Source organism: Acipenser ruthenus, chromosome 5, assembly GCF_902713425.1.
Source record: "Acipenser ruthenus chromosome 5, fAciRut3.2 maternal haplotype, whole genome shotgun sequence".
Lineage (NCBI taxonomy): Eukaryota > Metazoa > Chordata > Actinopteri > Acipenseriformes > Acipenseridae > Acipenser > Acipenser ruthenus.
In genome coordinates, this window is record NC_081193.1 from 47230269 (window position 1) to 47302357 (window position 72089).

The window sequence follows — 72089 nt, forward strand, 5'->3', positions numbered from 1 at the left end:
ATGCAGATTCGTTCTTCTGCTTGTTCATTTTCTACCGTTTTGCATACTTGTTTACTTTCACTTTATACTTTGAGGGTGTACAATACAGGGGCATTGTTATAAAATAAAACTGTTACTGGAGCTGGCAAATATTGTAAAGAAATGCCCCAAGCACTATACAAAATAAAATTATTATTAATAATACAAATAATAATAATAGATTGTGTTGACCCTTACTATTTTCAATGATAAAGCAGCCACAAACACACATTTCTTAGTGTGCAGGGCCTCTGCCCTTCCCACTTCCTTCCCCTACTCTGCCACAACACACACACAGACACACATATATATATATATATATATACTGTATCTACTGTACATTAATTGCAAAAAACTATGTTAATGCAGCAGTTAGGGTTGAACTCATCACCACAAAAGCAAGGAAATGTGCCTTAGGGTTTTTAACCCAAACTCACCATTCCCTCCCCCACACAAGCAGCCAAAAAAAACAGACAACACAAGCAACCAAGGCTGCAAGACAAGCTTCATATGGTAATGGGAGTTACAAGTGTGTGCTGACTTCCAGGTAGAAGCCCTGCAGATTTCTGGATAGGAATGTCCCTGGAAGCACCTGTTGAGGCAACAATATATCTGGTGGAATAAGCCTTAAGCCCCATAGCAGGCTCCCTACCAGCCAACCTATATGGTTATTTGAATGCTTTGAAATGCTAGAAAACAGTGATAGTGCATTGAGACATGTCAATTGCTTTCATATTTGTATTGAGATCAAAAGTGCATGTAAATATAGTTCGATTTTTGTAAAGTTGATACAGTTCTGCAGCCTGAAGTGTATGTGTTGAAGAGTACATGTATATCCATTGCTACAGCACCACTGGACCATGATGCTGGATGTAACTAGTGTCATCTACATGTTCTATGTCTTACCTGATTCTTAAATTATCATCTATTAATGAAACATTTATAATGCAATCTTCATTAACAAAATTACATGAAACAAATGTAAATAATTGTTTTTACAATTGAGAGCAAGGATTTAACACATTTCTTATTCTTCACTAAAGTTAGAACTTTTTCATATTATTATTATTGATTTATTAGCAGACACCCTTATCCAGGGTGACTTACAAATGTTACAAAATATCACGTAACAAGTTATCACATTATAAAATATCACATTACAGAATATCATAATACAGGTAATAGCAGTTATGAAAGTACAATAAGATTACATTTAAGAGCAAAATAAAGAATACAGTAAGGTATAAGTAAGAGCAAGTTTGACTAAGAGCAGTTATAACTTATAGTAACTATTTGCATGAGTAAAGTCCAGTAAGGACATGTAGTGATAGATAGAGAAGGAGCGGGTTCGGGGGAGGGGGTACAGCTAGTCTGCTGGAAGTGGAGGGGGGTGAGAGGGAGTGTAGGGAGAAATGATAGGAGGGAGCAGAAAGATCAAGACAGGTGAGTACAAGAGTTTTCAAGAGTTTTGAATTGGATGCGAGCAGTGATAGGGAGCCAGTGCAGAGCAGAGCAGCAGTGCAGCATGGGAGAAACGAGGAAGGGAAAAGACAAGGCGAGCAGCAGAGTTTTGTATGAGCTGGAGTGGACGGGTAGCAGAGGCAGGAAGGCCAGCCAGGAGGTAGTTGCGATGGTCAAAGTGGGACAATACCAGGGCCTGAACTAGGAGCTGCGTGGAGTAATCAGTGAGGAAGGGGCGAATTCTGGGTATGTTGCAGAGGAAGAAGCGACAGCAGCGTACCAAAGTTGAGATGTGCTGAGAGTAGGAGAGGGAGGGGTCAAGGGTGACACCAAGGTTCTTGATGGATGAGGATGGAGAAAGGGTGGTGGTTTCAAGAGGAATAGAAATAGAGAGATCAGCGGTGGGGGAGGAAGAGGTCTGATTTGGAGAGGTTGAGTTTGAGATGATGCGAGTACATCCAGGAGGAGATGGCCGAGACAGGTAGAAATACAGGAGTAAATATCAGAGTCAGAGGTGGGCATATGAGAAGCCGTGGGAGGAGATGAGGGGACCCATTGCGGAAAGAGGAAATAAAAGGGAGTAGAGCAGGGGCAGCAGCCTGGAAATGGGGAGGGGGTCCAGAGCACACGTGGTGGGTTTATGGCTCTGGAGCAGGGATCGGAGTCTGAGAGGGGTGGGAAGGAGGGTAGGATAGTAGGGGTTGCAGAGGGTGATGGGGAGGAAGTGAGCAGAGGACAGGGTATGGGTTGGGAAGGAGGCGAAGTAGTGAAGAGTTTGCAGATGTCTGTGATTTTGGAGAAGGAGGCAAAGTCATCAGCTGAGATGACGGAGGATGGAAGATGGGGGGAGGCCTAAGGAGGGAGGAGAAGGTAGAGAAAAGTTTACAGGGATTGTTGATAGAAGACTGAATGATGGAGTGGAAGTAGCGTTTGGCAGAGGTGAGTGTAGAAGAGAAGGGAGGAGCGAGCAATAGAGATCCAAGGCAGCAGGGAGATTGGTTTTCTTCCATTTCTTTTCAGCAGAGCGCAGTTCGGTACGAGCCGAGTGGAGCACGGAGGAGAGCCACGGATGGGGAGGGGCCGAGGGGTCAGAGGGAGGGGTCAGAGGACAAAGGGAATCGAGGCAGGAGAAGAGAGTGGAGGTAGCCGAGTCTACAGAGAGTTGGGAGAAGGAGTCGATCGAGAGAGCAGCAGTGGAGAAGACAGAGGGGGGGAGGGAATGGAGGTTTCGATTTAAGTGACTCTATTAAATGTAATGTTAAACTGCAGTTACAGTGTGATTTTACTGCAGTATGGTGTTAACTGGTTCCAATGTGTATTATTATTCCTGCAGTTTATTGTTAAACTGCAGGAACAATTGGATTGTACTGCAGTGAGAGTTAGACTGCAGTTCCAATGGAATTTTACTACATTGTGGTGTTAAACTGCAATTACATGATTATTTCAGTCTAGTGTAAAACTGCAATTAAAATGTAGTTTTATTACAGTCTAGTGTTAATCTGTAGTTACAATGATTATATTACAGGCTACTGTTAAACTGCAGTTGCAATGTGTTTTTTACTGCTTTTTTGGTGTTAAACTGCAGTTAAAGTGATTCTATTAAATGTAATTTTAAACTGTACTTAGAATGCGATTCTGCATCTCCGTTGAAAATGTCACAAACAAACTGTGTCTATTAAAAGAGGGCAACTTGTATTTTTTTGTTATAAAAGACACACTATGCTGAGGTACCAGTGTTGCTAATAGTGAAAAAATATATACTCCTTAACACTTTTCTAATATGAGACCATTTTCAAATGTAAACGATTTAACTGATGAAAAGAATGAAAAAACACAGGCTTACAAATAAAGGTAGACAATCAGCCCAGCGTTTTAATCTGGAATCTCAATTCATGAAACGCACGACAGTAACAAACCTCCTAATCAAAAGAAACACTTTTATTATTCAACAGAAAAGAAAGCTTTCCAGATTGTTTTAAATTCGCTGGATGTATCAGAGCGCTAGCGTTCAAGCAGGCTATAATAAATTCGGTTAAAAACTGTGTAGCATCACATCGAAGAAACTCCAGGATGCTGGCCTGTTATCTTTTTATATTAATAACTCAGGAACTGTTTCCTATTTTTTCACCAAAGGCTCTACATTGGCACAGACCACATGTACATTTCTCAGTTTGGTGTAGAAATTCAGTACTGTGTAGCCTGTACATTAGAGCAAAAAAAAAACACACAGACAAAAAAAACATGTTAAGTATAGGGTAAAAAAGGGAACTTTTACAAAAAAAAAAACAAAAAACTGGTATCCAGATGTTGTTAAATGCACAAGGTGGCGTCAAGTCAATGGAACATGCAAATTTCTGGGCAATTCCGACAAACCCAGCCAAAGTTATTAAAGTGCAACATTAGAGGTTTAATATTGAGCACCCTCTCTCTCTCTCTCTCTCTCTCTCTATATATATATATACACACACATACATACAGTTGTAGTCAAAAGTTTACATACCCCAATGGAAATTTATAATTTCTAGAAATTTCTCAAAAAAATGTTACAAGAAATAGATTTACAGTTATTTATTTCAGCAATTTCTTTTGCAAAACTCCAAAAATGACAATTCAAAAGTATTCATACCCTGACAAGGAAAATGAAATTAATAGCTAGTTGAGGCACCACCACAATCCCTGGATCTCAATCAAATTGAGCACTTTTGGGGTTAAATTCCATGCAAATACAATAATTTAAAAGAATTCTATTTGAAAAACTATAAAATGGTAAGGAATAGATGATTATGGTAGTGAGAATCTTTAAAAGTTAAACTGGGAGCCGAGTGGAAGGGGAAAGGATTTGTGTATTTGTGATGCACTTTTCTGTATTCTTTATACAATACCACCATCGTTGTATCCAAAAAGGCTTGGTTACTAGCAAAGGGAAACAATATACGTATGAATGAAGATAAGACAACAAATTAGGATTTATAGGATTTACCAGTCCAAAAGATTTAACATATAGAATGAATTAATTTAGCTACCAGTTCCATTATGGGATAATTGCATTGCTCTGGATTTTTACCAGGTAACCATGAAACTCCAGTCATTACAGTCTAAGACCAGGGCCTTGAGTGTCTGTGTGAAGTGTTTAATCATAAGTAAACCTTCACCATCATGATAAAATGTTACTGTATGCATCACTTACATTGTATTAATTAGGGGAGCTACACTGTTTAATAGCCTATTCTTACCTGTGTGCGTCAATTGGAAATTTCAACTGATTTTGAAAGTGTTATTTTTGTGGTTAATAACGACAGTATGGTACAGTGCACCCCTGTTATATTTTCTGTAGCATGGGTGGAATGGAAGAAAGTCATATTAATACAGATGCTGTCTAAATGGGGTTTACCCTTTAGTAAACTTTCAGACAAATTCATATATTACATGAAGGGGTTGTTTTGATACTTTGATACCAAGGGACACATTTTTCAGTTGCTCTTTTCATTGCCATCGTTTTACTTTGAGAAATATGTTTACTGAAACATTAACCAAAAACATCAGTACTGGCATGTGTTTTTAATTTTGAGGGGGCTGAATGACACTGCCAGTTAAAAGATACAATGGAAACTTCATCTCTTACCTATTTAGGAATGTATTACCGTACTGTTTTATCATGACACTAGGGTGGATAATTTGAGGCTTCTGTTCACAATCCTAAGTAAGATACACATATATAGATATAAGGGACAATACACATCCAAAAACAGCCCCTATGGTCGGATATCCTTTGATACAATTGGCAAGACAGGACTGAATGACAGAGTGGTCAGGTCAGGGTTGAGGTGTGATCATGGATTAGGAGAGATCTCTGTTGTCAATTTGTTTTTAATTTATCTACCCTACTACGTGTTCCAGCTGCTTTTCATTTTAATATAATGATGTTAATCCAGATGGTTGTGCAAGACACCTACATAAGGTTTATTTTCATCGCCCCAGTGATTCTACTGGGGTTTTTAAATTAAAAAAAGTAAGGGGAGGCCCCACCTGGCTCTAAAGGCACTGCTGCTTGATTGCTAGATGAGTCATGCAAGCGTCATTCGAATCCCACTCACACCAAATCTGACGATTTTGGCTGGGGACCCACAGGAAGAGCTGCATGGCCTGTGGCCTCCTGCAGGGAAAATACAAGCATGAATTTTTGATGCCCCAAAGCACTTTGTCTTTGCTGGACACAACTATCCTATTAGTGCTCTATAATTTTATACAGTGCATATGCTAGTTTTAAATTGTATTGTGACACTGTGAAGCACATTATATATTTCCATTATAATAGCTGTCACTACTCACCATAAATTTTGATATGTACCTTGAATTTGATCATATTTATGCCTTATCTAATTAGATATTCACATTTAGAAATATTTTAAAATATACATTTATAAGAAACATGCAGGTCTTTATTCTCCCCCATGGAATGAAATCCACCATATCTGAACAACCATATATCCAATTGTCATGAAACTTGGTATTTATTTTATTTAGAATATCACATTCTGAAGGGGGGGTTGACTGTCTGTCTAAATCCGTCCATCTGTATGTCACACTTACATGTTTGCATATATCTGGAGAACTGTTTGTCCATTTTTCATGAAACTTGGTATTACCTTAATTTAGCATATGTTGTTGAGAATATCTCATTCTAGAAATATAGGGGGGGTCTGTTTGTCCGTACATCCGTCGTCCTGTGTGTCACACTTGCATATCTCAATCTGGAGAATCACTTATAAAATTGTGATTAAACATTTCATTGCTAACTATTATTCTAGACTATTCTGTACATACCGTTGATATATGTCATGGTCATCAACTTTCATCATCATAATCTCTCAGTTTTCATTTACAGCAGTGGCAGGGGATGAAATTACAGACATTCTTGTTACTGCGAGTCCCTCTCAGACAAGCAAAGGGTCTCCATTGCATCTTATTTTGCCAAAAGTGTGCACAAGAACCTCACCAAAAGACTGTTTCAACTGTACATATTAACTTATATTTTAAGCTCCTAGTGGTCTGCCCTTGATGAAGAAAATAAAGTTTAATTCCAGCCTTGCTTTTGCTATCCCACATGGCATTCAGAGGTACCGGTAACCATGGCAGCCTGACTCAGAGACACCCAGAACATATTATTTGTATCTTATCTCTACAGGAACATCTCTTGACTAGTACCGTAAGTGCATTTAACTCGCACACAGTATAGTCTATTATACAATTAATAACTAAGGATCTGAGCAGTGACTGTAATATCACTGTCCACTCTGTTTGAAATTAGTTTTGTGGTCTCAACCCCACATCACAAAACCCTAAAAGAAAATCAGAACAAGAATACCTGCCAATGAGGGTGCATTTGTAAACTGGACTCAATTTGTAGAACATTTTAATTACAGATGCATTCTCCTTTTCAGTTTTTTGCTTTTCTATGTTCTACAGTCCTCCACCATGTGGTAGTGTTATGGGGGTGGGGGTCTGAGATTCCTTTGGGAAGAGCTGTAGTCTGCTTTGTCACTTCATTGTCCTCAGAAGATTTATTTTGCTCTACCAGCTTTAAGCTTGAGATAACAGAATAGAAAAGGGTAGTAGAGTTCACTGGCCATGGTGCTGGCTTCACAATGTCATTTTGCCTACCCCTCTCTTTTGAACAAAGGAATACATCCATAATCACCTAAGACATGTGTCAACACTATAGTATGTGGGATGTGTGTGAGGACTTACTGATTTTTTTTTCACAAAACAAATGGGGTTCATCATAGGCTCAGGCACTTTCTCTTTTCAAAAGCCCCCTTCTACCTATCCCTGATTGGTCTAATTGGAGAACTGGCTTTTGTCATTTTCCTTTCTGACTGAAGACCAATAAGCAAGAAATTTAGAAGACATCTGTAAATTAGTCTTTCAACATTTCTTTGACTCTTGAAAAAAAAAAAGCTGCGATGAAAGAGAACACTTAATCAACACATTAAAATAACCTTTTTTAAAAAATATTTAATTCATTTACACATTACAAAGTACCTAAGTTCACTATAAAGTACAGTAAAAAAACAAAAAAAAACATTCAATTTCATTAAATGGAGGCAGTTGATAGCATTCAGTGACAGTTGACAGTTCAATACTACCCTTTGAACAGTAAAACCTGCCTATTACAACCACTAGGGACTGAATGGTGGTCTTTATACTCAGAGTAACATGAGATCTATATATTCAGCACATGAGGTTCATTCCTGGTCACTACAGACAGATGGCCCTTATTTAGGTCTAATCATTTAACATTGAGACAATGCATAGTCTTTTTTTTTTTGTATCTAAGCAGTGGACAATTTTAATAATGCCACCCTAAAACTTGCAAACCTGCCTAATCATTGAAGAAAATAAGTAACACCAGTGGGATTAATATATACATCAATAATATAGCCTCCCTTTATCTTCAAGTAGTAAAATAAATGAAAAACATTTTGTGATAGCTAGATACATTTAAAATGTAAGTATGACTCATGAACACTCAACATCTGATAAATAGTAAACAAAACAGTTACTGTTTCACATTCATAGAGACATCAAAGTTAATTCAGAAAGAAATAAAATTAAAACCATAGTACCCATTAACCCTTTAGTACCTAGTGCAAACAACCCCCCCCCCCCATCAATAAAGCCTACCATGTACAACAACTGATATCTATGCAAAGGTGTAAAATATATTTCCCACAGCTCTCACTAGATGGCAGCATCAAGCATCATTGCTCGATCATCATTGCCGATCAAAAAAGGTGCTGTTAAGCTCTTGAACATACTGTATTTTAGACTAAACAGCTCATAATATGGCTAAACGTATTGGTTCTATAAAATATAGCCAGTTTAAGTGAAGGGGGAACACAACAAAGAAACCTGATTTTTGTATCTGTTATAAACACAAAACATAACTGAAACCACCAAGCACATGTTATTGAAACAGCATGGAGCAAGGCCACATGGGTAGATGCTAGATTTGTAAATAATCAAAAACCCTGAGATAGATTTTTTTTGGCTTTAAATGACCACACTTTGAGGGACTGATAAAGCAGAAATGCCTATTGAACTCTCAATGCTTAATCAATTATATTTTGGTATTTTTTAATACTTTGGGTATGGTTCACAAGAGAATTAACTAACCACAACCTAAGTTGAATTTTTGTAAATATACAGCTATATATTTTGCCTATTCAGCAGTGCTACCAAGCCGGAACATAATATGTAAAGCATAACAAGAGTTCTGAAGGTTCTACAAAGGATCTGGATGCAAAAATGAATGCTTAAGGAACAGCTGTGGCGGTTTCCAAACCAAGAAAAACTAGTTACTTTTGCCACGTTTCCACCTGCTGCTAGGTTAAGAGCGATTTGAAACCAGACTTGCTCAGTTTGCAGACTTGCAAATTGATTTCAATTGGCACTCTGTGTGACCCTGTTTGGACTGCGGGCTGGCAGAACTCAATCTCTCCAACTCGCACTGATGGAAGTTACCTAAGGTTTTAAATCTCGTACTGCAGAAAAATATATATATAGGCAGAACATGAGGAAGGTGAATATTGAATTAACTTCCAACTTCCAAAAATGGGATACATACAGGTGATATTTTGACTTTTAATATCCAGTTGCAGATTGGATTGTAGACTGCAGAAGGAATTGGCAGCAGCCCCAGTTTGATATTGGAGCAAGATGAGATTGAGTTTTACAGACTGGTTTCATTGTGCAGATGGAAAAGTAGCATTTGTGTTGAGGAGGCTGAAACTATCTGCACCTGTTCACTTGAGAAGTCCCTACATTTGGGTGAAACAAAACAGGCCAATTTGTCTCTATCTTGGCATTATGACTTCTGGCCGGGGAACAGATATTAAGTTCATGGCACAGTGTATTAAGGGACATATTGGCTCATGGCATTTTAACGCCTCAGTCAAACGCCTCAGCTCGTCTGTTAGCTTCTCCACATCTTTTTTCAGGGAGCAGTTCTCATACTCAAGGCACTTATACTCCTGTGGAAGTGATAACAAAGTCAGACAGTGTTACTGCTTTAGATATCTGAACAAGCAATGAATGATTACTAAGAAGAGCCAGGGATCTGAGCTTGTATGAAACTAAGTAAAGACCCACTTAGTCTATATCATTTTTGTTTTAGCAGAAATGACTTTGCCGCTGCTTTGCATCTACAACTTCCCTGTAGGAATTAGAAGTGGTAATCACTGAGTGATGGGCATTGTTATTCTAGAAAGATGGAAAAACCTTGCAAGCACCTCATCAGTGCTCAATACTGAAGGCAGTGTTTGGAGGGACCTGTAGGAGGTCCAGACACAACTTTGCACATGGGCCCCAGGAGTGAAGAATACTACTGAAATCACTTTGGGGAAGAAAATCAGTTACATTTAAGGACGACCTATGACCCCAATTTATCTTATGGATTAAAAATGTACATGAAGCTAGCCTGACATGTGAGCCTCTGTGTGTTGCACAATTCAACTGTAAGCAAATCAGCATTTTCTAACACCTTGGATGGTGATAGCTCAATAATGTTTTAAAATTACTTTTTTAAAGTAATTATCTAATTTGTAAAGAAAACATTTAATTCAAGAAGTAAGGTAAATTTCTTAACACATGTTGGTGGTCTCTATTGAAGATGCTAGTTCAGTTTTCAAAGGAGACTGTACACTACAATATTTACCTCATGGATTTTGTCTGCTTTCTGCGTCTGCTTTTTGCGACTTCTCTGTGCAGCTACTCTGTTCTTCTCTCTTCTCTTTAACCTTTTACCATCGTCCTTGAAGCTCTAAGGTAAAAACAGTTCAATGAAAAAATATAAAGACCGCATTCTTGCTTTACAGTTAGATGTGATGTTCAATCCATTAACACCGGAGATGTCATGTTGCCTTAGTTCTGAAATGTATATATAGGTATATAGCTTATTAGAAGTATCAGAATCTGTATGTCACACTTTATGAAGAAACTTGATATTGATTTTTTTGTAGCTATTGAGAGTATCATAATGTGAGATGAAGGTTCTTTTTTGTTTTTATTTTGCTGATAAATAGTAATATATATATATATATATATATATATATATATATATATATATATATATATATATATATATATATATATATATATATATATATATAATTGTCTATTATTCATCATTCATTTTTATTGCACGTACTTAAACAGAAGCATTTGTCTGGTATGCTTTTACCTTTAGCAAACGATTCTGCATTTATTTGGGCAAAAAATATATAGTTACAGTCTAGCTGCACAGCTTCACTGTTTTGTTGTTGAGAGAGAGAGACGTTTTGGTTGTTTTGGCCAGCATAAATTACAATGTTATTTTAACGTAGAGATGATATTTCGTTAAACTAATGCTTTTTCATAATTTAATAATTTACCAATAAAAAACAATTACAAACTTAGAAACGCGTAGTATTACTTTAGCATGCATTTGTTTACATTACCTCGCATCCGTGGAGCAAGTCGTTTTCCTCTTGTAAAAAGTCGCTTTCAGACATTCCACACACCGTCAGCCAGAACAGCACAACACAACACATAAAACCAGGTTACTGGTATCTTGCAGATATAAATGATTTGTGTACCCTGTTGGAAGAAACACGCATTGGGTTCTTGTGCTACAGTATTAATATCACGCAGCCCGAGTAGCTCTGCTACATATAGAAATACCCAGAAGCTAAGCTTCCTATTCTACAGCGTTTATTAGTGGGGCAATCTTAAGTCTCGACGAGTGCTTTCACTTTTACAGTTAACCGCGTTCTTGAAATGGCCTTAAATTTTCTTTTAAGTCACGTGGTCGGGGAATTTTTATTTTTAAACTGTTAGTTCATTGCACTGAACAGTATGAGATGCCCAAATACTTCGAGTTTTCAATGTACAACGACTTACGATTATGATTATATATTATTATTATGATTAAAAATAATATATATATAGTTTGTTGACAGTTAATTTGGTGTGCTTTTAGACATGATATTTTAACGTAAATACATTATTTATTACATCCAATTGTATTATCTTACTGTCTGGAACATTTCACCCGGTGAAGTGTTATATAGTGTTACTTCGTCACAATGTGGTACGCGTACTAAATACTTGACCCGTGTAATGTTGGGTTGTAGGGTTGGCAGTGCTCCGGGTTTGCTGGCGCCAGTAGCTCAGCTCCAGTTCCAGAGCTGAACTCGCTGCTCCTGGCTGGCTCCCGCAACCCTTGCTCTCTCGCTCTGGAGCCGCTCCGGTGCTGCTCGGCACTGCTGGTTCTGCTCCAGCTGCTTTTAAAAATAATTCAAACTAGGATAGTATCATTATTTATAAAGTTTTATTTTTTTTAATTGATGTTGCTTGGCTATAAATATCGCATGATGATTAAACTTGTTTTTGAGTAATACACGAGTAAGTAAAATATTAAATACTAGAGAAAGGAACATATTTATATGAGATTATTAACTGGAAATACTAACCCAACATATTAAACAGAAACGTTTTTTTCCCATTTAGTTTGACCTCATATTTTTGTACACTCATGTTCAATTATGGTGCCTTGCAGTTACTCCCTTTGTCTGACACTGAGTGACTTTCCAGTTTCCCCTTTCTCAGTCCTTACTCAAGGATACGGTTTATCAGAATGTTTTTCAGAATTCAGTCTTGTTCTCCGATCTGTGATTAGGTCCCCTTCTTAGTCTTTCACTTGCCACTGATTTGTTTGCTGACTTGTTTATTTATTTATTTATTTAGTATTAATTTGAGACTAAGAGAACACCAGCACTGTATATTTGATATGAATCCCTCTCTCTGTAAAATATAGACCAAAAAGAAAATTGACAACTAAAGCATCACCATTTTCTGTCAAATCTGTACGATTAAGATTGTAGGCGTTAGGCAGTGTTTACTACAGACAATACTGTCGCACGAAGTCACCAATACCTCTGCAATAAACAGTAGCTGTCCAGCAAAGCACTGACAAACGCATTAACAGTCATTCTGCGTTTTCTTTTTATTAAAACACTTGTGAAAGCAAGATAAATAGATTGCTTGTCTCTCCGTTCACTTTCTTGTTTTAGTTTAATGTGTCGCTTATTTTTCAGTATGTTCTCAGCGTGAACATGTACCTCACTGCAGCAGTATTTGCAGCGCTATGCATCCTCTGCCTCACCTGACCCACTTCTGCTATTTTTGCTTTGTATACTTCGAAACATTTGTTTTTCTTTTGAATATTCATAAATTGATTTACGTTCTCTCCATTCCTCATCCACTAAGAATATTATATTTTCGTGTATTTCAATTACTACGCCCAGCAATTGCCACAATAATCAGACTTTGATTGGCCAACATAATCAGGTGATATTAATGTTTTTGTGAAGTGACAGAGAACCACGTTTGAATTTTATTTGATCATCTAACGTCTAAACGTCTGCTGTATCCTAGGATACAGTGTACAGCTGCTTATTACAAAGTCAGTCAAAATAAAACAGCATTTTAATCAAAATACTGTGTATTTCCTAGAAAATAAAACCGACGTCTAGTTAAAAACAAAATCTTGTAATTTCTCGGTAAAATTCTGAATAAACCGGAAACGCGAAACACTAGATATACTGTAGTGTAGAGTTGAGCAGTCTTGATCAGGCAGGTTCCAAACAATCCTACGTAGTTAGCTAAAGATAAAATGTTGAAAACCAAAAATAATATCTACCCTCTCTGCTAACTTCAGATCTACTATAAAGGATTTTATCCTAATCTCACAGATACACACACGAGCAGCATTGCAACATCCATCTTGATTCGCCTTATTTACTGGGCTTAAGGGCTCTTAAAGGTACGTTGCCTATTAAAATAAGTCTGCCGACTCAAAACCAATAACATTATTTTGATTGAATAAACTTCTAACAGTAATAAAACAACTGTCTGATAGTTATATATTTATTTTTTAACCCTTTGTTATTAACATAACCCCATGAAATAAGGTATTATTTTATAGGGGGTTACATTTGCAGCAGGCACACAAAAGAAACGACGTGACAGCTGTGCCAACAAAGGCAATGAATCTTTGCAATTTTTCCAATAAGCCAAAGGGGCAGGAGTCCAAAGGCTCCCTCGTCTTTGCTGCATACATCTTCAGCTCATTGTGCAAAGCACATCCTTTCATGTTATCATAGACTTCAGGGCTGCTGTCAGCAACTCATAGATGCTTTCAGATGTACATCCTGTCTTGGGTGGAACTGGATCACTTTCAACAGGCCCACATAGAACAGACAAGCCTTTGGTCACAGTTTCTTTTTTCTGATTGTCGAAGAGAGATTGAGGAAGGTTGATGTCTGACAAACAAGGTAAATGTTAGCCTGATAACCTTGCTGGGATTTGACTCAAAAGTAGTCTTTCACCTTCAAGCCAGATTCAGATTTAGTTTCAAGCTTTCCAAGTGCTCTGTGAATTTCAACCACTGTAGGGACAATGAGATGCAGTTGGATACTTTGCTCCAGAGAGAGCTGTGGTGGCTTCCTGGAATGGCTTGAGCATCTCACACACTTCTAGGAGCATCGTATGTTCAGCAGTAATGTTTCACAGTTTCACAGCTGCAATCTCTAATTGTTATGCTTGCTGGACCACTTTTTCAATTATTGGCAAGCTTGAGTTCCATCTTGTAACACAGTCCCTTGGAATTTTCTGTGGTTCAGATCCAGTTTCAGTCAGATACACCTTAGCATAAGCATGCCAAGCAGCCTGTGACTTCTTAAAAAGGGGAGCTATGGACCAACATCTTCCAATCACTGAAGATATTTATTTTACTGAAACCTGCTTTCCTTCCCTAGGGAAAATAATTGGCAGAGGTATAAGCTGTGTGCAAACAAGAGCGCGGTTTCAACTTCAAGAGACTACAGGTACGTACAACACTGGCTCCACTGTCAGTGACAGCACATACCTCTTGCTTTATGTTAAAGGAGTCCAGCACATTTTGCACAGAGGCAATGTTCTCCCCAGTATGGGACTCATCAGCAGGAATGCAGCAAATGCATTTTACAGTTAAATTCCACTCCTGGTCAACAACGTGGCATGTCATTGCAAGAAAAATCAGAAGCATTTTGGTACAGGTCCACAGATCAAAAGTAATGGCAGCATGTGATGTAGACATTCGTTCTTGTTTTAAAGTACCCACAATGCCTGAGTATGCATTGCTCAACAGTGCATCCGGAAACTGTTTTTCTTGAGGGTGGTTGGTATCCTGGACAAAGCAGGTTCAGGATTATTATTATTATTATTATTATTTATTTCTTAGCAGACGCTCTTATCCAGGGCGACTTACAATCGTAAGCAAATACATTTCAAGTGTTACAATACAAGTTATACAATAAGAGCAAGAAATACAATAACTTTTGTTCAAGCAAAGTATAAATGTGACAAACCACAATTCAATAATACAGCAGATAATAGTGATAGTTACATCAGGGTATGATTAAATAGTGATAGTTACATCAGGATATGATTAAATACAAAGTACTACAGGTTAAACACTTGGCAGATAACAGTATTCTGAAGTACAGGATTAAATGCAGTAAAATAGGGGCAGATAAGAGCAAAATAAAGCACATTTACATGAAGGGTGATAGTGTCCCAGGATACAAACAGAGGAGTTCTACAGGTGCTCTTTGAAGAGGTGAGTCTTAAGGAGGCGCCGGAATGTGGTCAGGGACTGGGCAGTCCTGACATCTGTAGGAAGGTCATTCCACCACTGCGGAGCAAGGGTGGAGAAGGAGCGGGCTCTGGAGGCAGGGGAGCGTAGCGGAGGTAGAGCCAGTCTTCTAGTGCAGGCGGAGCGGAGAGGTCGAGTGGGGGTGTAGGGAGAGATGAGGGTCTGGAGGTAGCTGGGTGCAGTCTGGTCAAGGCATCTGTAGGCTAGTACAAGAGTCTTGAACTGGATGCGAGCGGTGATCGGGAGCCAGTGGAGCGAGCGGAGTAGTGGAGTAGCGTGGGCGAAGCGAGGCAGAGAGAACACCAGGCGGGCAGCAGAGTTCTGGATGAGCTGGAGCGGACGGGTGGCGGACGCAGGGAGGCCAGCCAGGAGGGAGTTGCAGTAGTCTAGGCGGGAGAGTACCAGGGCCTGGACCAGGAGCTGGGTAGCATAGTTGGTGAGGAAGGGTCGGATTCTTCGGATGTTGCTCAGGAAGAATCGGCAAGTGCGTGCCAGAGTGGAGATGTGCTGGGAATAAGAGAGGCAGGGGTCCAGGGTGACTCCAAGGTTCTTAGCTGAGGAAGAGGGAGAGAGTGTGGTAGATTCCAGAGGAACAGAGATAGAGAAATCAGAGGAGGGGGAGGAGGAGGGAAAGAAAAGGAGGTCAGATTTAGAGAGGTTGAGTTTGAGGTGATGCGAGTGCATCCAGGAGGAAATAGCAGACAGACAGGTAGAGATACGAGAGGAGATGGTGGAGTCAGAGGTGGGGAAGGAGAGGAAAATCTGAGCATCATCAGCATAGAAATGGTATGAGAAACCATAGGATGCGATGAGGGCGCCCAGGGAGCGGGTGTAGAGAGAGAACAGGAGAGGACCCAAGACTGACCCTTGGGGGACTCCAGTTAAGAGAGGGTGAGGTGTGGAGGTTGCTCCACGCCAGGTTACCTGGTAAGTGCGGTTGGAGAGGTAGGAGGAGAACCAGGCCAGAGCAGTGCCAGAGATCCCCAGGTCAGCAAGAGATGATAGTAGAACAGAGTGATCAACAGTGTCAAAGGCAGCAGAGAGGTCGAGGAGAATTAGGACAGAGGAGAGAGAGGCAGCTCGGGCACACTTAAGTGAGTTGGTGACAGACAGGAGGGTGGTTTCAGTGGAGTGGGCAGAGCGGAAGCCAGATTGGAGAGGGTCAAGCAGAGAGTGGTTGGACAGGAAAGCAGAGAGCTGGCGGTGTACAGTCCGCTCGAGGGTTTTGGAGAGGAAGGGTAGGAGGGAGACAGGACGGTAGCTCTGGAGGGAGGTGGGGTCGAGGGTAGGTTTTTTGAGGAGGGGATCTTTCTGAAAAGATTAAAGTTCCAATCAAACACTTTCTACAAAATCTATTATGCAAAATGAAAGTCAGAAAATTCTCCTTTAAAAACAATGCTTTCATAATTAACAGTAATACATTAAATATGAAGGTGATGCTTAGAATTGTTTTATGCAATAGAACTATGCTTAACAATACTATAATTACTATTGAAAAGCTTTGTAAATTTTATTTAAAAATGTGATGGTAAAATATTCAATAACAGTCTAGTTCTATCCTTCTAAAGTAAACAAAAAAGCGATAATAAACTTTAAACAATCTTAATTTACTCTAAAGATAAAAATGACAAATGAAAATGAGTTTTTCACAATAAATATTTATGGATCATTTTCTGTTAACAACTAGTCAATAATAGGGCTGAAAGGGTTTTTTTTTTTTTTTTTTAGTAATCCTTTATTATATTCCAAAAGTACTGATTAGTTACAGAAATAACTTTTAAAGTATTGGTAAATACATTGTTTTGCAGAACATTAAGCCAGTATCCACACTGGCGTGTTTTACATCTTCAATAAAGTACTTATGTTCTAAGTTCTAATGTAAAATTAAACTACTTACACAATTCAGCAAATACAGTAAATTGTGAGCATATTCGTTTTTAAACTAAGTATTATGTAACTTGTTTTCTCTTTATATTGACAAACACAATGTTGTATTTTTCAGTTGGTTTACTTTTACTAATGTACAATGTTTTGAATCTGATTTCTTACCTTTAAAGACTTTTAAAATGTAATAAAAATGCAACTTTGTTTTCATCTCAATTTTAGTTATTAAATAAGTAAGTTTTGGAGACTTGTTCACAATTAATACACTAATGTAACAATACTGTGGACAGTAATAATAATGTAACAATACTGTAGATTGAGTATTTCAATATTAATATTATAATATTATTAATATTTCTTTCTATATAACAGTATGTATTTCTCCATAAAAGAAGATCTTTAACATAATAAAGTGAGGTGATTTACAATTTCTTACCTAAATGAAGGTGTTTCTACAGCACACAATGGTTGCAGATCAAGAGCAATCCACTCCAGTACAGCTTTGTCAACATCTGGTTGTTTTTCTGGTGACATTTTCAAACTCCAGATGGCATTCCAAAAAAATATTTTAGCTGAGGTTGCAGTTTTTCCTTTTTTCTTGCTCCTGAAGTTTTTTTGGAAACATTTCAGTGATGTCTTTCCAGGTGCCTTTTTCTGATTGAAAGACTCACTTAGATTCTCATGGCACAGCTTGTACTGCGTTTTGCCCTGCTGTAAATGTTGAAAACAACTGGCAACATCTTTAGAACATTCCTCAGTTTGCTCTCCCTGAAGTGGCACTGATGCAAAATGTAATATATATATATATATATATATATATATATATATATATATATATATATATATATATACACACACATACACAGTACTGTGCAAAAGTTTTAGGCAGGTGTGAAAAAATGCTGTAAAGTAAGAATGCTTTCAAAAAGACATGTTAATAGTTAATATTTATCAATTAACAAAATGCAAAGTGAGTGAACAGAAGAAAAATCTACATCAAATCAATATTTGGTGTGACCACCCTTTGCCTTCAAAGCAGCATCAATTCTTCTAGGTACACTTGCACACAGTTTTTGAAGGAACTCGGCAGGTAGGTTGGCCCAAACATCTTGGAGAACTAACCACAGTTCTTCTGTGGATTTAGGCAGCCTCAGTTGATTCTCTCTTCATGTAATCCCAGACAGACTCGATGATGTTAAGATCAGGGCTCTGTGGGGGCCATACCATCACTTCCAGGACTCCTTGTTCTTCTTTACGCTGAAGATAGTTCTTAATGACTTTCGCTGTATGTTTGGGATCGTTGTCATGCTGCAGAATAAATTTGGGGCCAATCAGATGCCTCCCTGATGGTATTGCATGATGGATAAGTATCTGCCTGTACTTCTCAGCATTGAGGAGACCATTAATTCTGACCAAATCCCCAACTCCATTTGCAGAAATGCAGCCCCAAACTTGCAAGGAACCTCCACCATGCTTCACTGTTGCCTGCAGACACTCATTCGTGTACTGCTCTCCAGCCTTTCGGTGAACAAACTGCCTTCAAATATTTCAAATTTTGACTCATCAGTCCAGAGCACCTGCTGCCATTTTTCTGCACCCCAGTTCCTGTGTTTTCGTGTATAGTTGAGTCGCTTGGCCTTGTTTCCACGTCGGAGGTATGGCTTTTTGGCCGCAAGTCTTCCATGAAGGCCACTTCTGACCAGACTTCTCCGGACAGTAGATGGGTGTACCAGGGTCCCACTGTTTTCTGCCAATTCTGAGCTGATGGCACTGCTGGACATCTTCCGATTGTGAAGGGAAGTAAGCATGATGTGTCTTTCATCTGCTGCAGTAAGTTTCCTTGGCCGACCACTGCGTCTACGGTCCTCAACGTTGCCCGTTTCTTTGTGCTTCTTCAAGAGCTTGGACAGCACATCTGGAAACCCCTGTCTGCCTTGGAATTTCTGCCTGGGAGAGACCTTGCTTGTGTCTTGTTGCTGTGCTCAGTCTTGCCATGGTGTATGACTTTTGACAGTAAACTGTCTTCAGCAACCTCACCTTGTTAGCTGAGTTTGGCTGTTCCACACCCAGTTTTATTCCTCCTACACAGCTGTTTCTGTTTCAGTTAATGATTGTGTTTCAACCTACATACTGAATTGATGATCATTAGCACCTGTTTGGTATAATTGTTTAATCATACACCTGACTATATGCCTACAAAATCCCTGACTTTGTGCAAGTGTACCTAGAAGAATTGATGCTGTTTTGAAGGCAAAGGGTGGTCACACCAAATATGGATTTGATTTAGATTTTTCTTCTGTTCGCTCACTTTGCATTTAGTTAATTGATAAATATAATCTATTAACATGTCTATTTTTGAAAGCATTCTTACTTTACAGCATTTTCACACCTGCCTAAAACTTTTGCACAGTACTATATATATTATATATATATATAGACACACACACACACACACACACACGAGTACTTGATCCCCCCCTGCCCGTTTTACATTCCAAATAACATATCCAATTTTGGTGAATTCTATGGCAATATCAGATATTAGGGTGCGATACAAATGGAAACAAGTCTATGATGTTTTTGTTCATTTTCGTTTTACTACCCAGAAACAAAAATTGTGTTACATAGTGTAATTTATGGGTTAAAAAGAATGTATTATAAAGACCAGCAAGCTAGAACAATATTCAGATACTTTAAATCAAATTCCCAACACAGCAAAACTACCAAGTTAAAATACAAGAAACAAAACTAAATAAGACAATGTAACAGTTTAATATTACATAGTGAAAGCACAGTAAAAGCATAATAGTAGCACTGGAAAAACATGTTATAAACTTTTTTTGCAAGGGTTGCATGTTGTATTAAAAGTTTAAATCACTCTTAAAAAAACAAACATACCTAAATTATATCCTGGAGTGATATGATAAAGACTTAGGAAATGTATGAGAAAAAATGTAATGTAAATCAAACCAAACAGATTTGCAAGTATGTTGCTTCTTATTTAGTACGCTGCAAACAATATCAAATTAATCCAATTACTTGCTGATCCCAATGATGGTACTAACTTGGTCAAATAAATGGATCAAGCTTACATATTGTCGTTGGGTGCATAAAGAGGACTAAACCAAGTACACCTATTGTTCTGCCGTTTGTATTTTTTGTTTTCATTTTGACAAAAGAAACGATGTGGGATGAGTTGGGGTCCTATTACCGGTAACACAGGGGCAAATCACTCCTTCCATAGTAAATGTGTTAGATGGGCAATTTGCCCACTGTGGAAAACGAGACCCAGGTAGTGAAACAGAGTACTTTAGTGTTGTGACAGGATAAATGATCTTTACCAGAGTCCAACTGATTCCATATCTCGTACACAAATTTTATTTTAATCATATTAACAGCGACAATACAAAGATCCACCTCTTTTTAGATCAGTGATCTCTGGGTACTTTTTTATTTTGTATTATTATTATTATTATTATTATTATTATTATTATTGAGGAGACCCAATAATTAGTCATATGAGACTGTTTTGTGTTTTTTTTATTTCCGCACAAGGCTATTTACAAAACGTACAATGATTTTTAGCTTATCTAAAATATACAAAAGGAAAAAAACAAAAACAAAAATATTACAGGAATCTATGAAGCAGAAATGTAGCGAGTCCTTACATACTTTGTATTTACAATGTTGTTTGGGGAAAACTGAAAACAATTGAATTCTACTGTGGGTAGACCCCCCCCCCCAAAAAAAATATTGACATTTCTTTCAGCAAAGTCTATACATTTCAGAATTTTAGGTGTGAGTTTAAGAATATATTACTTTCACAAAAAAAAAAAAAAAATGCTGATAGTTGCTGCAAAACAGAACACACTGACAGTTATTACAAAAATGATTGCAGGTCTAAATAATATTTAAAAACAAACAAACAAACAAACAAACAAACAAACATCTTTAATGGTTTCTATACACTTGTGTAAGACCATATACCAATTACTGTTATAAAACACTTATTTCTTTAACAGACCCCCCCCCCCCCAAAAAAAAAAAAAACTCTACATAATTTACATATAGCTTTATATATTTATGTACAAGAGAGTGGTAAAAAATACAAAAGTTAAAATTGCAAAGCAATGCTTGGGAGTTGTGTAAAGCAATGAACACTACAGTTAATGTTGTTAATGGATATAGGACACCTTCATACAAATAGCAGTGTACATTTTCCTTTCCATTCTTGCCTTTTCTTCTTGAATCTCTGCAAAGGTTTAATCTATATAGTTTAACATAGAAAACTAATTTTTATCTTCCGTTAAGACTGATTTGTCTCTTTGATCTCAGGGGGTACAGTGCCTGCATTTCAGTCTCCACAGATTTTCTTTTCAATGGGCATCTAATCTTTGGAGACTTCTTTGTGACATTCTCTGTGGGAGTTACCTCCAGTGGACTGGCAAGACAGTTTGTGTTACTTTTCTCCTCTGTTTCTTCATGTTTGAAAACGGCTTGGTGTGCCTTGGAGAGCCTGATATCAGGCTCCATTCCCATAACCTGGGACAACCCTTCCGCTTTCTGAAGCAAAGCTTGCAGCGACTTTATAAAGAAAGAGAATCAAGTTAGTGCGATTGTTTTGACTGCAAAAAAAGTTGTTTCAACTTTACAAAAATATGTCGCTATACCCAATTTATAATTTAAAGTGTCTGTTCTCTGCAATCAACCATTTACCTATTGGTTCCATTTCCTAGGATCATTATCAATAACCTTCAAAGTCCTACACTGTGTAGAGTTTAGAGTTAAACCTCTTATTACAATAAAAAGGAAGGAGTAGGTTTTAAACACTAAACAGTGTGCATCGATGCTTTAAAAATAATATAATGAAGCTGGTACAGCATTGCTAAAGTTAATGAAAATGTACTTTTAGATTGATATATACTAAGTCTATTTCAAAGTTAGGCCATTGTCTTGTAAAACAGGACAGATTTAAAGCAATACTATACATTAAGAATGGGAAATGTAATACATGAACTGGACTCTCCTACCTTCATGACTGTGCTGGCCTGTTTGGCCATTCCAGGTGCAGAAGCCAACACATTTTTCATTTTGGCATCTAAAGAAAAAAAAAAAAAAAAGGGTACTGGTATAATATGCATGGGATTGCTTGCAGTTGCAGATTGTCCACCTTTTAAGCCATTATTGCAGTTATCAGTCTGAACAAAGGAGCATTATTTATTACAAAATTATATTTTAAAAGTCTAACCCAGTGTTTCAGTGTTTTAACTGCTCTACTTTTCAATTTGAATTTCTAAAAGGTACTGTAAATAAGATATCATTTCTGTTTACATTAATTTGGGTATCTGGTATATTTATGCCAACAGCATGCTTCGTTAAACAGCAAATGCCAGACCCAATCAGAAACCTGTTTGACTTTGCCAGACAATAAGTGATACTAAGAGAAGGGTTTTATAAAATGAATCTACCCTAGTGATGATAGAGAAGGCATCTTCGCCACTGTGTTGTATTGTACCACGGTAGTTTCCTGGTTCGGTTCACATGTAGGAGAGAATATAGCTGCACTTGTGAAGTTTAATGTACTCAATCATGGTTACAAACTAAATTAAACTGGGATGATCAGTTACGAAACACTTTTGTGTGGGAACTTAATGTCCCAGCCCAGTCTTACAGTTTCAAAAAGTAAGAACTGAGGAAATGAAAAAGAGAAATGAAAGAATATGTTAATTACAGTACTATGGTAAGTAAACTTCCCAGGACAGAAGAATTTCTAGAATACAAAGGTTGTCATACAAATTAGCTGATTAGCTTTTGAAATGTTCTTAGGTTTTGCTCCAACACTTCCTATACTATATGCTACTTTATTTGTATTCCAGTACTATGTATTGTTGCAAATTTGGATTTTTATCCTTGGAATTTTGGACAAATTTTAAAGATAATTATATGAACACACACTCCTGCCAGAATAAGCATAAAAAGAATGTCCTGTTTACTATGCTTCAATAATAGTGGTGATTGATAGGTACTTTTATTTACCCAGAAGCACCCATCAATATGTTGGAGATTGGAAGCTGGGTTTGTCATTGAAACGTGAGTGATGGAAAGTGAAATCACTACACAACGTTCACTTTAGTCCATATTGTGGAATTTTGCGCTGGAATCATCACAGTATTTCTTTTCCCAAGTCTGACGTACCCAGCAATTTAGCCAGGATTCTTGGTTGTTTATTCCTAATAAAAAATGGATTGGCATATTACAAGCTTAGCTAATTTTAGCCATGGCTGTATCCTAGAGAAGTATACAATGGTATCAGCCTGTAACTGATGAATTGAACTTAAAATCAGTTATAACATTTTAGCCACTAAAATGTTGGCATTTGATGGACTTCCATGAAAACCAATACTAGTCTGTGAAATTTGACAGATAGGCAAAATACACAAATTCTGTCTCAAAAGACACTTCGGGTCAAAAACAATTAACTCATTTTAGTACAGAGGTTTTGTTTTTTTCAGATCTTCTGATTGAATGTTGAAAGACATCAATAATGTCTGAGGTTTAAATACGATAGTCATTTAGGGAACGCCTTTGTTCTCTAATGAATCTGAAAGGAACACCACTATATTTGGTAAGCAGGAGCAAATATTTAGGTTTCTCCACATCACTGCAAAGCTAAAAGTACACATTTGATACCCTTTGTTGGACTACATTACAATAATAAATAAATCAATCATAAAAGACATTTTGAGCTGGGCCACTTCTGTATAAATGCCATTCAAAAAGATAGAAATAAGATACCCTAAGAAAGAAACGCACAGAAAGATGCAACTCCTGTGTTGAAAGATTAAAATGTATGCATATTAACGCTTACTCCTGCAAATGTGTTTAAAAATAAACATAAAAATAAAACTATGATGTGCACTACTGATTTCTGAACTGTACAATAAAGCACATGTACTTTAGGGGAAGGGGGCTGCAGTTCACAAATCTATTTTAATATTACACATTTCATAATGGTATACAGCAGTCCCTCAATAATAGCCAATTATTCCATACATTAGGATATGCCGGACACAACGTATGTCCCCCAGTAATAACCAATATAGTATGACGCAAGAGACACAATTGAGGGGGGGGGGGGGGAATTGTTATATTGACAGCAAAGACAGGACAAAAATAAACAGAAGAGGAGATATGAGTAGCCTAGTAAACTTAAGTAAATGATTAAAAGAGGGCATATAAACAAATACTCTAAGAGTTTAAACTAACTGAAATCTCCAGTGGTTCGAAAGACAAGACGTGGACTACAATAATTACAATTCTGAATTTAAAGTCTTAAGTTTAATTGAAGAAATGGTGCTAGGTATTCATTTGGTTTTACGACTGTATATGCCTACCGTACAGATTTATATATATATATATTTTTTACATAGGACACATTCATTTCAGCCAGATGTATACATTAAAAATAAATTGAGCTCTACAAATGTGCTGGTGCGATAAAAGAAAAATACTTATATATAAATAAATAAATAAATAAATAATAAACCAGACACTTCGTTATTTCAGACAACCCATCTGTCTCCAGACATGTCCTGTATAGCAAAGGGCAACTGTAGTGTCTCCTCCCCTCCCGAAGGGTTATTAGAAATAACTAATGCATAACTAAACCTTGAATAACTAATCTAAAATCCAATCTACCTTGCTCAAAAAAACACAACTTGCCCGGTCTCTTGATGAACTTAATTTAATCCAACAAACAAGAAAAACTCAACCTGATGATGATAATGATTGACTTCAGTAACCAAAATTAGAAGTATTCCAGCCACTGGTACACACTATTGTGCTGTATCATCAAATCATTTAATGTATAGTATCCAAGGCCTTTAAAATATACTGGTATTTCCCGGTTTGATTTTCATTTAACTGTTTGGGGTCCAGGTTCTTCCCAATTGAGGGTCTGTGTTCTCAACCTGAATACTGCTACAGTAAATACTATAAATATTCTTGGATCACTCACTGGGGTCTGAACTAAATCAAAGTATATGGCAGCACCATAGCTATAATACAGTGCGTTTATATGAACATAAGAATTGCGATATTTTTCGGAAAACTAAGTTTTCCAAAAACTAATTCCAATTATCAAAAGTCATGTAAACACAGTTTTCGGAAAACGTATCGGAATATTCCTTAGGTCAGTTTTCGGAAAACAGCACCTAGAAATCTCCGATTCAATTCCGAAAACGAACCAAATGTATATCATGTAAACGCACTTTTCGGAAAACTTATTCTAATAGCGTACTGCACATGTGCAAACTTTGACCTTCATTCCTGCACGTAGTTTTAGAAAACAGAGAAAATAATAATCATATGTAGTCAGTCTGCATGGATCCATTTGCTCCGTTGAATCGTATTTTGTCATATACTTGTACTTGCTAGAACCGAAGTCATTGTATTTTATCTTGCTCTTAATTGTATTAATACTTGTACTGTGATTCTTGAAATGTATTTTTGTTTACGACTGTAAGTCATCCTGGGTAAGAAATTAATAATAATAATAATAATAATAATAATAATAATAATAATAATAATAATAAAAGTTAGGGATAAAGTAATATTTGTCTGTATGTTTTTTTTTTTAATCGCCCATACTGAAGCAGCACATGTTTTCCAGCTTTAAAATTACGTGAATTTAAAATAATGTCTGCAAAAGAAACTGGTAATATAGAACAGGATGAGCTGTTGGAAAGACTGATTGCACATTGTGGGGAATCTGAAAAAAGGTATAGGATGGTAGGCTAATCTTTGAATTTAAGACCTGACACTTCGATAAAGCACTTGTTATTGGATTGGTCTCCGTTCTATCGCAGAGAAAATGTCCGGTCTGTTCAAATCGTTTTCCGAAAACATCTTAACCGTCTTAATTTTGATTTATCCAGGCCTGGGGTGAATTAATGTTTGGCGAGTACACTTATGTTCTTCCCAACATACCAAAAATCTGAATGGGAAAGCAAGCTGTCCCTTAAATTCAATGCGGCAGGTCTCCCTTTAACCCTTTCATGCATGGCAACCTCATATGGGGACAGATTATATATACAAAGAAAAAAAAAATTCTCCCTAGTCTTTATATGGGGACATATGGAAGACACAAATGCATGATATGAGGATGCTAATGATAGTAGATGAGGTATATGTTGGTTGTTGGTGGTATGGCAGCAAGTCAATATCAAAATATTGGGTTCCGGTCTGGTACACATTGGTGTGGCTTTCATGAAAACTGATGCAATGCTAAGAGGAAGATGGACATTTATACTTGACTTCTTAAGTATGCTGTCATTATTTACAGTGCCTTGCGAAAGTATTCGGCCCCCTTGAACTTTGCGACCTTTTGCCACATTTCAGGCTTCAAACATAAAGATATGAAACTGTAATTTTTTGTGAAGAATCAACAACAAGTGGGACACAATCATGAAGTGGAACGAAATTTATTGGATATTTCAAACTTTTTTAACAAATAAAAAACTGAAAAATTGGGCGTGCAAAATTATTCAGCCCCTTTACTTTCAGTGCAGCAAACTCTCTCCAGAAGTTCAGTGAGGATCTCTGAATGATCCAATGTTGACCTAAATGACTAATGATGATAAATAGAATCCACCTGTGTGTAATCAAGTCTCCGTATAAATGCACCTGCACTGTGATAGTCTCAGAGGTCCGTTTAAAGCGCAGAGAGCATCATGAAGAACAAGGAACACACCAGGCAGGTCCGAGATACTGTTGTGGAGAAGTTTAAAGCCGGATTTGGATACAAAAAGATTTCCCAAGCTTTAAACATCCCAAGGAGCACTGTGCAAGCGATAATATTGAAATGGAAGGAGTATCAGACCACTGCAAATCTACCAAGACCTGGCCGTCCCTCTAAACTTTCAGCTCATACAAGGAGAAGACTGATCAGAGATGCAGCCAAGAGGCCCATGATCACTCTGGATGAACTGCAGAGATCTACAGCTGAGGTGGGAGACTCTGTCCATAGGACAACAATCAGTCGTATACTGCACAAATCTGGCCTTTATGGAAGAGTGGCAAGAAGAAAGCCATTTCTTAAAGATATCCATAAAAAGTGTCGTTTACAGTTTGCCACAAGCCACCTGGGAGACACACCAAACATGTGGAAGAAGGTGCTCTGGTCAGATGAAACCAAAATCGAACTTTTTGGCAACAATGCAAAATGTTATGTTTGGCGTAAAAGCAACACAGCTCATCACCCTGAACACACCATCCCCACTGTCAAACATGGTGGTGGCAGCATCATGGTTTGGGCCTGCTTTTCTTCAGCAGGGACAGGGAAGATGGTTAAAATTGATGGGAAGATGGATGGAGCCAAATACAGGACCATTCTGGAAGAAAACCTGATGGAGTCTGCAAAAGACCTTAGACTGGGACGGAGATTTGTCTTCCAACAAGACAATGATCCAAAACATAAAGCAAAATCTACAATGGAATGGTTCACAAATAAACATATCCAGGTGTTAGAATGGCCAAGTCAAAGTCCAGACCTGAATCCAATCGAGAATCTGTGGAAAGAACTGAAAACTGCTGTTCACAAATGCTCTCCATCCAACCTCACTGAGCTCGAGCTGTTTTGCAAGGAGGAATGGGGAAAAATTTCAGTCTCTCGATGTGCAAAACTGATAGAGACATACCCCAAGCGACTTACAGCTGTAATCGCAGCAAAAGGTGGCGCTACAAAGTATTAACTTAAGGGGGCTGAATAATTTTGCACGCCCAATTTTTCTGTTTTTTATTTGTTAAAAAAGTTTGAAATATCCAATAAATTTCGTTCCACTTCATGATTGTGTCCCACTTGTTGTTGATTCTTCACAAAAAATTACAGTTTCATATCTTTATGTTTGAAGCCTGAAATGTGGCAAAAGGTCGCAAAGTTCAAGGGGGCCGAATACTTTCGCAAGGCACTGTACATAACAACTTCCTCAAAGGTGCAGATCTCAAATCTTACAAGCGTATTTATTATTATACATTTTTAATCAGCTACAAGTTACATATGATTCGTCAGCACAATCGTAAATAACACATGGCTCAGTTGTTGGTGGATGTACTTGGTAAATACACTGCACAGTAACCCAACAAGCACTGTGAACATTAGGAATGTCAAACTGCATTTCCACTGTCCAACATTGCTGTTCTCAGGTGCATGTTCAGAAACTTTCTTTTTGAACACAGTTAATAATTATTAAGTTTACTTAAATATTCAAACAATCACTATCATACAGTAATAAATAGTAAAGACATACAGTTCATATTAATTCTCCATCAATCCACAGGGTACATTTTTATCTCTCTGCTTTTCAAAAGAAGCTTATGAATTGGACCCTCAGCACCTATGCTGTCTTTTCCTGGTTTGTGCTCACTCAACCTGCCCCTGAGAGTGTTTTACTAACCAATCTTGCTGAGAGCTGAATGAACTAGCTTGCACAGGGAGGGAAGGGCTATCATTGGAACAGGGGGCCCATCAAGATTTCATAATTTGAAATTGCATGTGTTGGGATTATCACATCACATGATGCTGGTATCCAGAACCAATGGACAACCTGTCAGGATTTCCATGTAGCAACTTGTTTGAAATACACTATCTCATTCTTACCTTGTTCTTGATCGCTTGTTATTTTTTGTGGTGCAACTACTTGCTGGTACAATCCCTGAAAACATAAACAAAATCTTGTAAGAAAACCCCCCCCAACAAAATAAAACATATTACAAAACCATTCTTTCTTATTATGGGGATTTTGTTACATTTGTAAAATTGCACTGGGTGGAAAGTAATTTGTTGCCAAATCATCAGATGGCACCAAGTTTATTTTATCAGAATATGACAAATCTTATGAATAAGTCCATCATTATTTAATCCTCAAAAAATAGTTTCCTACTGCATTTTTTTCAGATGTGCATTATTAAACTGCATTATCTCATTGTAATATTACTGTAACAGTCAAGAGCATACCAGTACAACCACAAAGGTTTGTAAGAATTGCACTGATCAGAAATCTTGTAAGAGTCAACGCAGCTTGCAGATAATCACATCATGATAGATCTATATTATACAGCAATGGCCAGAAGTTCAGCATCACCTAGAATTCGTTATTAAATTAATCATATTTAGGGAACCACTGAACTTGTGATACGGTTTGCCAATTAAAATCTTTAACACACTGTTAAAGAAGAGACAATGATCTATTCTGGAACACCAAGATATTTAGTGAATAAGTAGTCAGAGTGAAGTTATCCGGCAACAAACTCCCCATCCCCAGTTGTACTGCTTTCCTAGAAAAAAAACATTTTGGGGTAACATGATTCTACTTGTGAGATGTCTTGCTCATTAAAATATTTTCAGGGATACCGAGATGTTTAGTTAGTAAAGGCTGTAAGTGAGGAAACATGGGCAATACAATCCCACCCCTAGTTTTGCTGTAAATCACAGAGGGCATTACCAGGCATTATGGGCCGTTTGGGTAATGGGGCCCGAGACGAAGTCGATATAGAGGTGTTTTAGCAGTTCAGGAACTGGAGACATTCAGTGCGTTTAATTGAGCATAAGAACTCCGATATTTTTCGGAAAACTAAGTTTTCCGAAAACTAATTCCGATATCAAAAGTCATGTAAACACAGTTTTTGGAAAATGTATCGGAATATTCCTTGGGTCAAATGTATATCATGTAAACGCACTTTTCGGAAAACTTATTCTGATAGCGTACTGCACATGTGCAAACTCTGACCTTCATTCCTGCACGTGGTTTTAGAAAACAGAGAAAATAATAATCATATGTAGTCAGTCTGCATGGATCCATTTGCTCCGTTGAATCTTTTTTTGTCATATACTTGCTAGAACCGAAGTCATTGTATTTTATCTTCCTCTTAATTGTATTAATAATTGTACTGTGATTCTTGAAATGTATTTTTGTTTACGACTGTAAGTCACCCTGGATAAGGGCGTCTACTAAGAAATAAATAATAATAATAATAATAAGTTAGGGATAAAGTAATATTTGTCTGTGTATTTTTTTAATAGCCCATACTGAAGCAGCACATGTTTTCCAGCTTTAAAATTACGTGATCATTTAAAATAATGTCTGCAAAAGAAACTGGTAATAGAACAGGATGAGCTGTTGGAAAGGCTGACTGCACATTGTGGGGAATCTGAATAGAGGTATTGTTATTGGATTGGTCTCCGTTCTATCGCAGAAAAAATGTCCGGTCTGTTCAAATTGTACTTAGGCTACTACAGTACTTTGCATGCGAAAATATCCCGCGTTTTCCGAAAACTTCAATCCATGTATACAGCTGAATTCTAATTAGACATTCTATTGTTAACCATGTAAACACAGAAAAGTGATGTTTTAAGAAAATCAGTTTTCTGTTTCAGTTTTCCGAAAACTAACACTTTGTCATGTAAACATACTGATTGATGTGATTGAAGCTCGAATAAATGCAGCCATGTAACACCTTGTATTCTACAAAGTTCAATGATACCATCTCCTCGTAGGCTGACTGGCAGACAGTTTATCTTCCAACACAACGACCCAAAGCATACGGCTAAGTCAACTCTGGAATTTTTGAAGAAAACAAAGACCGTAAAAAATAGAGTAAGTGCTATCAAACCTGGACTGAAATAACAACACTTCCAAGAAATTTAACAGCTTTTTTATTTACATTTTTACTACTCTGCAACTATCAAAGCACAAAATGCTGTGCAGTATCCAATAATTAATTAATTATTTATCTAAAGCGAGTTAAACCTCAAAACCCATTTACACAAACACAGTGATGGGGAGTGTCAGCTTTTACTTATTGCTGGTGTTTCTTCGTACCTATGCAAGTGATATGACGCCCACCATGTTTCACAGAGAAGTCTGTCGAGCAGTATTCACAGCAGACGTGAGATTGAGACACTCCACTTCTTTTAATGAATGACCATTCAGTGGTCAATTCCTCTCGATATTTCTGACAAACCAACCTCGATCTTTTTGATTGAGGAGAGTAACATTTTTTGTTTGATTTGTGATTCCTATTTTAATAACTGATAAGGAAGGCTGGGATTTTTTCATGGACATTTGTACTAAAAATCACGGAGCAAGGGGGAAATGTTGTGTGAAAGTCACAGGGATGAAAATTCAACTGTGTTGTTATTATTATTTATTTTTTTAAATACAATATACAGTACCTACATAAACATAAAACTGGTCTGTATATAGTAGGAAAAGGGGAATATTAATCTAAATATTTATTTACTATGGTTTAATCCTGTAAATCGGTAAGCTTCAGTGTATACAACTATAAACAAAAATGTTCGTTTTACATGACATCTGGTGGGGTTTCTACAGGACAGCAAACAAAAACTGTAGGTTTTACATACCTTTAAAAAATAACGTTTTAAGTTGAAGACTCTGTGTGCATCTGATGCTTCTACTGTGGTACAGTTTGCAGTTATTTTACGTTTTGGTTTGTTTGTTTATATATTATTATGATACAACATGTTGTACATTTGATGCCTTTCTGGAGTGCCGGTCATACCGAACTACATTTCTGTATGCAAAAAATGATTACAGCAAGAGTGGGAATCTCGTTTCCATGTTTTTCCAGAACTGGTAAACGTTGCATTTCATTTCACTGACAATTTCATAGTTAGCACGGAACTTGTCAAGTTGTGTTGATAAAGTTCAATGTTCTCTACTAAAATCACAGAATACGTATCCACCTTGACTTAATCACAGCCCTACTGACAAGCAACCAAGTAAATATGCGATTGATGATGATAGCAAGGCGACATTTGAGCAGCAGTTTCTGAAGGACCCCTAAACTGGTTACAAAGCAACTCGGCTCAGAGCTTTTAGTATGCCAGTTAAACTGCCACAATAAACTGTTAGTGAAATACAGTATTATTTAAGAACCATTAATTATTTAAAAAATTTAACAGGAAAACAGATACATGGTATTGAAATAATATTTCATAAACGTTCAGGGACTATCCATTATTTATTTATTTATTTAATAAAAATCGTAATATTATACCCCTTGCCGTAGCAGAACCTCCAAAATAGTAGGTGCTGCGGCCAAATCGTAGCAGTTGGCATACCTGCATAATTAATAAAAGCAAAAGGAGGACACACAAAATACTAAAGCAGGGGTGCCAATACTTTTGTCATGAACAAATATTTGAAATTGATTAAGTGCTTTTGCTCTTTTTTATAAAGATTGTTAAACTACCAGAAATTGTGTATTTTGGTCTTTGTCATATTAATTAGTGGCAAATGTTCACTAAATGGTTGTATTCAACAAGTTTTCTTGAATTATCTTATTTGAAGTGTAGGGTGCCAATACTTTTGTCTGCAACTGTGTGTGTTTATATATCTGGTTAATACAAATTTTAAGGGACCAGCAAAAAAAACTGTATTTTCAGTAATTGTTATTATCAGGAGTTAGGCCAAATGCATCCTGTCAGTTTTTATTGAAGTTACAGTAACACTGAAATCAAATTTAAATTACAGAACAATGAAAAGTATTATACACTTAAAAGTATTGTGCGTTATTGAAAATACAATTGGAAGTGAACTTTTAAAAAGTGTACATTGCAAATGAACTGCACTTGCAATCTGTATGTTCCGTTATTTGTTTATTTAGCAGACGCCTTTATCCAAGGCGACTTACAGAGACTAGGGTGTGTGAACTATGCATCAGCTGCAGAGTCACTTGCAACATCTCACCCGAAAGAAGAAGCACAAGGAGGTTAAGTGACTTGCTCAAGGTCACACAGTGAGTCAATGTCCCATTCTGATCAAGGGCATTTTTTAAAACACTAAAGGTATCCTCAACATCAGGTATTGAGCAAAATGGAAATGCTGACGTCTTGCATCAACAGTTTGCTCTTCAGAGGCCTGAAATATTGTATATTGTGTTTGTGATAATGTTGAAATCTGCATGAACATCTTTTTTTTCTGTATGGTGGTGCATTAACCACTGCTTTCAACACTTCTACTTTCATCAGCAAGGATATGATGTGTGAGCACTATGGCAGCTCGAAGTGCATCATAGGATCTGTAGTCCCAAAACAGCACTAAAATACAGAACAGAGGCACTACTCTGGATGCAAGTGAATATATTTCCCAATGTCCTTTACACTCAGCTGTTCGAACTAGAGCCATTAGTTTTACTCTAAATGTTCTTCACTGAGAGGGCTCCAAAATAATTTGCACTAACAGGAGATTACAGTAAAGTGAATTTATATTATAAGTAATTTACAATAAGTGACTGCTATATTTGTACGGGATATGTAGAAAATTCGTAATATCTGGAAATTTGTCTAATCCCAGTTTGTTTTAACGAGAATTGACCGTATATAACTGTTTGTCATTCACTTTGGCCTACTGAGTAGAATTGAGCAGATGTGGTATGTTTGTGATAGTAAACTGTCTGTAAGTCTGATTTAAAGACTTACAGATTGATTTGGCAAAAAACTCTGAATCACTGGATTATATAGAGAAGAATACACACCATCATTTCTCGTTCCACTTTCAACCTCCTGACTATATAGGGAAGGATCTTTTTTGGATAGTGTTTGCGTCTGAGAACAGTCTCCAAAATGTGTTCGTCCAGCAGGTCATCAAGAGACTTGTTGTCAGCATCTGAAATTGCATAAGAGAGACAAAAAACACATTAACAGACATGCTAATCGGGAAGATATTGCACCAACTTGTATGGAATTCAAAGCAACCCAAATAATACATTTATTCCAGGCGGTCACATGACAAATATTTCCAATTACAATCAATATTGCACATCCCATAGATGTTGTTGCCAAACAATATGTCAGTATACTTGTGGGCAGTTCTAGATTGTGATTGAATAACGTTTTCTAATTCGATCAATCGTACAATGATAGTATATTCAAAATGAAAACAGGACTCAATGTAGAAAATAAATAAATAAATACCTCCATCTTGTGGCCAAATTGATTTCTCAGCCTTGTACTGCACTCAACATGTCATTGGTGGTTATCCTACACAAGGCAAACTCAATATGTTGGTCTTTTAAGACTGCTGCAACAAAGGGTATTTTGACCTTCGAAAGTTCGGAATACATTACTGAAGGAAGGTTTGGACCTTCGATGGTACCAATTTGCATGATTTACTGGTGACACAACAGTCACTTGCACAGTTTGCATTCAACCTTTTTTTTTTGGTCGTTTGGGCATTTAACAAAAATAATCCCAAACAGCAGAGAAGTTTCGAGACATTTCTTTCAACATAGCTTACGCTATACAGCGCTTTGCTGTCGAGATGGCGAATGAAGAAATTTACTTCTGGTTAACACGAGCTGAAGGTGGGAGGGACAGACGTTTTTTCGAAATTAAATTGGCGTATATTTTGTATGTTTCAAACATATTCTACAATAACACTTCTCTTACACTGTCGTGTACACTAGGTATTCAGTACTCAGGGTTCTCCCCAGGCCTTTTCAGTTGGGCCGGCCGGCCGGCAAAGTGTCTGTCACCGCCCGACTGAAAAAACCTTGCAGATGCTACTGTGCCTTTAACAATGAGGATTGATTATGCTTCTAGCAGACTTGATCAGTTGCGTGTTGCTGGGTGAAAAAAAAAAATCTTGGAACTACATGACAGCTGTGTTATGTCTGGACACAACATTTAACTAATCAGAGTTGAAGGGGCGGGTTTTCTGTGTTAAGCACTTTGAAAGGCTAAAACGTTAAATGACAACTGCTAAAAAATAACCAATTATTTTCAAAGCAAAAATAGTGACAACGAATGCAGGGGGTCAAAATAAGCCGGCAATTGGTGCAATCCACCGCCTAATACTATATTTGCGCCGGCTACTTTATTAAAAAAATATTAAGATTATTTGGGGGTATTATCATTCAGTCCATTTTTTGTTGTACTAGTGTATGCAAGGTGATAGATAGTACATAATAGCTATACATATGCACCAAAAAAAAAAAAAAAGGCGTATTCCTTTTGTTGTGATATCGTAACAATATGTACCCATGTGCTTTCGAGAGATATTGGGGGTTCATTTATAGAGGCGGTACGCCTTTAAGAAGAAAGGCGTGATGGGATATCAGCTGTTGTCAGTTGACATACAAATGCTTAAGTGCAGGGTGCTGGATTATTACACTGCGGTTTCATGCATCAGTTATGATGGTGACCAAACGTCTGTGAGTACTGTCGTGTATGGTTAAAATGAACAGTTGCGTTCAAAAAATGTAGAATAGCGAAAAACAAAAAGACGTGCATTAACAAAATGCCCTGAAAACGTAACATAAAGAAAACAATTTAAATGAAGCAATAAGCTCAATAATTAAGCTAAAAAGGAAGTGAAAACCCTACATTATCTTTCCCCAGTCAAATCGTAGAGTGCCTAAATAAGCACAGTAATTTACCATAATAAAACACAGTAATGAAAAAGAAAATGTATAACATAAATATATATATATATATATATATATATATATATATATATTATATATATATATATATATATATATATATATATATATATATATATATATATAGTCAGCGAAAGACAACACATTATTTAAATTATTTGTCGTATTATAGATTTAAGGCAAGGCAAGTTTATTTTTCCGTTAAAAGTGCTCCCGGCTATAATGTTCTGCCGCCCGGCTGTACAGAATTCCTGGGGAGAACCGTGAGTACATATTTTACTGAAACACTACAACCGCTATAGGTACCCCCCAGTGCTTTGGCATAATATACCCTGCTTCATACATGACAGCGGCACCATATAGAGTTGCTACGTATAAAGATTTGGTTGTGGATTTTAATACAAACAACTTTTGTATAAGTAATATGCATTATACAAATCAAAATATCGAATTTTGCATGTGAGTGACATTTAATGTGTGATTTATAGTATTCACACATTGTCAAACGATTTCTGTTAACAGAAATTATTTTGTATCATTATTAGTATTAGTATTTTTATTACTATTATGGTTTATTTATTATATTTATGACGGCGAGGCGCCGTGTGTTTATTTAGAAGTGTATTTGTGACGGCGAAGCGCCGCGGGGTTTGTTATTTTGTAGCGTGGATGGGTAGTCCCATCCACAGCAGTAATTAATAAACTCGTGCAGATTGTGGCTGAGGGGTAATAGACTAATTACTAGGCAGTTAAACCCCTCGCACACGGTATAAAAAGCCTGCAGCTCTCCAGCTCGTGGTGGGTGTTTTAGGAGCGGAGAGAGCGAGAGGAACGAGAGAGTGAAAACTAAAATTAAAAACAGATACAGGAACAGTGAAGGCTACAGGCCAGCCTGACCTGTATTATTATTTACTTTTGTGTTCAAGACTTGTTTTGTTTGCATATTTGTTTTCACTCTGTGAGCAAGTTGCTTTTTGTTAAAATATTTTATTTCTTTTTGTTATTTGTTAATAAAAACGGCGGTCAGCCGCGTTTTTCTTACTTTAACTGCAGTCCCTGGTGTCAGTATTTTTCCCGTCCCTGCTTCTGTCTGACGTCACCGCTTAGCCAGCCTGTCACAAGCCCTAAAAAATGTGGACATTATCTTCTTCTTACAAAAGTAAAGTAATGTAATGTAAGGGGACTCCCGAGTGGCGCATCCAGTAAAAGCACTCACGTAGAGTGCAGGATGCACCCTATAGTCTGGATGTCGTCGGTTCGAGTCCAGGCTATTCCTTTGCCGACGGGAGCTCCCAGGGGTGGCGCACAATTGGCTGAGTGCCGCCCGGGGGCAGGGAGGGTTAGGTTGGCCAGGGTGTTCTCAGGTCACCGCACACTAGCGACCCCTGTAGTCTGGCCGGGCACCTGCGGGCTTGCCTATAAACTGCCCAGAGCTGCGTTGTCCACCGACGCTGTAGCTCTGGGTGGCTGCATGGTGAGTCCGCAGTGTGTAAAAAAGCAGTCAGCTGACGTTTTTGCCACTCCCGAGTCAGCGTGGGGGTGGTAACGGTGAGCTGAGCTAAATCAAAAATAATTGGACACTATTAAATTGGGGAGAAAACAACAAAAAAAAACAAAATTGGCGAATACTAAAATTTAAAAAAAAAAAAAGAAAAAAAAATGTAATTTGTGATTTGGTCCAATGTAGCACATTTGTTGCATGGCACATTAAGTTGCAGGCCCTGCTTACATTGCTATTCCAGTATCAACTGGGAGGCTGTCTTGGTGGACACCCTGGTCAATGCAGTCAGCACAATGAGGGATGAGACAGTTACTACCACTCCCCTTCTAAAGTCACAGAGATCCATCTGCCTTCTCATAATTGACACCATGCTTATTCAGAGAGAAGCAAACAAAAAAGGAAAACTCCTACCATTTTGGGGCTGCTCTTCTTCTGAAGCTGCCTCCCAAGTGTCTCCATTGATGGTAATATTCTCTTGAACAGCAGCATCAAGGTGCTGTAAAAATAAACAAGAAAATGATTCAGCAAATGATGTATTATTTACTTTTAAATACCATACCTGTAGGCCTGACCCCTTTCAGCAGATCCTTTCATTCTAAGGATGTTTTTGTACAGATTACATTTTTTGTTAGAAATTAAAGTTCCTAGATCCTCTATGCTTCTTTCAATCAAATATATCATTAAACTTTGTGTATAACTTACAGCTGGTTACACAGACCCTGATTAGTACTGGTCTTGGACTGCCCAATGTTACTTTAGGTAAGGTAGTCCAAGATTACTGCTAATCGGGATCTGTGAAACCAGCTGATTGTCTATAAAAACAGAATTCTTTTCAGCAGTTCGTGTCTGGGTGAGCAGTCAAATGTTTAAAAATACTTGCATAAAACAAACTTTGATATGCTGGCCAGTATTTCCATATTCACACTGGCACTGTGCATGAAAGCAATACTCAACCAGTTTTGCTCACACTTGACTTAATGCATCAGAGTGCGACTGACTAACTGGATTAACTAATCCACCTTTGAATAATTCAAGTCTGCATTAATTACTGCCAGAGTAATTTTACCCTGCATTAGCGTGTGTAAACAAACTAGCCCACATTTTTCATTGCGCATGCGTGATTCACTTAAGATGTGCTTTACACATGTGTGGATCAAAGAACTGCACTGTAGAGTCAACTCCATCTTTAGTGTATCTACTAAACTACATCAAATGTGGATATAACTGGGGGGGAATCTTATCGGACCCTTAAAGGAAACTGAAAAAGGCGACAGGTATGTCATTGTCTCCACAGAGTACCTGACAAGGTGGGTAGAAGTCAACCCTCTACAAGAGAAATCTGCTGACAGTGTTCACCGATTCCTTCTGATGCTGGTTTTCCACTTTGGAGCATGCAAGGTCTTTCTTTACATATATCCTTGATATCTATGTAATTTGTCAAAAAAAAAAAAAATAAGTATTTCCAGCTTGTGGCACCAATCCCTTAACAATCGAATTATAACAATGTATTGGAATCTGTGCATTTGATAGATTATGTAACATACAGTATGTAAGCTGTGTTTTTATTATTATTATTGGTTTGGTTTTGTTATGTGAATATAATATAATGTAAAAAAAAAAAAAAAAAATTTCCACAGGGCCAGCACAGGTACATCTCAGTAGTGCAGTACAAATACAAAGCGAGACATTAACTAAGATAAAAATAATACAAAAATACAGACCAAATTACCATAAACAACCACTAGTTCTACAGTTCTACGTCACCACAAAAACCATTAGAAAGCCCACAACAATAACAGACCAATAAGCCAAAACTAAACTCACCACAGCGATCAGTTCCAAAACAAGGACAACAAAACGAATTTATTAAACATTAAAAAAACTGTTTTAATGGTTTTATGTTTTTTTTTAATAATCAGTTTTATTAAACATATAATAGTACTCACTGGAACCAGATCCTTAATATTTGTATCCCATTCGTCGGTTGCAAAGCAAGAACCGGTTAGCACATTGCTAATAAAAATATTTTAATCTAATCAACGCTAAACTAGCTCTAGAGTTTTAAGTGTAAACGCACTAAATTATACAGTGTATCCAGCCACATCCACGCGACAGTGTTGTTGTGACGTGAGATGTGTTTCCAAGGGCATCAAGCAAGCACTAATATATTTGATTCAAACACATGCTCCCTTGAAAAAGATATGTACAACATACCGAAACGTTGGGCAGCTGGCTCTTTGAGCTAATATATATATATATATATATATATATATATATATATATATATATATGTGTGTGTGTGTGTGTGTGTGTGTGTGTGTGTGTGTGTGTTTAAAGAAGCAAATGATGTCTATTATTTTCAGTGCCAATTGGAACTAATGTAAAAACATTACAACATGCAACAAGTTGGCTTTTTTTTTTTTTTTTAAAGCAAGTACTTTATGACAAACGACACTCAGTACTCAATTCATATCTGGATAGGGCAGCAGTGTGGAGTACTAGTGGTTAGGGCTCTGGACTCTTGACCGGAGGGTCGTGGGTTCAATCCCTGGTGGGGACACTGCTGTTGTATCCTTGAGCAAGGTACTTTATCTAAGATTGCTCCAGTAAAAACCCAACTGTATAAATGGGTAATTGTATGTATAAATAATGTGGTATCTTGTAACAATTGTAAGTCGCCCTGGATAAGGGCGTCAGCTAAGAAATAAATAATAATAATGTTGTGTTCTTTTGTCGTGGTGTTGTGTTTTTTTTTTTTTTTTTTTTTAAATACACTCACCAGCTGTAGGTTCTGGAGTAAATCGCCACTGGATAACTGAGCTTTTCGGTCTAGCCCGTTCTTCAGCAGCTCCCGGTATTTTTCAAGGAGCTCTGTAACCGAGCGCTTCGAATAACACTGGAGCTTGTGATCCCGCTCCTCTGGTACCCCATCATCGTCGGGAAGCCTTGTATTAATAGCCCCGTCGATCAAGTTCGGTCCCAAATCACAGTTTATTTCTATTAGACTGGGATCCCCGTCTCCTTGAATTAGCGCCATTTTCTCAAATTTTTTAACCTCGGTCCGGAAGCGGAAACAAAGAAACACTATGAAATCGCTTCGGGGACAACGTGTTTTGCTTTAAGAATAGTTCCCATGTAGAGACAGTCGAGAGGAAATATTTGTAAATCTCTTAAACTGTTGCTGTGAATACTTTTTTAAAAGTTGGGTTATTTAACTGTAATCATGTACTGTATATAATTAAATCTGTTCAATTTTTTCATTTTTTCCGCATACTTGTATGTACCCAACCAGCTTTTTGAAATCACTCAAAACAAATGTAGTGATTATCTCTCACAAATATTTGTTTTCAGAGTTGGTGCAGTGCGTTTATTTAAGGAATGTAAGGTTTTGTCGACTGCCACTGTCATATCCCAGCACACGAATTTGACAAAGTAAGGAGTCTTATTTTAAGAACTATAATGATGTCTCAAACTAAGCACACATGTAGGCTGTCTAAAATGTGTTATTGCAATCGCAGTAGCGTTTCAAAATAGTCTACTGTCAGTGTTGGTCATTGTATCAAATGCACCATGAGTTATGTAAAGTGTAATTGATACGTTGAAATACATGCGACAAATGTTTTTTTTGTAAGACTGAAATTGTAATTGTCCTGCCTATAATAAAGGCATAACAATATTTTAATGTATAGAGCTTGTACAAAAAGACACACACACACGCACTGTACAAAGGAAGACAGGTTTTAGGGTCACTCATGACAGTGGACAGGCTATAAACTGCAGACTGCCTTTTACCTTTAACTGCAAAAGAACATTTTAGAATCCACTGAGTGTCATTGCGTATAATTATAATTGTATTCATTTCTTCAACAGGAGGTAGGAGATGTCATTGAAAGAGCTAAATAGGTCAGTAGTTTCTGGTCTTTAAGGAATACAGGTGGATTTTCTTTAGTGTACATTTTAACAGCTTTGTTTCTCTGAAATTAAGTGTTCAGAAGGTTTGTTTTTCTAGTTTTGTAATGTTAACAGTTATATTCAGAAAAAAGGAAAAACATATAACTGTTAATGTTTAAAATTTCAAAAAATGATTTGACATACATTTTCTTTTGATTTTTTTTGGTATTTTCCTTACTAATTGGGATCGGGGCATAGTAAAATCAATTTGTTTGGATTATCAAATTTATATAGTACATTTTTGGTATTACATTCAAAATCGAGACACCTCCAAAAATATTTCTAATACCAACCGTTTACTTTAATGGGACACAAAGCTTACACAATCATTCAAGTAAATCTTACCAAAAATAGCCCCCTTATCCCCCTCCCCAGGTTTACAAAATAAGCTGTTAATTTAAAAGAACCTAGCTCTGACGAGTACTAGAAAATGACATGACACTGTTAGAGGTTTATAATCAGGAGTGCAGTTTTGAATGCATCAGATGCAAGAATCACTCTATAATCTTTGGAATTGAATTGAAAATTCAGCCTTTTATTATGACTTGTAAAAAAAGTGAAACTGAATCCCTTGGTTCTCTAATACATGTATCTTGCCCTGTCTGCTATGCAGGAGTGTGAAGGTAGTCTCATATTTTATTCATGCTGCACTGTATATAGAACAGTCTGACTTTCTCTTTTGACACTCAGCTGTGTACAGCCTTAGTGGAGCTGCTTGCCTGGGGTCAGTGTGCAGACTGAATGCTGCTGGCAGCGCCTGTCTCCCCTCTTGCAGCGGCTATGGGTCAGGATGTCTAACTGAGGCTCTCATAAACTCTTTATTTTTCACTTTTATCAAGCAGGGCTAACTTACCTTCTTGTCAAGCTCAGTTTGATAATGTTATACTTAGATCTACACAGAGATTACACATTCAACCTTGAAGCCCAAAGACCCCAAATGTATTTATTTTACAAGCTGAATCAAGATGTCACTCACTAATGAAAGTCTCTTTTCATATGTAATATTCTTTAATTGGAAAAAGTGAGAACTACGATATTTATTTCTCTGTAGAAAACATTGATATTTTTGCAGTATGTGTTACATATTGTAACTGCATTTACTGCCAGTGCATTTTCAATTTGACATACTGACTCCCCGGCCTAGATTATATTACCACCCTTATATTTATACACCCATGGGAACTATGGTTTTGATAGAAAGTCTAATTTTCACAGTGAGGCAGCTCAGCCGATAATGGCACTCTGAACACAACCTACCCCTGAATAACTGATTCTGTTGAAGACAGTGGAATGAGCATATCACTGATTTAAATAGATAAAGTTCAAAACACTTGTCATATAGCTACCATGCTACCTGTTGTTGTAGCATAGTCATTTTAGTTATTATTATGTGTTTATTTAGCAGGCGACTTACAGAGACTTGGGTGTGTGAACTATGCATCAGCTGCAGAGTCACTTACAATTACGTCTCACCCGAGGAGGTTAAGTGACTTGCTCAGGGTCACACAATGAGTCAGTGGCTGAGCCGGGATTTGAACCGGGGACCTTCTGGTTACAAGCCCTTTTCTTTAACCACTGGACCACACAGCCTCCTAGTTGATCACAAGTTAACAAATAGGATATATATATATATATATATATATATATATATATATATATATATATATATATATATATATATATATATATATATATATATATATATATATATATATATATATATATATATATATATATATATATATATATATATATATATATAGTAACAATGGGTGCAGAATGACTGGTGCATGTATTCTTCATTTTACTCTCAAAATTATTTTTGGGTATAATGAAGAACGCATGCCCCAGTTCTGCATTTGTAGTAAATATTTGGGTATATATAGTGAGCAAGAGCAGTCAGTAGGGTATGGTGAGGAACAAATGCTCTGTTGTGTTGTATATTCATATGTCCCCATTCTACTACTGTAGACCTTCAAGTGATACACTGTACAAGATTAGACCAAATACCATTATCAACATGTGCCACTTTGAAGTGTATATACTGTATTATAATACTGGCCTGAATGAAATCTGAATGTGTGTCACATTTAATCCATTCCATTGTTGTTATAATGGTACCTTTTTGTGTCTGGACATTTGAGTAACTGTCAGGTGCTGTTTTTGGTACAGTTGTCAGTTTCAGTTCAGTTGAAGTTCAGTTAAAGGTCCTGATGGTGACAGCTGTGCAGAGAAAATAAAGTGACTGCTAATGATGAAAACAGAAAAATATCATGGAACAGTATTGATATGTGACATACAAAAAAAAATCTTTACAAGGAACCATTTTTTGCTGCAACAAGGTAGGTATTTTTATTTATGAAAGACTCAAAGACAAACATAATAATATACAGTAACACTAGCAAGAAACCAGTTAGTACAGCTTAAAGTATAATTTTACATTTTTAACACTGTTTTATTCCTTTTGGAAATAACAGTAACACTTTCAAAATAGGAGAACAAGCTATTCAATGTTTATTTGTTTATTTGCAAATACAAGCAAGTTAATAATTGTACAAGATTTTATTTATTTTTCCTACATTCAGGCTATGGAATGAAACTGCCTTTCTTTCAGGATCTGGAACCTGGCCTGTCTTTCTTTCAGCAATACAAAGATGAAATAGCTGCAGTTGGTAAGGTTATATATATAAGTTTACATACCCCAATGGAAATTTATAATTTCTAGAAATTTCTCGAAAACAAAGAATTTTAGAAAAATCTTTTGTAAAAGTTTCGCTTTTGTGGATGAGAAAAAAAGTTACAAGAAACAGATGTCTATAATTATTTATTTAAGCATTTTTTTGTTGCAAAACTCCAAAAATGCTCATTCAAAAGTATTCTTACTCTTTGATGCTATGATAGTATTGCCTACAAGGTACTAAATTTCAATATGATAATGCAGAACCTAATTCTAGAAAAGTCTAGAAAATACTGGATTGTAGGTGAACATTCTTAGAGAGTATAAAAGGATTAGGTAAAGGATGATTGCTGTCATTACCAATAAGTCAATATGGGAAAAAGTAAAGAGCTATCTGAAGACCTTAGGCAGACAATGATTTATTGTCAGAAAGCTGGAGAAGGATACAAGAAGATTTCCAAGCATTTGCGTATCCCAATTTCAACTATTGTTTCTATTATCAAGAAGTACAAGACTCATGGTACTGTCACAACGCTCCCTCGGTCTGGAAGAAAGAAGGTTCTTTCGCCAAGAACAAGGAGAAGAATTGTGAGGAAGGTTAATAACAATCCGAGATTGACTGCCAAAGATATTCAAAGTGAATTGGCTGCAAGTGGGACTGGGGTTTCCATTTCAACCATAGGTCAAGTATTGCATGGTGAAGGTCTCAATGGTCGCAGGCCAATGAATAAGCCACTTAGGAAAAAACGTCACAAGGACAATCGCTTAAAGTTTGCAAAACGGCATTTGAGTGATGGATGTGAGTTCTGGTCAAAGCATTGAGGATTTAGTTCCAATACATGGTAAAAATGGATTCCATAGCATACCAAAATATATTGGCCAATCATCTGAAACCCTTGGTTTAAAACTTGGTTTAAAATGCAACTGGTGGGCTCCCGAGTGGCGCGTCCTATAGCCTGGACATCGCCGGTTCGAGTCCAGGCTATTCCATTGCCGACCGTGGATGGGAGTTTCCAGGGGGCGGTGCACAATTGGCCAAGCGCCGCCCGGGGGGGGGCTTAGGTCGGCCAGGGTGTCCTCGGCTCACCACGCACCAGCGACCCCTGTAGTCTGGCCGGGTGCCTGCAGGCTTGCCTGTAAGCTGCCCAGAGCTGCGTTGTCCTCCGAGTCTGCAGTGTGGAATGAAGCGGTCGGCTGATGGCACGTGCTTTGGAGGGAGTGTGTGTTCGTATTCGCCGCTCCCGAATCAGCGCGGGGGTGGTAGCGGTGAGCTGAGCCTAAAAATAATTGGATATTCTAAATTGGGAGAAAATACAAAAAATAACTGGCGACTACTAAATAAAAAAAAAAGTGCAACTGGACGTTCCAGCACAACAACGATCCAAAGCACACATCAAAATCTACTTCAGAATGGTTAAAGAAGAATAACATCAAGGTTCTGCCATAGCCTAGTCAAAGTCCCGATCTAAATCTGATTGAGAATCTTTGGTATGAGTTGAAGAAGGCTGTGCAGAACAGAAGTCCTTGGAATTTGTATATAAATTGGGCTATAATGCCCAAAGCCGCACCCTGGAGGTAATAGTAGTCTTCCCGAGGGGCATTTTAATTTTCCACTATGAGCTTAGTCTGCAGTACATATTTAATATATGAATCACTCAAGAAAATAAGTAAGGCAAGGTTGGATAGTAAATATGATTTTATATTTTTTGATTGAAGACAGCTGATACAGCATAAGTAAATAAATAAATAACATAAATAAATAACAGAAAATGTTCTTGAAGTTCATACCGCATAGTTAGCAAAGTTTCTGTCTGGCTTGCTGACTGCTGTATAATACAGCTTAGATCCCTGCCGTTATATTTGTTTACATCGGCAAGTTGAATTTGTTATATATGTTTTGCAATTAATTTTCTGTTAAGTCACAGAATTGCTGTCCAGCAGTTTTTTCATTCCACTATTTTCTCTTGTTATTAGGAGTGGAAGTGAAGGGCGTTCCTTTGAAAAGGGGCGGGATTACCACTGATGTGAACCAATCACATGAGGGAGACTATTGCCCGGTGGTGTAAGGATGTTAGGGCAATAGTTCAATCTATTTTTGGTCTTACTATGAGGTTTTAACCAGTCACAGGCCTGAAGTACTAATTCATATATATAATGTTATTTTAACATTACTGGGAAATGTGTAGCAGTGTATAGGAATTGAGTAATTACTGTGGGCTTGCCCACCCCTGTGCATGGTTTGTATTATTTTGTATTTGTTGTATTATTATGTATTATGTTTGGCAGGACGAGCGAGGTGCTGTCCGCCATTATTTGTTATTGTTTTGTATTTTAAAATACTTTGTGAAAATGCGTGACTGTCAGCTAGTAATTATTGAATTGGCTGAGAGTCATGCATCTTTAGTAATTGATAGCTAGTTAATCCCTCAGTCACCACTATAAGAACTTGCAACTTGAGTGTTCATGAGTGGAGAACGGGAGTAGAAAGGGGAGGTAAACAGAAATATCTATAAAGTAAACAATTGCTACGCATGCTAGTTAAAACTAGCACGATACTTGTTTGTTCTTTTTTTCTGTTTGTTTGTTTTGGCGCTTGTGCCTTTTGTTTCGTAAAGTCTTTGTTTTGTTAAATCTTTTAGTTTAATAAAAGCTGAGTGCTATTGCGTCCCAGTTTTGCCCCGCAATTGCCTGAGTGTTGAATTCATTTCCTGGCCTGATGTCACCTCCAGCCAGCTTGTTCACAGGGCTGGAGTATATTTTGTCTTCAATAAGATAAATCTGTAAGGAAGTAAGCAATGTATTGGGATAGACACTGCCTTGTTCGTAAACTGTAGCTGGAGATACTGGGCTGAAACCAATGAATGACCCTGTAATTGTTAACGAAGCATGTTAACAATCAGACTGAAAGAGTAACAGTGTTAATCAAGTGCTAGTTATATTGTGGTGGTCTGTCACCCACTGAAAAGAACAGACACATTGATTTTTTTCCAGTTTTACATTGGGTGTCAGTGTTAGAAGGTACTGCACGTGAAAGCTGATACATACCCCTTATTAATAAATTATACATGGGGGAGGGGGCGGGGATGGAGGGGGTGGGGGGTGGGGAGTTTTTAGGGAGTAACTAACTGATATTCAGAATTAAAAATGTTTTATTTGTGTTTAAAAATTTTAACTCAATTCTCCCTTTTTTAAAATAATCTGTGAAAGTTGAAGCTTGTGCCACCTTAGCATGGAGTATCTCAATATAGATTTTCCTAAAGAATTATTTTTTTCTTGCTGTTTTGTAGATTGGTCTTGACTTTACACCTTGATATGCACCTCATTCTGAACAGCGTGATGGACAACATAACGTTTTCAGATCACAACTGGAGATCACAAGGTGGGGATCGGTAAGCCGGTCTTGTTGACGCAGGGCAGTAGGGGTCAGGCCGCACACGAAAGCCTCCTTCGCCAGGTTTCTTTGTGTGACCGGCGGGTAGTCCGGATATCCCCGCCATGCCAAGTACAGTACGTTGGCAGCCAGAACCCCGAGCTTATCGCCGCTGGCTCGTATGCGGGTAGCGAGGCACTGGCCCAAGCCAACGGCAGGCTCCACATTCCGAAGCGGCGGTTGAGGGCGGTGGAGAGGGCCTCGAAATCCCCAAGGGCCATGATCAAGTAGGACTTGCAGTGCTTTCCCCTCCAGCACCACTGCTAGCTCCTCTGCTTTCACCTCCGGGCTCCTGCCATAGCAGCCATCCTGAATTTGACAGTCAACAAGCCCTTTTGCAGCGCAAATGTCTGGGTCATTACAATATCATACTTACATGTGTAATATGGAGTATAATAGACTTTTTAAGATATATAAGAAATGCCACTTTTATCTCAATAGTTTTAATGAAATGAAAATACTTTATATCATTTAGTGAGTTTCTATTTGTCACATTTGTTTTATTATTACCTTATCTTAGAGACTGTAAAATTACATTTCAACACTAGGGGGTGCTGTATCGTGAGCTTTCTGAATCTACCAGGTCCAAAAAGATTTTCTTGTTTAAGCCCTTTTGCTCCAGGAAAATCCCAAAATCCAAGCCTGAAAAATTGTATCACAGCACACAAGTAACAGTCATTAAAGTGACGACTCTATTCAATTCAGGCGAACAGCCTCCACTGCAGATTTGGTCAGAATCACTGTCACATATCCCTCCAGAACAATTTATTCACCTCAAGTAGAATCAATGTCATCCGGCTAACGCTTACAGTATTATAGCAGGTGTTCCTAATTGATTTTATAACTGTTTGTGAGTTCCACATTTTCTTGTGGAAATAATCATTCTATTATTATTATTCATCCAGCAATTTTTTTTTTGTTGTTGTTGGTTTGCTTCTTATAAAACCTTTAAAATTTTGATATTTATATATTTATAACATATGTATTGTTTTGATTGTGTTATTTAAACATATTAAGTATGTTTTATCTTAGCAGATTTCTGTATAAAATCTGGTATTTGTAAGTAATTGTGATAAACTAGGTTAAATATCTATGCTTTTCAGGAATTCTGCATGCCATGTTACATAACTTTGGTTGAAAGCCTTCGGTTGCTATGGAGGGAGTACAGGCTGGCTATTTCTTCTCCTTCCCTCCTGCCGTCTCTAGAAATGAACAGGTGGGTCATTTTGCAATTTAACTGATGTATCCCAATTAAACATATATTTCAGGGTAGTACAGTATCAAATCCATACAGGCAATATTTATTGACTTTTTATATGCTCACAGTTTTAGTTGTATAGTTATTTAGGGTGGTTGTTTTAAAATGCAAACAAAGTGAGTCATGCAAGCAAACAGTTGGTTTAAAAGCAGTCCTTTCATGTTTCTGTTCCCTCACATGTGCACACCCATGCACACCCCTCTGCTCTACCATAGACAGCCATTGATATAACCTTATCTTGTTGCTGTTATTGGTGCCTAAACCTGCCAAGATTCATTAACTGTTGAGCATGTTTTTGCAACTGACTTTTTATTTATGTATTTATTTATTTATTTGGCAGACGCCTTTACACAAGGTGACTTTATAATCTCTGTGAAGTACATTTCTAGTGCTACTGTACAATCTCTTCCTCTCTGTGGTTTTCAAGCCCCTCTATTGTCATTCAGTTGTTCTTTACTGGTGCTCAGACAAAATCAACACATGTTTTGAACAAGGACCCTAGCAACAATACCGAATGATATATGCCCACATTATTTTCCAATATGTTAGTCAGTTGATCAAGCATTCTCATCCACTTCACTAACACATTTCTGTCCTAACTGAGAGAATTTATATTTGTAAATATTGCTACACTTAAGGTCAAAATTATCCATACATTTGTAGGTGTTGGTTTTGGATGCATTTCAAATGAGCAAGACAAGGCAAATAAACTAATTTATCTGTCATGGAATTTAAAATTGTGTTATTGTACAAGTCAACACATACAGGGGCAAACTTTTTAAAAATTTTTTATTAATTGGCTTGGTGGGTGACGTCAGACCAGGAAATACAGGCAACACAAGTACTGCGGGGTGAGATGCAAATGAGCTCTTTCTGTATTAAATAATAAATCAAACAAACAAACAAAACAAAAAGGCACGATCGCCAAACAAACAAAAATAGGACACGGTAAATAAAACAAGTACTGTGCTGGTCAAACCCAGCCCACGTAGCAATTGTCATCTAAGATATTTCTCTTTCTCTCCGTCTCCTTTCTCTTCTCCAACACAACCAACCCCGGTCAGCAAAAGCTGCTTGTATATAAAGTGGTCGAGGGATTAACTGGTTATCAATGACTTTGTTTATCCCTCGACCACATTCCGCATGTTCTAATAAGTGTGGTGGACAGCCACCACACTAAACATAGTCCCCGTCACAGGGGACCCATAATACTAATAAAGACTCAATCCAAAGTTTTATGTTATACTCCCTACAAAGCCACAAGCAATGCAGTACCTAAAATCAAAGCTGATTACTTGCATTATATGGAAACTATACTTATAGTCACTCAAATTACTCTGTCATGTATTTAACACCTGCACAGGAATGTGCAAGTTGTTTGTTCTGCAAAGAATAGTATGGTATAGGTGTTGACAAAATATGCACATAAGTTATTTTAGCAGTACTAGAGGGTTGCTGGGATATGAATAGCTTGTGACTAAGTAATAGGCTTTTATTTCAATATCTGTGGCACAAAAGGTAGCTGTCAGATTTTTTTTTTAAAGCTAATATATTGAAGAGTATATCGAAAGTTTTTTTTTTTTAAATGCAGCTTGGTGATATCCATTTTTGAATTTAGACAACTGTTACGCCATAATTTGTATTACAGACAAATAGCCATCTAATTGGTGTTCAACTACAGACTTTATCGTGATTACAATTTCTGCAAGCAATACATTTTTAATGGTTGTACTGAGAGAAAAAAAAATCCATGACTTTAGAAATCTTTACTAAGGAGAACACAACCTCAGCCCCAAAATAGGGTGGCTTCATGCAAAGCACTCTGTAAAAGCTTCCAGATCCTTTGTCTAATAAATCACCTTGTTATTATTAATCCTTAATTAACCTTTCTCTTAAATATGTTTTAAAGGTTAATAGGTTTATCCCACTCCACAAACATGGGAACAAGTCTAAATTATGTAACCTCTTAAGATTATTGTTTTAAGGCAAAAGAAAAACCAAATTACATCATCATTTATTGTGAGTACATTCAGTGAGATTGTAAAACGCCAAGAAGCCTTGTGATCTATTACTTGTGTGAAGGAGCATGGAAAAAAGGATGGCTTGAATGCAAGTTGCTAAAAACAGCAAAGTACCTAAAGGCCTTTTTACTGATTTGTAAATTCTTCTTTTACCCTTTTCCTCTCTCCATCAACAAAGCATATGCTGAAGGGATAATTTTGCAGTTACTAGGGACAAAATTCAACAAGCAGAAAAGAGTACATAAGATTAAAGTACACATGAAGAGAAAAACACATTCACCTTAAAGTTAGGAAAAAAAGGTATCCCCCAAGAGTGAAAATAAAAACAGATATCATAATTTATTGCAGTAATTAAATATGCATATGCCTGTATGCATTGTGACGATGTGAGAGAGTATAGCTATCTAAAAATGTATAGAAAATGTATCATGCAAGCCTAGACTACAAAGTAATACAGCAATGTAGTTTGGGTTGTATCCTTAGTAAACTGCATCAGTGTCTGTCCTTGTTTGCTAATATGTCATAAACAATTTGAGAAGCAACTTTCAACTCTGGCTGCCTACTGTTTTGAGATATTGGGTTCTTCATATTTGGTACACAACTGTATTCTATAGTATGATTTTCTGGTTAAAAAACAATCTTGGGTATCATTCATTTTACAACACAGGGGTGATGTTGCTTTAACCCGAGTGAAAACAGAGCTGCTGTTGCCGCGTTGTCTTAATATTTAGTACACACTTGTATTCTGTTATTTTCTCAGTTAAGTTCCATTACCAGTGTTGCTCAATAAGAATGAACTGTTTCATTGCCACATTGTTTTAGCTCTGGCCATTTCAATGATACAAATCACTCATCTTTCACATATCCATTTTAATAAATAGAAATGTATCAAGAATGCTAAGAAAACAAATAATCCCCAATTTTCAACAGGCCATATTTATCAAGGTATTTTCTGCAATCCTCCTAGCTAACAAAATAGCAACAAGCAATTGTGAATCTTCAGATTTTGAATGGGAATGCAGCCATTCATGAGCAAAATATTGTATATATTATAAATAATGTATTTAAAACATGCATTTGCATATCTAACATTTATTTTGGCATTAATAAACAAACATACTCAAAGCTTTTTTTACTAGGGTTTTATTCAATAGTGGTTCTGTAAACAACACGATTCTGAAGGTATCATGAACGATTGATGTTGTTCTTGTACCAGTATCGCTGCTTACTACTGGAACAGCAGTTTCTTTACACCAAATGAGCCTGATCTGGAAAAGAAAAAAAATAATAAATAAGCAAGGTTTTTAAAACTCCAGTCAATGACATCTTGATTACAAACAATCAGTTAAGGATTTAACAATAAATAGTAAAAGTAACAATTGCTGAAATTAATTGAAAGGTCACAACATTGTAATGACATTGTAACCAAAAACAGCCGACCAGTTCAAGGTATTTTTAGGGTCCAGTCAGGGTCTTGCAGTTATGTTTTTACTGACATACAGACTTACAGTGGCCCTTTTTATACTGACACTGTCTCTTTTATTTATTTATTTATTTATTTATTTATTTTTACTGACAATTAAAAAAAAACAAAACCCTAAAACAATGAAATACATTATAAAATAGGCTATTTTTAGGGTTAGGGTCTTATGGTAATACATGGACACATTTGCAGACTGGATCATTTGCTTCGTTGGTCTGAAGCTGGTAGTGTTTTTAACAGCAGTCTTGATAGTCAGAATTTGATCCAGATTGTCTGTAGACAGTTGATTTCTTACACCTGTTTTTACAAGGTTCATATGTGAAAAAAACTTGTTCTAATTTTTGCAGTACTGTGTGACAAAGCCAACATATTATTAATGTCAAAAGTAAATTCAATTTCTATGTTATCCAGCAGATTTCCAAGAACAATCTATGGGAAAAGGATTGCAAGCTGGACGATGTCTGACTACTTGGTTGAAGAACACATACTATTTCAGCACAGTTCTGTTAATTGGCGTTCTTTTTTTGATACTTTTCACTGCCATCACTTAAGGTGTAGTTATCTTAGAAACCTAGAAAGCAATACAAATATATCATCCTTTATTCCAATCCAAAACCACTGACATTTGTTAGTTACGGGTATACCTACAGTGTTAATGTAACCTTTTTTTACTGACTGTTCGTAAAATAATGGATGTTTGGCAACCTTGGTCCAGTGGCTTTGGGTGCCCAGTTTCAAAGTGTTATAAAATTCAGACAAGATGCACGCATTTCCATATTAGACCAAAACGTTATTCATCACATTTAGAAAAAAGGATGCAGAAAAAACAAGGTGACTTCACACAGCACTAGGCGCAACTCGGAACTCTTGCCGACAGCACTGCTGTGTGAAGCCTCACGTTCACTATCATAGCATTTGAAAAAAGTCTAAAAATTGTCTTTTCTAGTATACATTAATTTTCCAACATATATCATAGACTCATATCTGTTTGAAAAAGCAACTACAGTTTGGAGTAAGCATGTTTTACATGGGATTGATAAATAAATAATCAAAGTTATTTTCCTTTAGGCAATATACAGTTTTTTTTTCTGTTTTTTTTTTAGGCTGTTTATCTCAATGAAGACCGTCTTTCCTGACCATAATTTATCATTTTTATACTACACAGACAAAATGTCTCTTTGAAAAAAATACACACAAGTTTGGAGCAATGCAAATTACTTATTTCTATTAAGTATTATAATGATGTCTTCTGTGTGTCATTAAAGGTGTCATTCCTATATGAAGAATGTATTGCCCCAAGGTAATTTCACACTTTTTATATAGTGTGGGCACCTATATCTTAGAAAAATAATTGTTTATTTTGGGGCAATAATTGTTTATTAGTTAATTATGGCTGGCTTTTCTATGTAAAGAACGCATTGCCCCAAGTATATAATAGACTCATATCTCTTAGAAAAAACAGTTAAAGGTTTGGGGCTAGGATATCATTAATGTTGCATTGATACTCAAAGAGTAGGTTGTTGTAACAGATCTGTGTGATGTGTAAAATGCTGTAGCTCTGTTATTTGGCCTGTATGCACTACATATTGACTATCCTGGTACACTTTTGAAGTTATCCAAAAGGTTTTCATGAATCCTGGTGTGGATAAATGTTCAGCAAAAGTTCACAGCCTCAAAAACAGACTTTCAGTGAGGCTTAAAGATACTATGGCTAGGTAAAAAAAAAAATATATATATTTTCATTTTAGTAGTTTGTTGCGCAGTTTCTCTTTTGCTTGTGCATTTTTTTCTATATTCTTGAGCTAAAATTTCCAAGAGATATTGAAATGTATCTGTCTCAAGAAGTACTTTTCATGTGGCCTAGGTTCATAAGGAGCAGCGCAGCTCAGTGGGTCACTTCTGGTCTATTACTAACAGTGTAAAGGTCAACATAAAGACCATACTCACCAGACTTTACATTGTTAGCATGAGACCAGAATTGACTCATTGAGCCGTGCTGCTCCCTGTGTACCGAGCCACAAGACTGGGTTGAAAACTTGAAGTGTCTTCAAACATTGAAAAGATTGTTAAATAGAAACTGCATTAATGAAACTGGATGTTAATGATGTTGACAGTTTTTCCAAGTAATCCAATCTACATTTTGCTGCCTTATATATTCCACAATGAATAGAAATAGTCCCAGCCCAAACTAAAACAAAATAATTCCTTTCTAGGGAGTTTTCAGTCTTGCTGCAGTTCCCGTGACGACCTCCAGGATACTCACAGGTAAGGGAACTGCCTGTTTAACTTTTTCCGGTACTATTTTCAAATACTGGTCTAGTAATGTTGCTTTCTTTCTTTCACAGGGCTGCCGGTAAGTATAGCGCCCCCTTCAGGTAAGTTCCAGGTGGTGGGGTTTGGCTGAGGTCCCCAATAGTGTGCAGTAATCGCAAAAAGGATGTCTACCAGCGCCCTCTGCTGGTGACAGAAAAGTAACTCGTGGGTGGATAACAATAAATAAAAAACTTCAAAAATAAACCGTTTTGTTGTGGTCTGTTTTTCTTACCACAGTCCATTGCTCTTGCAATCTCTTGCAATACTCCTCGTTGAGCCCACCGAGGGTATAAAACTACTATCCAATGGAAGCCATTTCTCTTTTTCCTTCTCAAGACGGTACGGTAAGACCTCTTTGTTTAGCTGAATGTATTAATAAGAGCTTCTCGAGTCAATTCGAGTCGATTGCATTTCCCTTGCATTTATGCTGAAAGCTGGCTTGCCGCTTTTCCGGAATCAACGACTTTGATAAGTCTGAGTCTTTCGTCTTTCTGTCTTTCAACAGCCTCCTCGCTTGCGTGGTAGGCCGCTTTTTGTATCTGTCTGTCGTGTGTGAGCGACTGCCTGTGCAGTCATCTGCGAATGGTTGTCTTTTCTTCCGGAAAGTACACATTTCCTCCATGGTGCTAGGCCTTCTGTATCCCCGCTGTTGAGTGACTATTCCAGCCGCGTCTCCTCCACGGGGCTAGGCTTTGCCGCATCCCCGCTGTCGAGTAGACCCTCTTGGCTGTGTAGGCCCGCCTGCTGCAGTGGGTTCGGCCCCCCCCCCCCCCCCCAAAAAAAGTGTGCTCTCCTGTGGCAAAGTGGTAATGATGTGCAGGTGAGTGCAGTGCAGAATAATCACACAGACAAACGTTGGTACAGGTGCAAGGGTGTTTATTTAATTTAATAAATGTCCAGAGCCTTAAGGCAAAACCTGTAAATAATAATAGTGCTGGAAGTGACACAGCGGCGTGTATCACTTCTATTTGTAATCCTATGGGTTTGACCCGTAACCCCAAAGTCCCGTTCAGACACCCACACTAAACACAAACACAAAGACAGTGCGTGATTCCAGTGCTAAAAGGTGCAAACAAAAGACAGTTCCTGTAGTGAAAAGGTGAGTGGTGAAGTCCGGGTTTTCGCTGGCCTGCGGCTGCAGCTCCGGATCGTGCTCAGTAATCTTTAGTGAGAAAACAACACACAAGACACACAGTGTTAAGACACAGACACGAAACACTCACGGTCGATTCCACAAATACGGGCTCCTTCTTGGTTATATAATTTAACCATATGCAAAGGAACAGATCACTCAAGCCATGCCCCCTATTTATACCCTCGCCCATGACCCCGAGGTTAACGAGCGCATCCGCTCCTCCAGTCCTCGGATGCCACGCCGCTTACCGTCTGGGTCACTGAGCTCGGGTGCCATAGCTCCGCCCCCTTCCGAACTGACCGACTTCCATCTACCCTACGGAATAAATTGTCGTGCCATTTTATTAAGGGTACTCTGTTCCTCGTACACCGTGCTCTCACAGGTCGAGAGGGAGATCTAACACTAAGACTCATTTGATCTCTGTCACATATCCCACCGCTCAGAGTGGAGCCGAAGGAACACTCGGCTAAACCTACCTTTCCCATTACTCCCCCCTCCCGGGAAAAATAATCCGCATTTTGGTGGTCTTTCCCCGCACGGTGTACCATATGGTACATGAAGGGCTGCAATGCCAGATACCACCGAGTTATCCGGGCATTGCTGTCCTTCATTGTGCTTAACCACTTGAGTGGGGCGTGGTCAGTGACAAGATCAAATGAGTGTCCCAGCAGGTAGTATCTTAAAGAGTGAGTAGCCCATTTAATGGCCAAACACTCTTTTTCGACGACGGAGTAGTTGCGCTCCCGAGGGAGCATTTTTTTTACTTATGTACAGAACAGGGTGTTCTACTCCGCCTACCATTTGAGACAGGACTGCACCCAAACCGACATCCGAAGCATCGGTGTGGAGGATGAATCTCTTAGTGAAGTCTGGAGTGATGAGAGCAGGGGCCTGGCAAAGTCTCTGCTTAACAGTATTAAACGCCCCCTGACATTCTTCTGACCATTTAATTGAATTTGGTGCGCTCTTTTTGGTGAGGTCAACTAAGGGATTAACCACTGTGGCATACTCGGGGATAAAGCGGCGGTAATAACCGGCTAACCCCAGTAGCGACCTCACTTGAGCCTTGGTTTTGGGGATTGCCGCGTCTACCAAGGCCTGGACCTTGGAGACAACGGGTTTCACCCTGCCATTCCCCATTACAAATCCCAAATATTGTGTTTCTTTTTTGGCAAACGCACATTTTCGCAAGTTAGCTGTCAGCCGGGCTGCCCTTAGAGACTGAAGGACGGCTGTGATCCTAGCCAAATGCTCTCGCCAGGTGGAGCTGTAAATGACCACATCATCAATATACGCTGCCGCATATTCATGATGTGGGTGTAAAACCTGGTCCATCAGTCTCTGGAAGGCAGCAGGCGCACCATGTAACCCAAACGGCATGGTTGTAAAATGAAACAGCCCCTCTGGTGTTGAAAATGCGGTTTTCTCTCTAGAACTACGAGTTAACGGGATCTGCCAATATCCCTTCGTCAGATCCAGAGTGGAGATGAACCTCGCCGTCCCCAGTCTATCTAGAAGTTCGTCGACCCGAGGCATGGGATACGCATCAAACTTGGCAATAGCGTTTACCTTGCGGAAATCAACGCAGAAGCGGTTGGTGCCGTCCTTTTTGGCCACTATCACAATTGGACTGCACCACTCGCTCCTGGAAGGCTCAATCACCCCAAGTTCGAGCATGTCCCATACCTCTTTGCGAACGCCACTCCGTCGACTTTCCGGGATCCGGTAAGGTCTCTCTCGCACTGTGACACCTGGGGGAGAGATAATGTCATATTCAGCAAGGTTAGTTCTACCGGGCGTGTTAGAAAAAACATCGCTAAATTCCTCAATAACCTGCGTAGTTCACGTTGCTGATCAGGAAGTAACTGTTCCCCCATCGAAATGTTCTTTGTGCTAGAGGGTTCTAGCTCGGGCCCTAAATCATCCTCTATATTGCCTGGGGCTATGAATAACACCTCTCTTGCCTGCCAGGGCTTTAATAAATTTATGTGAAAAATTTCTTTTTTGTTACGGCGATCGGGCTGTTTAATTTCGTAATTCACCTTTCCTATAGCCCGAATCACCTCTATGGCCCTTGCCATTTAGCACATAGTTTGGATTCCGATGAGGGAAGTAGCAGCATTACCTTGTCTCCAGGCCGAAAAGTTCGGATTAATGCATTTTGATTGTAATGCTGCTGTTGTCGATGCTGAGCCGATCTGAGATTGTCTTGGGCCAAACGACCGACCAAATCTAGGCGATCTCTAAGTAGGAGCACATGCTGCACTACATTTTTGGACAAGCCTTTGTGCTCCTCCCACCCCTCTCTCAACAGATCGAGAATGCTGCGAGGCTGTCGGCCGTACAAGAGCTCGAAGGGGGAGAACCCTGTCGAACTCTGCGGCACCTCTCTCACTGCAAAAAGGAGGTAGGGAAGAAGCGATGCCCAATGTTTTTGCTTGATTCACAAATCGTCTCAGCATCGCCTTTAGAGTCTGATTGAAACGTTCCACCAATCCGTCCGTCTGTGGATGATAAACCGACGTTCTGATGGGACGTATTTTTAGTAATTTATATACCTGCTGTAGCATATTTGACAAGAAATTAGTTCCATGATCAGTCAATATCTCGTTGGGGATCCCTACTCTTGCCATAATCTGCACTAGTTCTTTGGCTATCGCAGCAGCACTAGTGGACCTCAATGGAACTGCCTCTGGGTATCGCGTTGCGTAATCTACCACCACTAAGATATGCGTATACCCGGAGTCAGAAGGTAGCAAAGGGCCGACTATGTCCACGGCGATGCGTTCAAAGAGGGTGGAAATGATCGGCAGTGGGACCAAAGGGGTGGGGCGCACTCGACCCGGCGCTACTCGCTGGCAGTCTGGGCATGTGGCTACATATTTCGACACTTCCTTATAAAGACCTGGCCAAAAGAATCGAGCCAATATCCGTTCCCTTGTCTTGTCAACTCCGAGGTGCCCCGCAAAAGGGATATCATGCGCCAGCCTCATGACCTCTAGTCGACAAGACGGGGGAACCAGTAATTGTGTTACAGGATGTCCTGTGCCCGCGGCCAGGTTTACCCTATATAGTAATTGCCCCTTGATAATGAAGTGTGGAAATACTAGTGCCCCAGCGCCTTCAACATCCTTACCTTCAATGGACCGGACCTGTCCCCAAATGTGCACCAGTGATGGGTCATTTTTCTACTCCCACACAAGGTTCACATTTGAGTGCCACATGTCCGGTATATTGAGCGGGGCGGGAGTAACATCTGCCCTTGATGGCCCAGTAACCTCGCCCTCTCGGTCACACTGCGTTCCGACCCCCTTCGACTGACGTTTTTCACCGTTATAACAGGCTCCCACCAGCCCCCAGCCTTGTCTCATTAACGCTCCCTCCCATTTCCGCAGCCTTCTCTCTTTGTTTGTTTTTTTCGGCCGGAACAGAGGAGAGAACATTTCCGCTTGAAAGGGAAAAACATTACCAATCATTTCCTCTTCTACTTTTTCTGCCACATTTGCGTGTATGGCCGGGACTGCCCTTAATTTCAATAAATCTTTATAGTTGGGCCAGTCCCGACCCAGAATAACGGGATGTGGTAACCTTTCCGCTACCCCAACTACCAGGGAACGTTTAATCGGACCGACCGATAAATATGCTTTTACTGTGGGGTATGTTGCCGTGTCTCCATGGATACAGGAGATCGCCCACCTGACCTTGTGGCTGCCACACCATACCGCCTAAGAGAGATGCTCTAATTAAGGTCTGACCACACCCTGTGTCCACTAATGCATGGGTTTTCACATTTCCAAAAATCACCTTAACAATACAAGGCCCCTCCCGACCATTTTTCCCTCGCTTACCCGCTTCAGATGTCAGATTACAGACGGCCACGTCACACTTCATCGCAGATGGGCATGACCTAGCCTGATGTCCCGGCTGGCGGCACCTAAAACAGGTAGGGGGAAAGGAGGGCACAGTGTTAAATGGTCTGTCCCGCTGCTGGTATGGCAATGGGGCAGGGGCAGCACCTCTACCCCAGCTGGGGCCCAACCTTGGTCTCCATGAAGAGGAGGCAAGGTCGCCCATTGGGGTTGGTGCTCTCGGAGGTCGTTGAACCGGTCCTGGTGGTGGGGCTGGTGGAGCAGAGAGAGGAGGTGGGGCTCGGCCGCTCCGTTGAGGTAGCGGGATGAGTAGCCCGGTCTGGGCGGATACCAGGGAGTCCTCGAAGTCCTCAGCGAGCTTGACTGCCTGTTCCAGGGTGTCGGGGTTGTGGCGCCGTATCCATCCTTGGGTCTCGGCGCCGACCACATGACAAAACTGCTCAATGACGATGGCCTCCCCATCTGGGCAGTTGTTTTTAGCGCCGGGGTGAGCCAGTGTATCATGTGGTCACAGAGCTTCTGTGCGACCACCCTGGGGCGTACGTTCGGGGACCTCCTGTACTCCCTGAACCTCACTCGGTGCGTTTCCTCCGTAATGTTAAGACGGCGGAGAATAGCCAGCTTTACCAGGTCATATTGAGCGGCGTCGTCATCCCCCATCGCCTGGTAGGCTGCCTGCGCTTCCCCAATCAGGCAGGGTCCCAGCTGGCTTGCCCAGAACTGTCGGGGCCATGACGCGGTGGTAGCCAGCTGCTCAAATGCCACCAGGTATGCTTCTGGATCATCATCCGCCGTCATTTTATGCGTCCTTGCTTTGGGCGCTATGAAGCTGCGTTCCGCTGATGCTGTGGGAGGTATTGCCAGCCCGACCCTCTCGATCAGCGCAGTGTACCTCTCCTCTCTCCGTCTTTCCTCCACCTCCCGTCTGCTGTCCAGCTGCTCCAGCAGCGCCGACAGTGTTGCGTAGTCCATCCCACTCTGACACCACGTGTGGCAAAGTGGTAATGACGTGCAGGTGAGTGCAGTGCAGAATAATCACACAGACAAACGTTGGTACAGGTGCAAGGGTGTTTATTTAATTTAATAAATGTCCAGAGCCTTAAACCTGTAAATAATAATAGTGCTGGAAGTGACACAGCGGCGTGTACCACTTCTATTTGTAATCCTACGGGTTTGACCCGTAACCCCAAAGTCCCGTTCAGACACCCACACTAAACACAAACACAAAGACAGTGCGTGATTCAAGTGCTAAAAGGTGCAAACAAAAGACAGTTCCTGTAGTGAAAAGGTGAGTGGTGAAGTCCGGGTTTTCGCTGGCCTGCGGCTGCAGCTCCGGATCGTGCTCAGTAATCTTTAGTGAGAAAACAACACACAAGACACACAGTGTTAAGACACAGACACGAAACACTCACGGTCGATTCCACAAATACGGGCTCCTTCTTGGTTATATAATTTAACCATATGCAAAGGAACAGATCACTCAAGCCATGCCCCTTATTTATACCCTCGCCCATGACCCCGAGGTTAACGAGCGCATCCGCTCCTCCAGTCCTCGGATGCCACGCCGCTTACCGTCTGGGTCACTGAGCTCGGGTGCCATAGCTCCGCCCCCTTCCGAACTGACGACTTCCATCTACCCTACGGAATAAATTGTCGTCCCATTTCATTAAGGGTACTCTGTTCCTCGTACACCGTGCTCTCACAGGTCGAGAGGGAGATCTAACACTAAGACTCATTCGATCTCTGTCACATCTCCCCTTTACTATCTTTCCACGCGTTGATGTCTGCTTAACACGCCCACCGCGGCTTCGGCATTCGGCCTTGTGTCCCCCTGGTACACGCTACGCGCTGACCAGGTGTGTTGACCACGCGGTTCAAGTAGGCACTCTGCGTTGCGGCCTCTCCGGTGCTGCGGTTCCGTGGCGCACGCATCGCCCTTGATACTCAGGTATCTCGGTGCACGGGTGCTTAGTGCGGGCACTCATAGGGCTGTACGGTACGCGGTGCACGGGTGCACGGTACGCGGTGCAAGCAGCCCCTGGCGGTGCACGAGGTTACCACTGCCTAGACCTAGTGCTACAGCTCTTGGTGCGGCACAGTACTCAGCGCACGTGTGACGCAGTACTCAGTGCGTGCACAGGCTCAGCACACGCGGTTCACCCGGTGCAAATAAAAATACATTAAAAAAAAAAAAAAAACCCGGGTCGAGCAGTGCTTGCGTCTACACTGCTACACGGGCATACAGTGCGCAGTGCTAGGTACTGTTAGCGCTACTGGGTGAGTGCACGGTGTTCGCACTTACTAGTGCTTGAGCGCAATGTGAGTGGTGCTTTCTGCACGGTAAGCAGAACACCAGGCCCATGGCTGGCAAGTCGGGGCTCCACCCGTGCACGGCCTGCAACGCCAGTATCTCGCAGGAGGAAAAGCATCCCCTCTGTGTGCGGTGCTTGGGCGTGCAACATGCCACCTCAGCCCTTGAAAAGGAGGTGGCTTGTAACATCTGCAAGGCTTCCAGCCCCGGGTGAAGGAAGCTCGTCTGGGGAGGGCCACGAGGGCGAGCTCCGAATCCTCTATGGCCGGACTGTCAGCAGCTCTTGGAATCCCAGAGCCCCTCCTCCATGACCTGTCCCAGGACCCCCTGCCAGACATCCCTGATGCGCAGGCTGCCCGCAGTCGCTCCCCATCTCCACAAGCGAGAAGGGTGAAGCGCTCCAAGCAGGCAAGGGATATTATGAACCTGAAGGCCCAGATGGCCCAGGTCCTAGAGCTTCTAGCTAAACAGATGCCAGCGGCTTGCCTCCTTGGAGGGCGCGGATATGCTTGGCCTGGCGGGGTTGCCCCCGGTAGACTCCTCCATCTCGGCCCTGGTTAAGGCCCCGCCGGTGGATGGATTGGCTAGATGGACCTAAGGCATCACCTACAGGGCACATCAGTGGCAAGCAACCGGGCCCAACTGGCAGGGAACGCAGGTCGTGGCCAGCCCACACACCAGCATCACAGGAGGCGTTTTCAGTGCCAGCACCTGAAGGCTGGCGGCCTTAGACCCCCTTTTCGGCACAACAGCTGCAGTACTGGAGCGCTTGCACCTCAGACTCCTGGGTGCTCGCCACCGTGCAAAACGGTTACACACTCCAGTTTCGCTTGGGACCTCCTCCCATTCGAGGCATCACAAATACTTTCATGATGGACCCTCTCCAGGCCTCGGTACTTCAGAACGAAGTGGCCGCCTTGCTGGGCAAGTGAGCCATTCACCTCGTAGACCCCCCCCTCCCTCAGAGAGGGGTACTACTTGAGGTATTTTCTGGTACCCAAGAAGGACGGCGGTTTTCACCCCATCTTAGACCTGAGTCTCCTCAACGGGTTCTTAAAAGAAAGGAAGTTCCAAATGCTGACACATCGTTACATTCTCCAGTTCGTCCGGCTGACCGGTTTACCACCGTGGACTTACGGGACTCGTATTTTCCTTTCAGGGGAGCGTTTACAAGTTTGCTGTGCTGCCATTCGGCCTCTCCCTAGCTTCTTGTACGTTTTCAAAGTGCGTGGATGCTATCCTGGCTCCCCTCGACGACTGGTTGATCTGTTCCCAGTCATAGGAGGGAGCGCTGGCCCACACAGCGGTTGTGACAGAGCATCTAGCGAGGCTGGGCCTCACCATCAACGAGGCAAAGAGTCGGCTTACACCAGTGCAGTGCACTACATACTTGGGGCTCCGGCTGGACTCCATTGCGATGCGCGCATACCTGTTGGACGATAGAGTTGCAGCTATCCAGGGTTGCCTCTCCCTGTTTCAACAGGGATCGCAGGTCACCCTCCTATTGTGCTAGAAACTATTGGGTCTGATGGCCGCAGCCACATCAGCCATTCAGCTGGGTCTGCTTCGCATGCGTCCGCTACAAGCGTGGCTCAATGCGTTTCACCTCCATGCCAAACGCGACAGACACCGTCGGCTGACTGTGTCTCACGCGTGCTCGGCAGCCCTACGCTGGTAGAGAACGTCCTCTCACCTGTGTGAAGGTGTGCGAATGGGAGTAGTGTCGAACTGCCAAATGGTGACGATGGACGCCTCTAACTTGGGTTGGGGGGCGGTCTGTTAAGGCAGAGGAGTACGTGGATCCTGGCCGGACCGCTGGACATCCCTGCACATAAACATGCTGGAGTTGCAAACGGTTTCCCTTGCTCTCCACCACTTTCTCCCAGTGCTGAGTGGCACGCATGTGTTGATTCGGACGGACAACATGACAGTGGTAATGTATGTCAACTACCAGGGAGTCCCTGGGATTGCATCGCATAGCCTTCAGGCTATTGCAGTGGGCTCAGAGGAACTTGCTGTCCCTACAGGCAATGCACATTCCTGGGGCAGTGAACTGGGCAGCGGACCTTGAAATGTGTTCTTGAAATCAGAATAATTAGTTGGCAAGTTAGCTAACTTAACAGAGTTAAGACAGCCAGTTACCCTAACTTAGTTAAGTTGTGTCAACTTACATGTTTTACAGTATATTAGAGCCAGTCTCTTCGGGGTGCTGCTGTGTGGAGAGCCCAATTGATAGTGTGCTCAATCGTATTAAAAGGTACTGTGTGAAGCCTTTTTGCTTTGGTCTTGAAAAACTGTGTATTTTTATTTTTACGATTTGTCAGGTAGACGGCTTAGCCATCCTGTGAGTGAGTCAGGGACTCGGCAAATGTATAGTTAGTGCACAGTACGTTTTAATACGATTGAGCACACTATCAATCAGGCTTTTTCACACAGCAGCAGCCCAGAACAGACTGGCTGCTTGCCTTTAATACCCTGCACCTGGCTCTAATTTACAATAATATCCAGGTGCAGGTGATAATTAACACTTAAATTAGGGCTTTTCAGCTTTTATATATATATATATATATATATATATATATATATATATATATATATATATATATATATATATATATGTATATATATATATATATATATATATATATATATATATATGTGTGTGTGTGTTATAAGTATAATACAATTGTATTTGTATTGAAATGCTTTAATGACAGCATACACCTTCTCAATACAATACTAATATAACTTCTACCCAATGTCTATTGCACAACAGAGCAAATTATGGAGCACAAGGGAAACTCCTTGTGGATAAAACAGTGTAAATGCAATCCCTTTGCAACAATGCCCAGGTGTGAATGAGGTGCAATTAAACAAATAAAGCAAAATTAGAAATAACACAAAAAGAATCAGTAGAACCCTGACCTGAACCACTTTATGTAGAACAATTATTATTTAATTCTAAGCAGACACCCTTATCCAGGGCAACTTACAATTGTTATAAGATATCACATTATTTTTACATACAATTACATTAGTTTTTACATACAATTACCCATGTATACAATTTGGTTTTTATTGGAGCAATCTAGGTAAAGTACCTTGCTCAAGGGTACAGCATCAGTCTGGCCCACCTGGGATTGAACCCACAACCCTCCGGTCAAGAGTCCAGAGCCCTAACCACTACTCCACACTGCTGTGGACAATGAAGTTTTTTCACTAGATACAGTGAAGCTCATAAACAGCTACACACTGTTTTAGCATTAGCATTAAATACTTGGTATTATCAATTATTCTGTGTATGATAAAATGCAAAATAATATATATATATATATATATATATATATATATATATATATATATATATATATATATATATATATATATTGTTAACCTGAGAAGCTTATTGAAATGTTTCATTTGACTGGCAGCTCTTGGACTAACTTAACATGCAGCATAACTGATATGCAGCATAAAAAGAGTTTTCAACAAAGACTGCAAAACAGTTTTATTCGTAACATACAATAATTATACATAGGTTTAATAGTGCTTTTGATAGAAATTAATTCATGTTGCACATAAGACTTTGGTATGCATGCTAATGTAAGGCTATGGAACTATAAAACATGGATGTGTTTTCTTTTAAATAATTTTGTATACTAAAATTCAACAATGATGTAGCACTCCAGGTTCTGACTTTTGCCATTGATTCTTGGACTAACACTTGCAATTGATTTTGCACAGTATTTTGTGGGCCAGTTGGAACCACCCTCTAAGTGCAAATAGACTGCCTGCCTAGGTGCCAAGCTTGGGTAATGAGAATTATGGTAAGCATGGTGTTTTTATATTTGCCAAAGGTGCAGGGAGCTGTGCCTTTTTCTAAAACTTCATCAAGCTTCCATTTTATATAAGAAGGCCAAGACAAACCCATAAAATATGTACATAAAGTAAGAAAGCTAACTATATATATATATATATATATATATATATATATATATATATAGGCAAATTTCACATAACTATGTAGATTGCTGTCCAACACCCAAGGTAAAAACTGAAATTGAAATATTAAATATATGGACATATTTAACAAAAAAATGACTTTGTTCTCACTATTAATTTAGTTTGAACAAGAACAACAATGGCTGCCATGTTTGTTAAAATGGACAAGAAAGTGGAATTTCATAACCAACATAACCAACACCTTGCGATTTATCTCATAGCTGACACTTTTCAGCAAACAGAAAATATGTTGGTTATGAGAATTTGGTGTCGGTTATGATTTTATTGTTTAAATTATATTCAATGTTTTTGTTTGTTTGTGGTTTCTAAAACCAATTTTAAATGTTCATTATGTTATTGAACCAAGTTAAATTTAGTAATAAAATATGATCATTTGTATTATAGAATGGTACAGGTTAGGTGTAATTCAAAAGGGCAGCATGTTGGTATTGGGTAGATTACAATCTATTTTTGCCATTTTACAGGCCATGAAAACTAAATCTAGTAATGCAGAGAAGTGTAGAAGGTACAAAGAGAAGAGAAAAAATGATACTGAGAAACACAGTGCATGCTTAGTAAAAGGAAGTATGTGCCAGTGAGTGAAGTGTCAGAACGAAGTGTCAGAGAAAGAGCAGCTAAAGAAATCGGCCATATTCACTCCACATATTCACTCCACCTGACACACCACAGTGATCACTACCAGAGCCTGCAAGACAGAAGTTTTTTAGCCCAATCTACATAGTTATTTGAAAATTGCCAGTTGTGGGAGACATCATTTCAATAGTTTAATAAAGTATGTAAATAGCATTGCCCCAAATCTTTGACTGTTTTTTTCCAATCGACATGTAGGGCAAGGCGTTCTTCATATTTATAAAACTTAGCCATTATAAGTACTGCCTAAGAGCAAGCAACGTAAGTGTATTATGAAATAATTGTATTCAAATCTGATTCCTGCTCACTTTAGATGATATTAGATGATATATCATATGTGGAAAATGAATTTTATACTTCCATAGCGCATTTTACCAGAGTTCCGCCTGTTACAGTTTCCCCCCATACCCACTTCCCACTACCCAACTGGGTACCAGTCAAATTGGCCCAAAACTAGGTAGACCTAAGCACTAAGTGAAATCGGATGACGATAAAATCAGAGGCAAGTCAGGTCAGCACATTAATAAATAATAATCATAATCATAATCATAATTTAATTAACCTTTACAAAAAGAGAAAGGGAAATAAAAGTACACTGCATAATACTACTAGTTTATTATTATTATTATTATTATTATTATTATTATTATTATTAATAATAATAATAATAATAATAATAATAATAATAATAATAATAATAATAATAATAATAATAATAATAATAATATGTTTTGTATAAACTAAAGTCATACGATGTTAGAATATCAAAATATTATTTTTAAAAAAAAAGCATAGGCCTACATCCCAACAGTCCCTATATGGTCCCGATGCATAGGGAGAAAATCCTGATATTTACCATTGGAAATTCTTCTCGCTCATTTTTTTTTTTTTTTTTCTTCTCTCTCTCTAGCGACTGCTGCTGGCCATCGTTAACTGCACTGCCTGGCAGGGACTGTGACATATATCCAGAGCTGTACTGATCATTGATGGCACCCTGTGCGAGATATAAATCCAGCACCCCCACCACCCTCAGAACTTGCAGTCAGCAAATAAAAAATAAAGGGTTCGAAATCTTTGTAAATGTCCAATAGAATGCACTAATAGAAACGAAGCCTAGAGTCTAGAAATGTACTTTTCTTGCCTTCAGTGATGCAAAGTCGTTGATGACATGATCATAGTTCAGAGGTGGCCAATGCAAATTCAATGGATATAATGGCTAGAGTAGACAAGCGTTCAATTTCAGCTTTCTGAAACTATGTTGGATTGGAACTTTCAAATATCATACTGTTAGTTGGACAGGAAAATGTTTATTCGCATATAATGAATCATATTATGTGAAGATTGAAACTAAGTTTTAGGTTACCATAATCAGTATAATAATTAAAATTAACTAGATGCTGAACTGGAAAATGCTGCCAATCTCTATTTTGTGTAGATTTTCTTTGCAAGATCCCCAGCCCAGAATAAAGAAAAGGAGAACAATTCTGCGCAGTAGTTAGTGAAATCCACGCATTTTACACGTTTTTTGGGACAGCAAAGCACAAGATCATGGCGTAAGTGTTTTCACGTATGTGTTTTTATGTGTGTGACTCCTCCCAGTGGGAGAGCAAAGGGCAGTTTATTTGTAAATAATGAAATGTGCTTAATAAAACATAAAAAAAAAACCAAAAAAAAACAACCTTACTTTTTATTTTGAGTTGCGTTGGCTGCTATTAAAACGAGTTCCGTTTTGGACCGGAGTTCAACTGTGTGCATACTGTACGAGGTGTATAATAATAATAATAATAATAATAATAATAATAATAATAATAATAATAATAATAATACACTTTCAAATTCTATGGCCAAGGCTTCTGGACCTATAAAATACATTGGAACTGGTAGGCATTCAGAAATGTCCGTTGTCCATTAAAAACCACTAACTTATGGTCAATCAAAATAGACTACTTGCAACAATTAAATTACGATACTTCCAAATAAATAATAAGTAATAGTGATGTCTTACTGGACTGCCGGAAGTGTCGCCTCTCTCTGTGTGGAGGAACGATTTCTGACCATGATGACCTGCATTCAGTGGGCAGTGAATGTTGTGGGTTGAAGGTAGTTTGTAAATGATGACTGTAATGTTTTCTCTGCGCTCTTTGCCAGGATTGCTTGCTGTTTGCTTCCACCATACACCAGGTTTCTCTCTGCATGTTTAAATTATACAGGGCTGTTTCTTCTCGGCTTGACATGTCGGTTGCGTTTAAGTCTTGCAACAATAAAAAAATGTATCGGCAACCTTGTTCTGTTTAAGTGTTCTCTTACTGACTGTAAAATGAGCGGTTGCCAAGGAACTGAAACCTAACTCTGCGCGTGTCCTTAGCAACCAATATTCAAGAGGAGCTAATGTAATGCACAATCTATTCTATTGAGAAACGAAAACAAATTTGCTAAAAAAAGCAAACAAAAACAAAAAAACTATAAAGCATATGCATTGGGGATTGTTTGTATGCTGTATTTTGAAAGTATATTAATGTTTTGAGAGCCTCCTTCAGTTTACATCTAATGTGTTACTACTACTGTACGCTTAAAACCTGAAATAAGACAATATTTAAAATGCAGCATTACCCAAGTAAAAGCTATTTTATAGTATTGTATTTTGCTTTGATACACAATAGCACATACAATTGTATTCTTCTAACGATTTTATTCAGAAAGGGGATATTTTAAATGCAGAGCAAACTAAACAATTTTCACAGAAATTGCAATAGTTTAATTTAGTATTTGTTTTGTCTTTTCACGTTTTTAGTAGTATATGCCTAATTTTGGACTTACTAAAGCTTTGTTAGGTATGTGGTTAGTTTTTACTCTTTAAAATAAAAAATGTCCTGGTTGCCTTCAGTAAAAATAATGATGTGGGCTAAACCATGCAAAGCGATTAGTACCAGATAATGGGAGAGCCATATGCCCCCTTCATAATCTATTTATTTAGCACTGTTTGCTTAAAGGTTGGATATAGAAAATAAATACATAAAGTATGGAAATGTAATATCTTTTTAAAATCACATTTTCAGTGGCTGATTTGCTAATTAAAAAAAAAAAAAGCTCAGTACCCATTCCACCAGGGGCATGGCAACTTCTTGGGCTTTATTCCAGGGAGACATTTGCAATGCAGTGGTGTGGGCAACTCCCCATACCATTACTAGGTTCTACAGACTTAATGTCGTGGATCCTCAAAACCCTAGTTTTGGAACTAGTGTTAAGGGCAGCTTCTCAGTCAACCCTTACAACACAGACATAGAGGTAAGTTTCTCCCAACGTTTTTTCACCCTAGCTACTTGTTACTGGGGTTCCGTATGGTAACGCACAAGGCAGCCTCTTGGCTTAGCTTTGTAGCATTCCAGTTGTTCTGCAATATACTGCCCTTGCGATGGCTTTGGTACACTCACCCATATGGTAGTGGTTAGATTTCGTACTTGAAAGGGAATGTTAGGTTATTATCATAACCCTGGTTCCCTGAATAGAAATGTAACGATTACCCTTCAAGGTCCCTGCACCCATGATTGCAGCAGGCTTCGTAGGGAAAATGACGCTGAGATCTGATCCCTTGTCCCTTTTGTTCCCTTAGTCAGATCCTGATGTTAACTAACACCAGCCTTGTGCACACATACACAGAAAAATAAACAAACAAATCAAAATAGATATATCCCAGCTTATCAAAAGCGGGTGGTGATCAGAACCCCAAATGACTCACTTTTTTTAATAGTTAGTTAAAAGTAGGTAATCAAAGCACCTTGTTTCTTTTAATTGTACTTCAATAATAACAATAATATCAACACCAATATAATTCTAACTCCACAGAGTTCCTAACTAAGCAAAACAAAATATCAAGTTGCAGCATCAACCAGATGAAACAAAACAATTAACAGCATCACTTATCTGCACAGGTTGTCTTGTTTGCGTTAAAGTGCTGCTCCTCTTTCTTTTTTAGTTGTTCACACTCCAGACAGGTAACTTTCTTCTTGGCTTTTGGTTTGAATTTAGCGGTCTCCACTGTGTTATCCAACAGATGATGGCCAACTATGCCTACACCCTGCATTTTTAAAACGAGTGTGCAACATAAGCAATAAACACTTAGAGGCATAGGCAGCCCTTAGGTATGCCACAGTGTGTATGCGGTTAAAAATCTTTATTAAAGGGCACTGTGGAAGGGTGGTGGGTAATTCACTGACACGCACAAGAGACAGAAATTTTATTTGAAAACACCGCACTGGTGCCCAGTTTTATTATTTCAGATGTTTTTTTCTTACTGCCCGCAGAGGGCGCTGTTGTCTGTGGCCTGAGTACCGACATTGGTACACAGGACCACAGGAATACCAATACTGGTAAACAGTGAAATGCTGGTTCACGCACAGGTGCTCAAAATAATAATGAAAACAAAAGGTGAAACGAAAAGGGAAAATAAAACACAGTAATAAAACTACAAAATAAAGGTGCTGCTTACTGCTGCTAAGCCGGTCAGCTCGGGATCTCTGTCCTACGCTGTTATGCACTATACACTGGGGTGGCCAAGGTTCCCCTATCACTACACACGTCCCCATTGGGTACGTAACAATAGATTTTAATAATTTGTTTATTGCTGGCTGTCTTCCTCAGTCGTGCTTGCCTGTTTTGGTTGCTTGTTACAACCACTGGCCTTCTCAGCCAGCGTCTCCGTGTGTTTCCAATCACGGCCACCTGAATGCATAACCCAGCGCAGTACTTATGGGCCGAGCAATCCCCTCAGGCCCGCCTCTCAGCCACTCAGAGAGAGGGAAAGCCAACACACCCTCTTCCCCACCTCTCAGTGTCACTGCCATGACTGACAGGCGGATCTACGAGGCTGCTGCCCCCTTCCTGCAGTACCACGCATGCGCCAGATAGTCAACACAGATCTCCCCGTTACAGGCACACAAGGACCTTTTAATTTTATTGTGTTACATGTTCCCATGTGTTGCTACAACTGTTTACGTAAGATGTTCGCATTGTTTTAATTATTTTTTTTTTTACATTTTGACCACTTTTTTTAACTTTTAAATTGCATTCCTGCCTCAAGATGGCTTCCCATGTACCCACATGGACCACTCAGAACTACATTTCCCATCATCCTCCTGCTCACATATGTAACTGAGATGGATTTACCAGTGAGCAGGAGGATGATGGTAAATGTAGTTCTGAGTGGTCCATTCGGGTACATGGGAAGCCATCTTGAGGCAGGAATGCAATTTAAAAGTTTAAAAAAGTGGTCAAAATAAAAATAAAAAGGTCCTTATGTGCCCCTTAAGACACTAATTACATTACACTAATAATTATTTTTTTATTAACATCTATACATGTAATAAATAGTGCAGAAATGTACAGTACAGGTAGGCTACATTACTGCAAATTGTTTCCAGCAATATACACATCTGGACGGTCCTTTTTTGCAAGTATGGAAGGCAAACGTTGTCAGCGTTTTCTAAAAAATCCCAATTCAGCTCTATATTGGGATGCTGCTCCATAGCACGCCACAGTGTTATAAGCGCAGCACGCACATATGTAGCCATTCAGAAAAAAAATTCCCCAGTCATCCAGGTGGTTCTGTTTGCATGGTAAACCACAAGCAGGTGGTGAACTCCTCTAAAACATTTTACAGCAAAGCAGGACTGAAATTGTTCCCTTTTCTCTTTCCAGCCATGCTTGCTTGCTGTTGCAGTCAGTGCTGTTTTTTCAAACTGTAAACCTGTAAAATTTCCCAAAATCTGCAAAGAAAAAAGTGCATTTTCCTCGGCAATGTCTTTTTAATAAAAAATAAAAAAAATGTAAATATGGTATTTTGTTTTAACTCTAAACCAGGCCTTCATGTAAACAAATGTAATGTGTTGACAAAATAAAAAAATAAGAAACTAGAAAAACACGACATT

The 72089-nt window shown here is 38.9% G+C and overlaps 1 protein-coding gene and 2 long non-coding RNA genes across 3 annotated transcripts; 1 reads left to right on the forward strand and 2 right to left on the reverse strand.

Moving 5' to 3' along the window:
* Nucleotides 1-10195: 10195 nt before the first annotated feature.
* On the reverse strand, nucleotides 10196-13331 carry LOC117402527 (uncharacterized). Its single transcript, XR_009328708.1, has 3 exons — nucleotides 13220-13331; nucleotides 10977-11115; nucleotides 10196-10300 (listed from the first exon to the last, which is right to left on the reverse strand). It is a non-coding gene; the product is annotated as an uncharacterized LOC117402527 (long non-coding RNA).
* Nucleotides 13332-19675: 6344 nt separating this feature from the next.
* Nucleotides 19676-40180, reverse strand: LOC117402564 (kinetochore-associated protein NSL1 homolog). Its single transcript, XM_034003846.3, has 6 exons — nucleotides 39844-40180; nucleotides 37476-37560; nucleotides 33656-33786; nucleotides 28755-28809; nucleotides 22129-22196; nucleotides 19676-21682 (listed from the first exon to the last, which is right to left on the reverse strand). Exons 1-6 carry the CDS (start codon nucleotides 40099-40101, stop codon nucleotides 21395-21397), a joined length of 885 nt encoding a protein of 294 aa, XP_033859737.3. The 5' UTR covers nucleotides 40102-40180; the 3' UTR covers nucleotides 19676-21394.
* Nucleotides 40181-40934: 754 nt separating this feature from the next.
* Nucleotides 40935-46364, forward strand: LOC131737137 (uncharacterized). The gene is made up of 4 exons (XR_009328709.1): nucleotides 40935-40967; nucleotides 43188-43357; nucleotides 43601-43687; nucleotides 45667-46364. It is a non-coding gene; the product is annotated as an uncharacterized LOC131737137 (long non-coding RNA).
* The last annotated feature ends 25725 nt before the right edge of the window (nucleotides 46365-72089 follow it).

What these genes read in the sequence shown, in the direction of transcription:
- LOC117402564 (XM_034003846.3), bottom strand. Translation starts at nt 40,101, where the DNA reads ATGGCGCTAATTCAAGGAGACGGGGATCCCAGTCTAATAGAAATAAAC. An exon ending in AGAAGAGCAGCCCCAAAATG is followed by an intron (nt 33,787 to 37,475) that starts GTAGGAGTTTTC and finishes ATGCAATTTCAG; the next exon opens with ATGCTGACAACAAGTCTCTT. An exon ending in AGGCCAGCACAGTCATGAAG is followed by an intron (nt 21,683 to 22,128) that starts GTAGGAGAGTCC and finishes TTCTTTATAAAG; the next exon opens with TCGCTGCAAGCTTTGCTTCA.